A 72,089-nucleotide genomic window follows, 5' to 3' on the forward strand; every position below is an offset into this window, starting at 1 on the left:
ACCACTCATGTAGAAAAATTGAATCAACTAAAAATGTACTGAGTTCCTATGATTTTCCAGGTATCGTGTTTCCCTGCCCTCATGGACTTGGTGGTCTAATAGGACACGTAGATATTAATCAAAGTGCCATGCAAATTAATATGAAATTACACTTTAAGACATGCTACAAGGAAAGGTACAGGGTGCTATGAAATTGTATAACAGGCAGATTAACCTAAAGTCATGGGTGTCAAGAAATGCTTTTTATTAGGTTATTTCTTCATAATGACACATAAGTGACACATTAAGCATCACTTAATTTTTATATTCTAAGCTGGATAATGGTATTTCTGTTCATTCAGTCACCTAAACTTGAATTTCACAATCATCATTGATCTAACCTTCTTCCTGGACTCCTCTTACCCCCATTCAGTCCCTATATCCTATCCTTCTTCAGAACAATATCTCACACATCTTGGCTTTTCTTTATATTTCAATTGTTGCTGCCCAGTTATTGGCTATTGTCTTACAGCTGGACTATTACCTCGGTGTTCAATCTTTGGTCCTGCCTGTACCCTTTCCACTCTCCATTCCCTTCTAATCATTGAGGCCAGAGTAATGTTTCTTGAATTACCTCAGTGTCTACCTTTGCAATCTGTCCCTAACTCCGTGATTTCAACACAGTGGGCCTCGGATCACCTGGGAGACCTTTTCCAATAGAAAACTTTCTGGGATCCCCATCCCAGACCTCTTGAATCAAAAACTCTTAGGGTGGGGCCCAGGAATTTGATATTACCAAAAGCTCTCCAGAAGATTTTGATGTGTAGAATTGTTTGAAAGCCATCTTCTCAACACCCTTCCCAGTCCTATCTCCTTCTGCTGCACTACACATAAACAAGACTATAGCAATTCCTTAAATACCATCTGCCTTTCCTGTTTATTTGTATATACTGTACTGTTCTCTCTGCTTAGAATGCATTCGCCTCACACGTCTGCCAATTACAATCCTTGTTTTTGAAGGTTTTATTCCAAGGCCACTTCCTCTATTGGGCTTTGGGACTTCTCCTAAGCTGGAATTGATTTCCCACTCTCTTGAGAGCTCCAGAAACATTTTGTTTATAGCACTTATGCATTGTATTAGAATGTCTTGTCTCCCCTACTAGACCATAATCGCATAAAGTCTTTTTCTAAGACAATCTGTAACCACCATAATGCTTGGCTTAGTTCTTTGGGTAAAGCAAGTGATACAGGGTATATTTGCTGAAAAAATGAAACAAGTTTTACTATTCTGCAAAGAGTAAGATTACCTGTGAATATACTGCTATCAGAACATCTCCTCCTTAACTACAAAAGCTATTAAAATATACATTGCCAACCAATGTTTTTCATAAAAGTAAATATAGCTATAGGTATTAGACATATGGATATATGAACTCATATGGCTTCAATATACACTATTTTCATTAATAAAAAAGTCCCAAGTCCTTTTTGTCATTCACTCAATTTTACCTCACAGTCTGACTTTTAATTCATCCATTTTTCAAACAGCAAATGAGATGATATGCCTTCTCCAGAAGCAATGCTGCTGATGCCATGCTGTGAATCATTGAGAAAACAGCATTGGAGCAGAAACTTCTTGGCACTTCCTTCCAGAGGTCACAGCCAAAGTTTGGTTATTTTTAACTTGTATTCTCATCCGATGAATTAATTCACGTTGTGGACTAAAATTCAAAAAAGAAAAAATAAATGACCCTGCTATACAATGAGTGGAATAATTATTAAAACTTCAGAAAGATTTTGATTTATACAAAGACATAGATCTCATTGACTGGATGAAATCAAGTACCTTTTCATAAGCGGGCTCAAAGCCAATGGGTTTTCAGGAATAAGGCTTTAGAGTAGAATATGTCTTAGATTTATATACCAGAAGTTATCAGGCATTTTATGCTTTGTAGGATGAATGTGAACTAACGTGTAAATTTGCTCATGGTTCCAAGGCCTCTAGGATGTTTTACTAGCCTAGAAGAAATTGTTCTTTTGAACTGATAAAGATTTAAATAAAAATGAAAATTGTCCCTGTAGCACTTGGAGCACTCTCTCTGTCATTCTCACTGTTTCTTCTTTTTCCTTCTTCAGTTTACTAATTCTCTTTGTCCTGAAGGATACATCCCTTTAGGGGTTGGGAAATAGGTTGCATGTCCCTTCTACAACCCTCTTTTTGTCTTCTCTCCTTGGTGTTTGTCTCCTGCTCTCATCTGAATGTTCACTCCCTCTACTATGGTAATTGTCTTCTTTCCTGCCTAGACTTGAACCACTTTCTCATCTCAAAAGGTATCCCATTTCTCCAGAAGTCATTCAGATAAGTGCTTCTCAAACTTTAATGTGCATATGACTCACTGGTATCTTGTTATAATGCTAATTCTTATACAGTAGGGCTGGGTTGGGGCCTACAATTCTAACGAGCTCCTTGGTGAAGCCCACACGTGCTTGTTTGGGTACAGCACTCTGAATATCAAGGTTTTAGGGGACAGAAAAAATTTTTCATAAACTTTTACTACCTAATAATGTCCTCAGAATTTTACCTTGTTCAGAAAAATGTACATTTTTAAATAAGCCTTCAATAGCTCGTATGTAAATATAATATGGAAATTTTAAATACTACGCCTATATCCATGGAAGAAATATTTAGGGATAATTACCATTGAATCCCTCAAATCATGTGACAAACTAGACAGATGCTTTGCTTATAAAAAGAGCCAGGCCTACCACTCTCACCACTATTATTCAACATAGTTTTGGAAGTTTTAGCCACAGCAATCAGAGAAGAAAAAGAAATAAAAGGAATCTAATTTGTAAAAGAAGAAGTAAACGGTCACTGTTTGCAAATGACATGATACTATACATAGAGAATCCTAAAGAGGCTACCAGAAAACTACTAGAGCTAATCAATGAATTTGGTAAAGTATCAGGATACAAAATTAATGCACAGAAATCTCTGGCATTCCTATATACTAATGATGAAAAATCTGAAAGAGAAATTAAGGAAACACTCCCATTTACCATTTCAAAAAAAAAGAATAAAATACCTAGGAATAAACCTACTTAAGGAGACAAAAGACCTGTATGCAGAAAACTATAAGACACTGATGAAAGAAATTAAAGATGATACAAACAGATGGAGAGATATACCATGTTCTTGGATTGGAAGCATCAACATTGTGAAAATGACTCTACTACCCAAAGCAATCTACAGGTTCAATGCAATCCCTATCAAACTACCAATGGCATTTTTCACAGAACTAGAACAAAAAATTTTCACAATTTGTATGGAAACACAAAAGACCCCAAATAGCCAAAGTAATCTTGAGAAAGACAAACAGAGCTGGAGGAATCAGGCTCCCAGACTTCAGACTATACTACAAAGCTACAATAATCAAGACGGTATGGTACTGGCACAAAAACAGAAATATAGATCAGTGAAACAGGATAGAAAGCCCAGAGATAAACCCACACATATATGGTCACCTTATCTTTGATAAAGGAGGCAAGAATATACAATGGAGAAAAGACAACCTCTTCAATAAGTGGTGCTCGGAAAACTGGACAGCTACATGTAAAAGAATGAAATTAGAACACTTCCTAATACCATACACAAAAATAAATCCAAATAGATTAAAGACCTAAATGTAAGTCCAGACATTATAAAACTCTTAGAGGAAAACCTAGGCAGAACACTCTATGACATAAATCACAGCAAGATCCTTTATGACCCACCTCCTAGAGAAATGGAAATAAAAATAAACACATGGGACCTAATGAAATTTCAAAGCTTTTGCACAGCAAAGGAAACCATAAACAAGATGAAAAGACATCCCTAAGAATGGGAGAAAATATTTGCAAACAAAGCAACTGGCAAAGGATTAATCTCCAAAATTTACAAGCAGCTCACGCAACTCAATATCAAAAAAACAAGCAACCTAATCCAGAAATGGGCAGAAGACCAAAACAGACATTTCTCCAAAGAAGATAGACAGATTGCCAACAAACACATGAAAGAATGCTCAACATCACTAATCACTAGAGCAATGCAAATCCAAAACTACAGTGAGGTATCACCTCACACCAGTCAGAATGGCCATCATCAAAAAATCTACAAACAGTAAATGCTGGAGAAGGTGTGGAGAAAAGGGAACACTCTTGCACTGTTGGTGGGAATGTGAATTGATACAGCCCCTATGGAGAACAGCATGGAGGTTCCTTTAAAAACTAAAAACAGAACTACCATATGACCCAGCAGTCCCACTACTGGGCATGTACTATGAGAACACCATAATTAAAAAAGAGTCATGTACCACAATGTTCTTTGCAGCACTATTTACAATAGCCAGGTCATGGAAGCCACCTAAATGCCCATCGACAAAAGAATGGATGAAGAAGGTGTGGTACATATATACAATGGAATATTACTCAGCCATAAAAAGAAATGAAATAGAGTTATTTGTAGTGAGGTGGATGGACCTGGAGACTGTCATACAGAGTGAAGTAAGTCAGAAAGGGAAAAACAAATATTGTATATTAACGCATATATTTGAAATCTAGAAATATGGTACAGATGAACTGGTGTGCAAGGCAGAAATAGAGACACAGATGTAGAGAACAAACGCATGGACACCAAGGGGGAAAAGTGTGGGGGGGTGGTGGTGGTGGGATGAATTGGGAGATTGGGATTGACATATATGCACTAATATGTATAAAATAGATAACTAATAAGAACCTGCTGTATAAAACAAAATATTCTAAAAAAAATGGACAAACAAACAAACAAAAAATACCCATATTTTAAACCATTTTTCACATTCAGTCTATCTTCCAATTGTTACCGGGCTAGATTAATGTGGAGACTAGAGGACAGCAGTTCCTTTCAAATTTATGTGACTTCGGTCAGGGCTTTCACTATATCTTCATTGGATCCACCTTAACCTCTTCTGTCCAGAGCAGGCTTTCATGGAAAAAATAATGAACTGTGCAAAACCTGTAGAATGTATGTGTCTGAAACATCATCTGACATTTTGTAGAAACTGTGCTTTCCAGACAATAGAAACAGTGAGCTCTGATCCTCATCTTAGAACCTAAATACTACACTAAGACACCACAGAAAAAAAATGTGGCCCGACCCCTACCCATGATGGCAAAGGCCAAATGGGGAACCTAGACACTTACACTCACAAGGCTGTAATAAAGCTCTCCAACACCCTTGATTAGGTGGCTCAGAGAAAGTCAAATAGAAAACAGGGACTTTCAACACCAATCCCTGCAACGAATCCCATTCCCGTGGCATCAGTGGTTACTACATGGGGGTCCTGAGCTTACTTCCCACCCACCATTAATGAGACGCTGTATTCCCTCCCTGCTGAGGTTGTGTCAAAAGAGGTCTAGTGGAGAGTCAGGACTTTTACCATTACGGAGAGGCAGTGAAGTCACCCCTACCACGGTGTCAATGGAGACCATGTGGGGAGCTGGAAGTCCACTCCTAACAGCAGAAATGAGTTCACCCTTCTTCAACACTCAGATGTCAATGGAAGCCAAGTTGGGAATCTTTACTTCTACTCAAACTGACAGTAATGAGGCAGCATCTCTTCTTTCACTGCCAGAGCATTGTCAGAGAAAAGAGAAAATCAGCAAAAAATCCTGAAGGTTTCAGTGCTATCCAGAATCTTATAATATGAAAATGTCCAAATTTCAATAGAAAGTCACTCATCATACTAAGAAGCTGGATGATCCCAAAGAGAACAAGAATAGAAAATCAGTAAATGCCAAGTCCAAGAGGATAGACAGAGATGTTGAATTAACTAAAAGGAAAAAATTGGCAACCCCATAAATGTATATCCAGCAAAAATACCCTTCAGTAATAAAGGGAAAATCAAGACATTCTCAAATGAGAGAAAAACTAAGAGAATTTCTTGCCAACAAACATACTGTAAAAGAATGACTAAAAGGGTTCCTCTAAACCAAAGGGAAATGATAAAAGAAAGAACCTTGGAACATCAGGAAGTAAGAAAGAGCATGGCAAGCAAAAATATTGGTGAATACGATATGCTTTTCTTCTTCTCCTGAGTTTTCTAAATTATATTTGATGGTTTAAAAAAAAAAGTAAAACTGTTTGATGTGGTTTTAAATGTATGTTGAAGAAATATTTAAGACAACTATATTACAAAACAGGGAGGGAAAAGGGACATAAAGGGAGGTACTAGTTCAATATTTCACTCAGAATGGTAAAATAAGGACACCAGTAGAAACCGTAATTAAGGGACATTCTACAAAATACCTGAGAGCCTAGAGGAGCGTAAGGAGACATGATAGCTAAATGTATTGTATTTCCTGGATGTGATCCTAGAATAGAAAAAGAACATTAGATTAAAAAAAAAACAAACTGAGGAAATCTGAGTAAAATATGGAGTTTAGTTTAAAATAATGTACCAATATTAGTTCATTTATTGTGGCAGATTTACCATACTAATGTAAGATGTTAATAATAGGGGTACGGATATATGTGAACTCTTTGTACTAGCTTTGCAATTTTTCTATGAATGTATAGCTATTCTAAAGTTTAAAGTTTCCTTTAAAAATTTACTAGGCCATAAAGAAAACTTATGCTAAATGACTGATTTCATTCTCCAAACACAATACAGTAATAGAACAATAGAAAAGCGACTGTAAATATCTAAAATGATTATAGAGATTATAGAAATAAGTGAAAACCACATGAAAGCACGGATTTGTAAAAAAAAAAAAGAACATTTTTTTCTTAATCAATGGTTCAAAGAAGAAATCATAAAGGAAATGGTTATATATTTAGAATTAAATAATCACAAAAATACTACACGTGAGAATTTACTATACAACTATAGTAATTAAAACAGCGTGATACTGATGGAGCCTTCAGACTAATGAAACTGAAATGAAGCCAAGTGTATATGCATACATTTGTACATATATGAAAAATCAGCATATAATAGAGATGTTGTTAAAATTAGAATACAAGCTTTCCAATAAATGGTGTTGGTTCAATTGAGTATATATGAAGAAAAATAAAATTGGAACCCAACATCACATAATAATAAAAATCAATTCCAAGTGGATGTAAAAACCAAATATGAAAAAAAAACTATTGGAGAAAATATAGAGGATTATCTGTATGATTTGTGGGTGTCAATGGCTTTCTCATACAAGAACCCAAAGCTAAAACTATACAGTAAAATGTCAAAATTTGAGTATGCAAAAATTTAAATTTTTCCATATGACAAAAGACAAGGTAAAATTAGAAGATACAACTGGGAGAAGACATTTCCAACATGTATAACCAAAACCAGGTTGGCGGGGGTCAAGAACCCACAAAGAACTCCTATATATTTGTTTTTTTAAAACACTTGTTAAAAGATGGTCAAAGAATATGGACAAGTAATTCACAGAGGAGGAATATGAATAGTCAATAAACATATGAAAGATCATACAGTACCTCTAGTCTTAATTTTTTGAAGACCCTCCATATTGTTTCCCATAGTGCCTGCACCAATTTACATTCTTATCAACAGTGCGTGAGGGTTCCCTTCTCTCCAATTATTGCCAGTATTTGTTGTTTCTTTGATGATAGCCATTCTGACAGATATGAGGTGATATCTCATTGTGGGTTTGATTTGCAATATGCACCCCTATGTCCACTGCAGCATTATATACAATAGCCAAGATATGAAAACAACCATGAATGGAAAAAGAAGAATGAGTATCCACATTTATCATCGAGGATTAGTTTCTTTAAAATATTAGTCAAATATCAATATATACACCTCACTTTAACTTTTATTTCTTTGATTGCTAATTAGACTGAGCATTATTATTATTATTATTATTTGTCAATTGTTTTACTTCTTTTTTTATGTTTTTACCAATTTTCTACTAGAATATTCATCTGTGTCCTGAGATTTCCAGTCTCTTTCCATGTCGACATATTCCCGTTCTAACACCACATTGTTTTAAAAAGTGTTTCTTTAATACATTTGTATATAAGCAAGTATCTTCTCTTTATTTTTGTTCTTCAAAAATTTCTTGGCTGTCTTATATTTTAAAACTTCCAGATGAATGTTAAAAGCATTTTCTCAAGTTTCAAAAATCCTCTTGAGATTTTGATCTGAATTACAGTAAAATTACATCTGAATTTTTGAAAACTTGGCATGTTTATATTGTTTAGTCTTCCTATCCAGGAACATGTTATTCTTCTACATTTATGTAAATCTTGTATCTCTCCCAGTAAAGTTTTATAATTTCCTTCAGGCAATTTTTTTTTCTGGGTATTTTGTATATTATATTGTCATTGTAAATGGTCTTGTTTTCCTACTATATTTTCTAACTAGTTATTACCAGTATATAAGAAAGCTCTTTAATCTGTTCATTTACTTTGCATCCAGGCACTTTACTAAGCTCATTAGATCTAAGATTTTTTATGTAGAATCTTTTAGATTTTCTATGCAGATATTTCTTACTGCATTCACTGGAATTTCTATAGCATTATTAAATGATTATAGTGATGGAGCACAGTTGTCTTTTTCTTGATGTTGATTATAATGTCTCCAGTGTGTCGCTGTTACAGATGTTGTTGGTTATTGTTTTCATCTCAATATACTAATATTAAGGACCTATTCTTTCATGCCCAGGTTTTTAAAAAATTAATGTTTAGTTTGTTAATCCAGAAATGGGTGTTGAAATTTAGTAAATGCCTCTTTTGGGCGTCTATTGAGATAGTCTTATAATATCGTCTTTTTTTTTTTTACCTATGGAAATGATATACTAAGAGATTTCCTAATGTTGTCATCCTAACATTCTGAAATAAATTATATTTGGTGATATTACTTTTTTAATATTGTCCATATTTTATTTGCTTAGTGCTTTATTTTAGATTTTTTTCATTTTAAGAGAATCAGTCTTTAAATTCTCTGTGCTGTATTTGGCAAGATTTTATGTCAGGGTTATGTTAGCTTCAAAAAATGCTTTATGGAGCCTTCCCTCTTTTGCCAAGATCTGACTTTTTAAATTACTGGCTAATTAAATATTACATGAAAATCTGAAAAAAACCCATAAATAATCAGTCTGAGAATTTGAATATAGCTTCCCAATAGAATATAAGCTGCAAGGAGGATTTTTGTCTGTTTTGTTCACAGCTGTATCTCTACTGTTCTAGAACAGTACCTGGTATTCAGTAAACGTTTGTTGAATAAACGGAAAGTAATGAATAGTCTCCCAGACCTTTGGTAGAGTTGTTTAGAAGGTTTCTTTTTTCTGATTTATCCCGTGTTTTGCTCTATAAAGCTCTTCTAGGGCATCACTTACACACACACACATACCACCCCTCAAAAAAAAATACTGGTTTATTTTAGGCAACTCAAGTATATGTATTACTAGAAAAATCATGTATTATACTTAAATTTCCCACTGACATTAAGAACAATTATTATATTTCCCATTATTACAAGTTATAAAAAGCTGCAAATTATATTTTAATAAAAATTTCAGGTTGGCATTTCAAAGTTTCAGTGACAAACATAATGAATTGTTAAAGTCTCAATTTGAGATGGACATTGTAGCTCATTCTCTTAGCAAAAAAGCTAAAAGCAATTTTTCTTCCAAGTCCCATAATACTTTCCAGAACATATTACAGTTCTAAAGGTCACTTAAAATAAGCTCTAAATGTCACTTAAAGTAAAACAATGCCACTGAAAATAAAATACCAGATTTAAGCATCATCAATCAGATTATATAATCTTTTTATTTTGCCTATATTACAACATCAGAGGTGATATGGGGGTAGAGGAGCAAAAAATGTCTCAGGTTAGGGTTGATCATAACATACATAGTCTTTATCCTTTTTCTTTTCAAATAAAAAAAATATGGTCTAGTAATTTTGACTCAAATATGATTAATTTGAAAGGGCATGTTCTCAGCAAAATTCTATGGCAATTTATATGTAGTGAAGTCTGGATTATGGTGTCACAGATCAATGATCTGTGTTATATTTAACAAATACAACATACCACTTATTTATTTGGCCCTGGATAATATGGTGCAATTCCAAATGAAAGGAAGCTGTAATTGAAAAGTACAGAGCAACCAAAAAAGTGAAATAAACCTACAATGCCCTCTGTTGATGAAATATGTGACTAGAGAATGCATGATCAGAAAGAAAAAATTCAGCATATGTTTCTTAGTTCATTTTTGTTTAGTTTCTCTAAAATATGTCCTAATTGAATTTCATAAAATAAACATTTTATGTTCTTCTGTTTTTACAGCAATCAGCACAAGATCATGTCAGTTAATAGGAAAAAGTATCAACATATAAATGGTTAGTGCAGTAGGCCCAGTCACATGGCCTTGAATAGGTGTGATCTACTCGGAACTTGTTCTCGAAGAACAACAATTGGAAGGGAAGAACCATTTTTAGACAATTTCAATTAAAGCAAGGTGGAAGATGTAGATGGGTGGAATTCTGAACAAGCCAGATTGCTGTCCTCCCCCCCTCGTTTTCCCTAATCTTCAAATATCAGCCAAGTCCTTACAAATGATGGAGTTCATGTGTGTCTTATGGGTGCAAGGATGGTTGGTGTCATGAGACAAATTCTAAATCCCCTCCTCTAGAAGATGTCACAGAGATTGATAGACATCCTTCAATAATTCCTCATCCTCTCTTTCTCAGTAGCATAACCATAAATTTTGATTGGGCTTATCAGTACCCAGAATAAATACTATATTTCTTGGCCTCCTTTGCAGCTAGATTTGGCCATGTATCTACATTCTGGCCAGTAAAATGAAAGTGGTAGTATCATGTGCAACTTTGGGGAAATGTCCTTAAAATAAAGGAGGCATGTCCTTCTTCACGTTTTCCACCAGCCTGGTAACAGAACAGTTCAGCAACAACTTGGACCATGAGGTGGAAGATGTATGTTGAAGATGACAAAGCAACAGAGTATAACAAACCAGGGTTCCCAATGCGTTTATGAATCTCCTGTGGCCACACTGAATTGCTTGTCTTTTAATCAACTCTTTTTGTTTAAGTTATTGCTGCAGTGAAATATTATTCAGCTTTAAAAGGAAGGAAATTCTGACAAGGGCTACAACATGGATGAACCTTGAAGACATTATGCTAAGTGAAATAAACCAGTCACAACACAACAAATATTGTGTAATTCCACTTATATAAGGTACTTAGTATAGTCAAATTCATAGAGACAGAGAGTAGAATGGTGGTTTCCAGGGCATGTGTGGAGGGGAAAATAGGAAGCTAGTGTTTAATGAGTACAGATTTTCAGTTGGGAAAGATGAAAAAGTTTTGGAGATGGATGGTGGTGATGGTTGCACAACAATGTGAATGTACCTACTGCCACAGAACCGTACACTTAAAATTGGTTAAGTTCTATGTTTTATATACTTTATGACAATTTTAAAAAAGCCAGAAAAAGTCAATGTTAGCAACAGTCAAAGTGCATGGTGAGAATATTTTCCAAAGTCTTTGAGGTGCTCCTTTGGATACCAGTAAGATCAAAATTCAAAATTCTATTGTTAGAGGCAATGTTACTGGGCTTCAGTCAATTTTATTTGATGAAATAAGAAATTAAATGTTAAGATAACCACAATTACCTGCCAAAGGAACTGTTATCACCCAACTATTAAATATTTAAATCCTTCAATGCTCTATTCTTACTTCTCTTTCAGTTTGTACGCCCTACACTGACATGAGGGAATTTCTTACACATCTAGAGCTTCAATTGTCATTTATATGCAGATGCCTCCCAAATGTATGTTTTCACTTATTTCCCTGAGATCAATTATTTTATGTTTCAAAGTCTCCTCAAACTCAACATGTCCAACACCAAATTCATGATCAGCATCCCCATACTTGGTTATTTCCCATCCATTCAATTGAGTAGGCCATAAAGCCAGGACCTTCAGTCTCCTTTACCTCTCATATCCTATTATAAGCTCCTGTGCCATCATGTACTTCTTGTTATCACTTATCTCATTAATACTTTTCAGGATTTCTGTGAGTATTTGATTGATTAATGTCTATCTCTCACACTAGAGTGCACATTCCAGGTGAGCAGAGACTTTATTTTTGCTCAAAGTCATATTCCCAGAATACAGCACAGTGCCCACCCTTTATGTGGGTGTTTAATAAATACGTGTTAAATAAATCTTTAAGCTCTGAACTCATAATTGGGAAATAAGTTTGACATGAAAAAATGTATAAATGTAATTCCTCTCCTTCCTGTCTATATGAAGATTTGAGTTATTCCCCAAGCAGGGTTAGTGGATTACACTTTGACACTCATCTTGAGATCACCCTGGCTATTGCTTTCAGTTCTGTGTTTTAGTTCAGTGCCATTTTGTACATTTACCTGAATTTCTTGAATGCTTCTAACTTGTCTAGTACAATTCCTGTATCTATCCCCTCTCACTATCTAATCCAAATATACTGTTCAATTCCTTGGGTGGAGAATAGTATATACTTGAGGCTCACAAGTGTAGGTAGAGGTCCTGGGGAAGGGGATGAGGGTAAGGGAATGGGAGAGTTTATCTCAGGACTCAAACTCTGTGGGTTCAAGTCATGGTTTTGCTGCTAGTTTCAAATGAGTTTACTTAACATCTGAATCTGTTTCTGCATTTCCAAAAGTAGACACAGTATTAAAAATACTTATAGCACAAAATTATTGTGAGAACTATGTGGAGGAATGACCCTGGAATTACTTTTTAAACTGTACAGTGACACAAATGTACATTAACTATCCCAGTGTGAATAGGGTTGGAGTGAATCCTAAAATAGCAGCGGGGGTAGGGAGGAGGTATTTGGCCAAGACTCACAATTTGCAGGTAATTTCTTTTACAGCATTTCTACTTTGTTTTTTTTTTTTTTTTCAGAAAACCCACGTCCCCTGCATCGGCAGGCGGACTCTCAACCACTGCGCCACCAGGGAAGCCCTAATTCGTTTTTGGACTTGTTTTTGAAATGAATAATGGAGTGGTTGCAGCAAAGATAAATTTATCTTAACAAAAAAAGGGGGGGAACATTTTAAAAATATAGTATTTAACCAGTCAATTTAGAGTCTGTACTTCTACCATGTTTCAGCTTCCCGAAAACCCCAAACTCTCCCATTGTCTCTAACTCTGTAACCAGGTGGGGGGTTAGTAGGCACTGCCTGGTTTCCTGAAAGCCGGTGTTATGTCATCAGGTTGTGAGTAGCACCCCGCTGCGTGTGCTTAATTGTGAGGTCTCAAGCTCACTCCAGTATATAAGGCTGGACGCTGCCGCGCGTCCCAGTTGCATCAGGCGGTGCAGCGCACTTAGCGTACTGGTCAGCGGCTTCCGTGGTCTGGGCAGCTAGCAGCCCCCTGTTTCCCAGGTGCCAGCTGAGTGCTTCGTTGCCCGCGAAATGAAGAGGCCGTAGAGGAGCCATGAGCCTCCTGTTCCTGCTAGTGAGCTGCGTTCTGTTCGCCTTTAAGTTTGTCTTCTGGAAAACCCTGTTTCAGATAAAATGTACAAGAGCAATTGGAATTGATGAAGCTCGATGAATACATGGACTGGGGAGGGGCCGTGTTTAATAGAGTAGAAAGATAGTAAAATAAGAGTAAGGGGGAGGTCACCTCATTCCTGTTTCTTTTGAAAGGGCCCCAGATGTTGACTCTACCCACACACTTCTCTCATATTGACCAGTGGTTCCACAGCTGAAGTATGTTATAAAAAGCCCCAAGTCGCTAAGTGATATGGTCAGTTTTTCACCCACTTGAAAAGTACAGCAGAAAGCACCCACTCCCCAGCACCACCTCCCATTTTAAGAATCTGTACTTTCTCTCTTCTTTGGCTTCTACTGCCACATGCGTTTCTGTTTACCTCTTCCTCCCTTGTATTTGCCTTTTCAGCCATCTTCATAAGAGCTTTTGGGGGCATTCACAAGTAATTAAGGTCAAAATGTGGGTTTCCTGGTAATATTTAAAGTTCCAAGTGAAGTGCCTTTAGACAGGAATCAGACAGGATCCAAGTATAGACCTACTGGAATGCCCAAGAAATGTAAGCCAAGGGTATGGCATTTGGGCATTAAAAGGCTACTTTAATTTTTTTTTTTCTCAGTCTGTGTTTGGGAAGGGCATATTTCCAGATCAGTGTATTCAGTCAACAGATTTTTAATCTTGGGGATGGACAATCAGTTCATTTTTGTAGACCAAGACTAAGGATGTTATTTGGCGGTATTTGGATATTAATAAACTACATATGTATAATTTCCTTCCCTTACAGAGAAACGCTGGTGAAATGTCATCAAATCGACTTCTCTTGCACTGGTGAGATCATCCTCTTCTACTCAGTCAGCTAAGAGCAATACTGATAAGTGTCTTTCAGTCAACAGTCAATGGGATATTAATCTCCAAAACTCGATAGCCATGCAGAGGAAAATATTTGTAAACCTCAGCATCATGGAATACAATCTGGCTGAATTGGAACGATTCCTAGTTACTAAGGGTTTAAATCGTGCATTAAGTTAACCGGAAATCCACTAACAAGCATTCACAATGTAATGACACTGGAGGCAATCATTAAAGGCACTTTGAGTGGATTCATTTGATTATATGTGTTTATACCAAATGAATTATTATTTAAAAGGAGAGGGGGGCGCTTCTCTGGTGGCGCAGTGGTTGAGAGTCCGCCTGCCGATGCAGGGGACAGGGGTTCGTGCCCCGTCCCGGGAAGATCCCACATGCCGCGGAGCGGCTGGGCCCGTGAGCCATGGCCGCTGAGCCTGCGCGTCCGGAGCCTGTGCTCCGCAACGGGAGAGGCCGCAACAGTGAGAGGCCCGCGTACCGGAAAAAAAAGGGGGGGAGGGGATGCCAAGTCAGATACAAACTTCAGACATTTGTCAGTTTGCTCACTCACATTTAAAGAATTGATTATGTTGCTAATATATATTTCACTGGGAAAGGAATGAAAGCACAATAGAAAAAGAAACAGTTCGAGTTGTTTTCTTTTTAATAAGCTACACTAAAAAGAATATTGAGATACAGTGATTTTAATTTCACTCAAGTGTGAAAAACAGTTTTTTCTAATGGTTTACAATACAATACTGTAAATGTCTCCAAGTTTGCATTAAAGTAAATGGGATTTGATGGAACTCTTTCCATTATGCCGAATAGTCTTTCTTACCACTGTTGAATCTGTATAATAATAATACTAAGAGCTATCACTGAACACCCTACAATGTGCCAGGCACTCTGTTAAGATCTGTACTTTACACAATTGTAAAGATAGTCACAGAAACTCTTAACTACTCTTTGTAGTCAGCTCTTGAAGTGGACTTCTTCTCCAGTACCACCACTACCACCAATTAGATATTATCAGTATTTCATTAGAAGTGTGCCTAAATCTTCCCTGAACTACAAGAGTCACCGTAGAAAATTGCATGCATTTTTTTATTTGGTGAAAAATCCACACCTCAAATAACACCAAAATATAAGGGTAGAATGCATGTAATATAATATGGATTAAAGTTAACGTCTAAGCTGTAGTTATCTATTTCAAATAGTATTTTATAAAATCCAGTATAATTGAGGAATTAACAACCTGTTGACATTCACTAACAGCATTTGATCTACGCTCAAAGAAAACCCTCAAAATATCTAACACAAGTTCATCTTATATATGTACATAATTCACTGAGGTTGTTCAGTTACAGGCCTACCTATTTACCTACCTTCATGCCCCCTCCCCCCAAAATAAGTTACCAGTGTAAATTAAAGAAACACCTTAATCCGTTCCTCCTTTAATCTTCAATCAAAAGGAAGAGAAAAAGGAATTTAAAATGTATAAGAAATTAAGGCTTAAAATTATTCTTTTGTTCCTCATTTGACAAGAACAAAAAGCCAGCAGTAGTATATGTGGTTCTTAAACTTTTCTGAGCCACAGATCACTTTTGATATTCTGGTGAAAACTATGTACTCTCACCCTAGAAAAATGCATACACACATACACGTAGAAAAATGTTACATGTAATTTCAGCTTCATACATTCTCTGAAGCCCAGGTTAAGAACCTTAAGAATAAATGAAAAGTTTCTTACATAGTTAGGTAATGTTCGCCATCCTAGGCTGTGATAGTAAACCAGTTGTCAGTGATATATAATCAACGTATAAACCTATTAGTGGATGGATCTAGAGACTGTCATACAGAGTGAAGTAAGTCAGAAAGAGAAAAACAAATATCGTACATTAATGCATATATGTGGAATCTAGAAAAACCTAGACACAGATGTGGAGGACAAACATGTACACCGAGAGGGGAAAGTGGTGGGGGAGGTGGTGGGATGAATTGTGAGACTGGGATTGACATGTATACACTAATATGTATAAAATGGATAACTAATAAGAACCTGCTGTATAAAAAATAAATTAAATTAAATTTTTAAAAAGTGGATGGAGAACTTAGAACTCCCATGAGTTGTCAAAAAAAATCTATCGGTGATATAATATGTTTTCATTATTTTTTGTAAGCAAACTGGGACATAGGGACTTTCTAATTTGGCTGCCCTCACTCTTGACAAGTTTCACACGTTTATCTTCTGTAAGTATGTAAATAAGTTACCACCCATAAGTAGTAACTTATTCAGATAAGACAAAATCATTCTACTTGATCTATTAACTAGAAGTAATCAAAGCTTCTGGATTCCATTTTCTAGATTTATCACTTACTGGCCATGGGATCCTTAGTTTTCTGTCTTACTTCACTATTTGTAAATAAAGAATGTAACCACTAAGTTCACCTAGAAAAAGTGAGCCATGAATACATGAAGTTTTTAGACATATGAACCAAAAGTATTAAGCTACAGTCATCATATTATATACACAGCCCATTTTTTCATATATATGGCATTTCTAATTAAGTGAGGCTTTCAATTTTAACACTGTCTTTTAAATATATTGATTTATTTTCCCCAGCTTTATGGAAAGGAAGGATTATGTACTAAGAAAACGTAAGCAAGTGATATTTAAAAACTTGTATAATAGAAAATATAACTATTTTCTAAATAACCAGTTCAAAATAAAGCCTTCAATATACTAGAAAAATATTATTTTTAATATTTTATTGTGAAATAGAGGCAGCTATGTGTGTGTTAAGATAATCTTAAAAGAAATATAATAATCACATTGCTAAACATTAGTAGATTCACATTTTTATATTACATTCCTGCTTAAATGGGAAAAAAAAAATAAATAAAAATTTCCTCTTTTCTAAAACAATCACATTACACAACCACATATTTTTAAAAACTAGATCTCATTCTGGTTTTCTACTGCCACTAACAGTAGGTATTTCATGGTCAGTCTCTTTTTTAGGATCTACCATATTTTTATATCTTTCCCCACGATGTCTTTCCAGGTATGGCCCCCAGTTAGAAGCTGGTCTGCAGCAGCTTACAATGCGCTGAAAAGTAAAGAAAAAAAAATGAAAATTTTAGAGTGTTAAGTCTCCTTGCTAACCAAAATGAAATAAGAACCATAGAAAAGTAAAAAATGATCATCTAAATTCTTAATATACTGTCTACCAAAAAAAATGATACTCAAATGTAACCAATTGTTAACAGAATTGTATTAACTACAAAGCCAAAATAATTGAGTATGTAAATGCTTTCAAAAGAAAGTGTTTCGTGAACCCATTCAAGCAACAATATCACTTCATATACTTTCACTGAATTCTCAGACATTTCTATCCTGGCCTTTGGGTGAGGGTTAAGTGAGGATCTAAACCAGGTATGCCTGCGAAGTTTCAATAACCAAAGAAAGGGTCAAACCATTGATCTAGATCCACAAAGCACTCACCTAGATCTTGAACCCAATCTGCCTGCTGAGCCTACCTTGTCATTGTCCTATTGAGATGTCATAGTCAACTCCCCTGGGCCTCCATGGAAGAGGGATAATTCAGGGTCTGGACTGGGTTCAAGAAATTTACCAGAGTTTTTCCAGTTTTAACATGCTATTACAGTATGTATTATAACCAGATGAAGTTTTAAAGGTGAAAATTATAGATATAAAGGAAAAAGGTCATTTGCTTTGTGTCATCTCAGTAGAACTCAGTACGGGTATAGAAAACATAACTTTTAAAGTATAAATAATATTAACATGCTTACTTGAAGGATGGTTCCTTCAGCTTGAATTAATTTTATGATAGCCATAATTGGAATCCAAATAATACAGAAAATAATCATACACCAGCCTAGAGCAACTCCCCAGTCAGGGTATGGAATTTTGGCATAATCAGGTCTATGAAATTGTACCAATGACCAGATCAAGATTGCCTGCGAAAGTAAAATATGAAAAGAAAATGGTAAAGATTAAACTTTATTGCACTAATGATTTCATTTGCACTAAGTATTAGCAATTTGATTCCATTCCTTAGAAATAACCTATCAAAAGCAATTAAAATGAAAATACATTCAAGCCAACTAAGATAATCAGGTAACTAGCCAGAAGATAAAATACTAAATGAACGAATCTAAATAACTTGTATTTGGCTCTGAATAGATTCTTCCAAAATTAGCACTTCCATATACTTATAAAAGATACAAATACTTGTACAACATGTATTTCAATAAAATACTGAAATACAACATTTATTTCACTTATAATAGCATGGTTTTATTCTGTTCTATAAGCTAGCCAGCATATCAATCAATTCAATGAGAATGTAAAGTACACTTTAGTGAACATGCTTTGCACCTTGCTTAGCAGTTGTTTCTATTATTTTCCACTACACAGAGCACCCCTTACTCCACACCCAAAACACACACGCATTCACACATTTGTACATAATTACCAAAGCACCCTTCACTTTCTTACTGAGAAGAAAACAAGCTCAATATATGTTTGGGCAAAACAGTGACTCTTCAAGATGAAAACTAAGGCCAAGTTTTTTAAAAAGTATTTAAAAAAGAACCTACTAGAATGTTGCAGCATTAAAACTAATTATTTAGAAATCTGTAAAGCAAACAAAACAAAATGAGCAAAAACTAAAAGATCATCTAGTAGTTCCTCTAAATTTACCTGTCTTGAATTTTATAGATATTCGTTTAATTTTAGAATTAAATAGATTAATGTCTTTCATTTCATTACAGTAATTTAAGTTTATTTCACAATTACCATAATTTTACGTAACTACAAGAGAATGGCTGAGGGATAGTGGAATCTAATATATATGACTTTATACAAAATAGATGATAATGTATATCATTTAATATCTAATACTTTTGCATTTTAAAGTAAATCCAGTTGTCAAACCTAGTAATCAGTGAAAATTAGCTGGCTAAAAAGTGTAGTTAGGGGCTTCCCTGGTGGCGCAGTGGTTGAGAGTCCGCCTGCCGATGCAGGGGATGCGAGTGAAATAAGGAAAACAATATTTAGTAGCACTGTGAAAATCCCAACCGCTCACTACTTGAACCTGACCTTATAATGTTAAAAACACGCTCTAAAACAAATTCTAGATCAAATTATGTAATGGCCTTTGCTAGGAAAACCTTTGAAGCATGGGGGCAGTGAGAACCAAAGCATCCTCTATAAGGCTTTGCCACTGCCCCACCCCCACCATTATTTCTAGTCCATAGAAATTCTCTGTCCCATTAAGCATTTATTTTGGCATTCAGCCTTTTACTGAGCTTTTATTTAAAGATATCATGTCTATATGTCATGTTTCTCCAAGAAGGCATCTTTTGCTTTCCCTCAGCTCCTAAATAGCACCAATTTTTAACATAAACTATTGCCTCTATTGACACACATGAGTTTCTTTTAGTAATTTCAGATACTAAACACTTCCCATAAAAAAAAATGCATTAACAACTGAGTGTTTTTTCTTAGCAATTAGTATATTTAGATTGAATTCCTTGAAGGCAGAGACTGAGTCTTAAGCAGAGAGGTTAAGAACATTGTAGATGACTCAGCATATTTTTTAGGGAATGAGCAAATGACTGGTTTTTAAAAATTTATCCTATTGATAATTTTTAAGTATCTAGGACCTTTAAGTCTATAGGAGCCTGGTTATTTTCTCAAATGGTAACTGTTTAAGCCTATGGCCTCAAAAATAATACTACAAAGAAAGGCATTGTAATTTAGGCAACTTGGAGGCGCCAGTCATGAAGTAAAAGTTGAAAATCATTACTTTATGACATTAATTTGCCTTACTGTATTCAGTGTGAATAATTCAAGTTTACCTTAAAAGTGTTTAAATATATATACTATTGATACCAAATTCATGGCATGTTAATACTTACCGTCAAAAGCATAGGCGTAATGACAAACCAGCAAGCTCTCCACCATAGCCAGAATATCCACCTTTTTGTTCCAATCATCATTTCTATATCTTCAATGAATCTGTTGCCTCCTAAAAACAGCAAAGAGTGCATTCAGCCCTTATTTATACTTTCATTCATTAATCATTGTGGCCCCAAGTTATCTTTCCATGTCTAAACATTTTCCAATATTACAGCAATGAAGCATATATATACCTTTAACTACATTTTATTCATAATAAATTTTTGTCCAGTATATTATACTTAGCTATTATAGTAAACATAATAAGGAATCAAACTAAGTCATTTTAGTAAAATGTGTAGATAATTCTATAGTCACTATTTACCATAAATCCACATGATTCCCATTAGTTCCAGTATAGCTGCAATCAAAATGCCCCATCCAGCACAGAAGTGGTCAATCAGATGAACCCAGTAAATTCCAGCCTACCAAAAAAAATCAGTTACTTTTAAGTATATTTTTAATTATTTCTATGATTGATGAGGTACTCAAATTGAATCTACTAATTTGATTTTAACATATGCTCCTTGGTTTCACCTCTGCCAAAATGCGAAAAGGAATGTTTTCAAATGTAAACACAAACGTGGCTTTAAATATCTCAAACAGGATGTACCTTTTGTTCTATACTGAGTCACTGTTAAAAAATAAGCATTTAGAATAGTTGATTATCAAAATGATATGCAGTGTGTGCTCTGTAGTAGCTGCCAAGAAATACAGCCTATGTTTAAAGTATATAACTTTATTGTAATTGGGGAAATTGTCCATTATTGGGCTTTTTCCCCCTCTGCAAAATATACTTACTATTGAAATTGTGTTATAATGGGGAAAAAAATCTGGACTAAAACTCAGAATATCTTGATGCAAGTCAGACTTGGACTTGTCACTAAACATCCTCTTAAACTTTGGCTTCCTCATTTAGATTATAAAGTACATTCCAACTAATATTTTGTCTATGAAAAAATGCTGTAGTATACCTGAGTCACACACACGAGGCCAAGGAGAAACAAAACCAAGCAGCAACCCAAAGTTATGGGAACCCTCATTTTCTTCATCACTTTGGGAAATAAATCTTGAATCGTTGTTGTAATCGTTTCTTCAGAAGGGAAAAAATGACATGTCAACTCATTTGCCAATAATTTTAATCACAGAAATCAACTTCTATTAATCAAATTTACAAATATGTGTTGAGAATATACGCTGGGCCCTACTTCTTACTTTTAAAAATCCATGGGGTCCTTTCTCTTGGCAGTGACTGCTCATCAGTTCTGATAAAAATCAAATGGAGCCTTATTTGTTGTTTTTAGTCTGTTTTATAAGGCTTTTCATTGGTAGCAATTATAAGGTAACAGGTTCCCGAGGGCTGAAGTAGTGTGAAAGAGGGTTATAGGGAAGGAAGAATTCTAGCAGAACTTTTAAATAAGGTGAATATTTGAATAAATAACATGGAGACAGAAAGGCCTTCTAGGTTTAAGAAATAAATGTGTTCGTGAAACAGGGTACTGGCTAAAAGTAGAAGGATATATGAGTAAAAGGATTAAGAAACATATTCGAGATTTTTGGAGGGCTTTGAAAGTCAACTAGAGGAAGCTGGACCTTATCCTGTAAACTATTAAAATGGTTTATGTAAGAGCATGATATGATGAAATTCAGAATTTTTAGATGGGTACCCTAGGGAAAATCCCTATGTGTACACAGAACCATGTGCAAGAATAGTCATTGCAGCAGTGTGTGTAATTTTTAAAAATTGGAAATAATCCAAATGCCCATCATTATGGCAACAGATTGTGAATTAATTAGTGCTATATGTCTATGTATCAACATGGATTCATAACACATATGAAAAACAACTGTCAGAATGATACGTATGCTATGAAACTTCACATTTATGTGAAATTTAAAAATTTTATATGTTATTTATGGATACACATAAAATGTATACAAACATGGTCTGAATAACATACATAATCCATGGTGACGGTTGCTTTTAAGAAGGAAGAAATGTGAATTGTATTAGACAGAGAAACAGAGGGGACTTCAAATTTATCTATAACAGTTTAGTTTTCTAAAAAATATCTGAAGCAAATATAAAATATTAATCTCTGCTCCTTTGGGGTGTCTGATACATGAGTACTTTGTATTTTTCCATATTTAAAGCTTAAGTTAAAAAGAACTTTCAGTAAGATGATTTTGAGAGTAAAAGCTAGAGGGGGGCAACAAGGGTAAGAAAAGGATGTTTTTAAGTAGAGGAAACATGAGTAAAATATAAGAGGGATATGTTAACATTGGGAATATTTCTTACCAATGGAAGCAAACTGAGAGTCGAGACCCAAAGTCAAAAGCATGAAGAAAAATAATATGGACCAAAATGGCCCACCTGGGAGTAGAGCTAGAGCTTCTGGATAAGCAATGAATGCCAAATCAAAACCTAAGAAAATAAATGGCATTTTAATTTAAAATTAGTTGCCAAGAAAATTCACATATTTGAACATTTTCAAAATAAGATACTACAGGGCTTCCCTGGTGGCGCAGCGGTTGAGAGTCCACCTGCCGATGCAGGAGATGCGGGTTTGTGCCCTGGTCCGGGAAGATCCCACATGCCGCGGAGCGGCTGGGCTCGTGACCCATGGCCGCTGAGCCTGCGCGTCCGGAGCCTGTGCTCCGCAACGGGAGAGGCCACAGCAGTGAGGGGCCCGCAAAAGATATGTTCATGGAATTAACTTTTTAGTCTTTATGGAATTAACTTTTTAGTCTTTAGCTCTCTTTCCAAATGTTTACCCCAAATCACTATATGTAGTGCCATTTAATTTATTTTTTTCACTGTACATTTCACAGCCGTGTAGTACCATTTTATTTTTTTATTGAAGTATAGTTGATTTACAATATTATGTTACTTTCAGATATACAGCATAGTGATTCAGTATTTTTTGCAGATTATACTCCATTATAGGTTATTACAAGGTAATGGGTGTAATTTTAGTGCCCTTTTAATCACTATATGGATACCTGCAAAATTGTATGTAATGAAACTATAAATTGAATCTTATTTTCTATTTGTTTTTTTTGTTTTTATTTTTTACTTATTTTAAACATTTTATCAGGAAGGCACATTTTTTCTCTTTATACAGCAGGTTCTTATTAGTCATCAATTGTATACACATCAGTGTATACATGTCAATCCCAATCACTCAATTCATTCTATTTGATGTATGTTACCTTTAGAGACGCTTTATAAAAAAATTTCAGTCATGTTATATGATACTTAGTTTTAAGTATTTTAAGTTTCTCCAACCTCCCAGAGGACTGGCCTAGGAGTCAGGAGAATTAGCTTCTAGCCTAGGCTCTGTCACTTCCTAATGATTCGATCTTCTGCGAGACATAACATTTCTATGCATCAATCCACTCCTCTGTAAATGAGGAGCTGGATACTAGATGATCTCTAAAGTCCTTTCTAGTCCTAACATTCTATTCTCATTCATCAATCTCTCCATCAAATAATACTAACCATAAATAGAAATTTAATAAGAAAGTCCTACTTAAAAGAACCCTAGAATTCTGTTCCGGAGAATCTTTAGCCAGATAATTAAGCATCCCTAGTTAATGTCTTTAAAGTTAGGAAGTTCACTAATCAGATTCCTTTAAAGCTGGACACAGCTGTATACTCAAAGTCAATTGTGTTTCTATCTGTATGACATTTGTGCGTTTTAAAAATTCAGACCTAATAGTGTAATTTTATGTGGATTAATTTTTATATATAGTCTCTCATATATTCATATATACATATTAACACACACGTATCTATATGTATGTGTATATAGATATACATACACACAGATGAAGATAATGCATGTAAAGTGCATAGCATGATGCCTGATACTTGCAATTGTGCAGTAAGTAGTTCCTATTAAGGATTAAACAAAATTTGGAAAAAATATTCTTAAACAAGTGTTCTGTAATGTACTGTTGTTTCTCAGATCATCTAAGAATTATTAAATCATTAAAACAACCAAGTTATATAAGATGAAATGAAAAAGAAAACACAATACCCTAAATCTTGAGTGCTTTAATTGTTATAAAATATATCAGTGTTTCTCAAATGAGCTATATTGACTTAATCAAAGTTAATAATATATAGCATTACATACCTGATTTTACAACTTGAGAGACTTCCTTTCCAGATATATGAGCCATGTGTCCCAATATAGAAAAAATAGCAAATCCAGCAAACACACTAGTGAGGCAATTTGTCAAACAAATTACAATGGCATCTGAGAAGCAGTTGTTATTGAACTTATTGTAAGATGACAGAGCAACTAAACCACCCCAAGCCACTGACAAGGAGTAAAATATCTGTGTGGCAGCATCTTTCCAAACCTACAAGGAAAATAATATTTTAAAACACACTCTTAATTTTTCATTTATATAAAATATTTCATATATACAAATGAATAAATATTCATACAAGAACAAAAAAAATACCCAAGTACCCACTACTCAGCTTAAGAAATAAAATGTTACTAGTCTATTTTTTTTTTAAATAAATTCCAGGGACTTAATGTTTTTTTTTTTGAAGATGTTGGGGGTAGGAGTTTATTAATTAATGAATTTTTTTTCTTTTTGCTGTGTTGGGTCTTCGTTTCTCTGCGAGGGCTTTCTCTAGTTGTGGCAAACGGGGGCCACTCTTCATCTCAATGCGCGGGCCTCTCACTATCGCGGCCTCTCTTGTTGCAGAGCACAGGCTCCAGACGCGCAGGCTCAGTAGTTGTGGCTCACGGGCCTAGTCGCTCCGTGGCATGTGGGATCCTCCCAGACCAGGGCTCGAACCCGTGTCCCCTGCATTAGCAGGCAGATTCTCAACCACTGTGCCACCAGGGAAGCCCTGTTACTAGTCTATTAAAGCCTCCCTGTGTCTCTTCCTGATCATATCACTCTTCCAACCTCAGTGGTAACTGCTATCCTGACTTCTGTGTTTATCATTTCTTCAATGTTCTTTATATTTTTACTAACCTAAACAATATGGCATTTAGCTTTACATGTTTCTGAGTTTATAGAAAAGTTTTCTTAAAGCATGTAAACTTATACAACCTGCTTTTTCCATTCAGTAGTGTGTGAGATTTATCCATTATCAATTTGAACCATATAAAATTTCAATTTTGTAAGTCAAAAATGAAAGAATATAGGCAAATTCATATGGTTCAATTAAATGTATGTAGTTCTGAACATTTTTTTCCACTGCTGTATTGCCCCACTAAATATTGCCAAATTATGCTCCAAAGTAGTTTTATCACTTTGCATTCCCACCAGCTGGTATGAGAGTTCCCATTCCCCTACATCCTTGCCAACACTGGTCAGAATTTTTAATACTGTCCAAACTAGTGGCTGTGAAATGAGTTTTGATAACCCTAAGTACTTTATAAGGTTTAGCATGTTTTTATGTGTATATATTCCATAGTCTTTTCCTGTGAAGTTCCTGTTCATATTTTTTGCCAATTTCTTGTTTGGGTTATTCACCTTACTTGATCTCGAGGAATTCTTTATGTAGTTCGGATTCTAATCCTTTATCTGTTATATATGTTAGTTGTTTTCTCCCAATTTGTGGCTTATATTTTTCACCTCTTAACATTGTGTCCTTTTTTTTTTTTAAACATCTTTATTGGGGTATAATTGCTTTACAATGGTGTGTTATTTTCTGCTTTATAACAAAGTGAATCAGTTATACATATACATATGTTCCCATATGTCTTCCCTCTTGCGTCTCCCTCCCTCCCACTCTCCCTATCCCACCCCTCCAGGCTGATAACATTGTGTCCTTTGATGAACCAAAGATTTTGTTTTAATGTAGCTGAAGGTATTCATCTTTGCTTTTATGTATTGTTCTTGATTTCTCCGACTTAAAAAAAGAATCCTTAGCCCAAGGTCATAAAGCTACTATCCTATATTTTCTTCTAAACGACTTAAAGTTTTGCTTATATCCTTAAGTTTTCAGTTCACCTGAAATTGATATGCATATTAAATTAGGAATCCCAACACATTGCTTTCTTTCTTTTTTCTTTTTTTTTTTTTTGCCCGTGCCGTGTGGCATGCGGCATGTGGGATGTGGGATCTTAGTTCACTGATCAGGGATCAAACCTGTGTCCCCTGCATTGGGAGCGTGGAGTCTTATCCACTGGACCACCAGGGAAGTCCCTCAACACATTGTTTTCTAAATGGAATATCAATTATCTGAAGATAATTGATATTATCAATTATGTCCAAAGATAATTGATATTTTCAATTATATCAATTGGATAGTCAATCCCTTTCCCACTGACCTGCATCCCCACTTCTGCCACATATCAAGTTCCATACGTTCATGAATCTGTTTCCGAGATTACTATTCTGTGCCACAGGTCTGTATGTCTATACCTAGGCTAACACCACATTATTTTTATACCTATAGCATTAAAATATTGTTTCATATCTGGTAAGACAAGTCTTCCTCACTTCTTCAGAAACACCTTGCTTTTTTGCCTTTTCTCCTTTGCATAAATTTTAGAGTAAATTTTCAAGTTCCATGGAAACTGTGCTGGGAATTTGATTGGAATTCTATTTACTCCATATATCAACTTGGGGACAATAAAAACATTAATTCTTAACAAGGGTGGTACTAGGCAGTTTTTGAAGAACGATGATACATTTAGGCATCCCCTCAATCATCCAGTACCCTCATTCCATGTTTTGATTAGAGCCCCACGTGGCTGGCCTCATCTCTCCATCTAATTCGACCCCTTTATCATTCCCCCTTTCACGATCTACCCCTCCTATGTCTCTGCTAAAGGACAATAATAAATCTTAGAAACTAACCTAGGTAAATCCATTTTAATAGTAAAATTCTGTAGATATAACATTACCCCAAAGAAAAATCTAACTGTGAAGACTTCACATAATAGGGCTGGCATATATGTAGGCAAAAGTGTGGTTTTAGTCCTTCTGAAAACAGGACTGGTCAGTGGAAGGCAGGCCATATAACATGGTGACTAACAGTTCTTGCTCTGGAGTCAAAAAGAATGAAGCCTAAATCCAGTACGTCTCACTTTCATTGAATTTGATTTATTTAACATCTTCAAGCCTGTTTCATCATCTATAAAATGGAGATGATGATGATGATAATAATAGTAGTAGTAATTATGTGTCCTAGGAAGGATGTGAGAATTAAATGAGATAACATATGTAAAGCAATTAGTAGGATACTCAGTGATAACTATTATTGTTTTTATGGAAAAGAAACATAAATTGATACTCGGTTTCTTTTGTGGAAGTTGAAAACAATAATTTTCTCCTTGAAAGATATGTAATCTATTTCCAATTTCAATTGAAATAAAGTTGTTAGGAGTGAAATAAATACTAGGTCTTCAGAATACAGCTTGATGTTAGATTATTATTACGTCTTATTTCTCACATGATTTTGTTATATATAAGTGAAATATATATATAATATATATACTGGCAGGAAGCCAGTAGGAAGTAAAATGGATGGATAAATAGATGGATAGATAGACAGCTAGATCATGGTTATTTCCCTTATATATAACAAAATCACGTGAGAAAAAAATGCTCTCTTATTTCTTAGGCAGTTGTACATATTAAGAAATGAACAACATGTTTATGTTGGTCTCTCAGCTGCTTTGACTTGATACATTATGTATGCATATGTGAGTTGGGGGAAGGAGGCTGGAGGTCGTGTGGCAGGTCTGGGTTGTGTCAGAATGCTACTGCATACCATGATGTACCTAGGCTGCAAATAAAAGTGAAATATAGTTCCAAACATAGTTATAATCTCTATATCTACCCATCTCATAGCTGTATACAAGATTATTAGTTGAGTGATTAGGAAACCTTAATTCAAGATGCAAAAGCAGGGTATGTAAATTTAATTAAGTGTGACTCTTCCTGGGTCTCAACTTCATCACTGTAAAATGACGGAGTTAGTAAAATAGTCACTGGAGACCCCTCTAGCTATAAATTTCTATGGTTCTCTACTCTCCTAGAGATATCAGTAGAGTTCAAATACTTAAAGAAAAGGAAAAAATATATACTTATGATTGCATGTTTAGAGTATGGATTGGAGCAGAATAAAAAGCATCTAAGAAAAAATTCTCATTGCCAGCAAACCCAAAGAAGGCATGAGGGTAGTGTTTGTGTTGGGGAGAGGAGGTAGGATGATTAAACTGTATGTTTCATAAGGAGCTTTAGGCTTAGCTCTGATGTTTTAAAGACAATAGAGACACCGAAACACAGACCAGTATAAAATAGTCATATAAAATTTTCAGGATAGTTTCACGGAGCTATAAAGCCCAGGTGATCTGAGGCTTGTAAAAGCCACTTAAAGGAATATCAAAGGGGCTTTTCAACTGTGCTCCAAGTTATGAGGTTTAAAGAAAATGGAGGGTCCACTTCTTAAGGAAAATGTTGCATCTACAATACAGTATTATATAACAGCAATAATTAAAATACTTGTGTGCTCATATTTATATAACGGTTTACCATTTCAAAGAACATTAACATATTTTATCTTGTGTAATAACCTAACAGAGGGAAGATGATGAGTCCCAACTTCCATTTTATTTGCTTCTCATCCATTACCAAAAATGGTCTTCTAGTTGGAAAGAGATTAACAGAGAAGATTAAAAGATATGAGGCCCAAGATAAATGAAGAAATCAACAGGGGCCTACAGACACATCAAACTATGTTAATCTCCAACACATAAACAATAAAAGTTCATAGTTCTAAAATAATTTAGGGTTTTATGGTTAATTATTGAGTGAAAATTGGACACACAGAAGGTAACTGAAGGCCAGAGATTGACCTCTCAATTTTCAAAATGGTAAAGGATGGATTTCCATTACTAAAAACTGATAAATTTGACTTGCTTACCAGTAATATTCTACAACAGATAATTAAATATCCGGATTGTGAGTATTTAGAAAGTCACAATTGCTGGAAGTTAGCATGAGTTCCACAAAGAATACCATAGCAAACTAAAACTAATATCCATTTTGGCTAACAGTACTAATATGGTAGATATTATAGTGTTTCTTGATTTTAATGTAATACCGTGGGGTTTTACCTGACCAGAAGCTTAATGTGTTCCAAGAATGTGACATGACTACTAAAACAGTGAAAGTGTTATTAGCCTGTGTCAATAGAAGCATAGTATATAGAGTACACTTACTGACAATGCTGTCCGCAGTCAAAATTGTAAAAGATTTTATGTACCTATGATACACACAGCCATTGTCTGGAGATGGACTAATATTAAAAGGGGTTACCAATTCATATTCATGGTACATATTTATGTGTCTGATACAAGTAACAGTTTTGTTTATGGAATGCTTCATCCATTTCAAATTTATGTTTTAACTTCATAATATTAACTTTTGATATTAACTTTTGAAGACAATTAAAATTTATATTAGACCATTAAACCATCAGCTATAATCTTTAAATCTACTACAAGTTTATCTGATAAGTCACATAGCCCTAGTCACCAATTTGTGGGTATTCATGCATGAAATATTCTTTTATATTAATTAATTAGCCCCAAATCCTTTTGGTCAAATAGAATCAGTTTGAATAAAATGACTTTGAAAATCCTATTGCTAAAAATGATTGTCTCACTTCCAATAAGAGAGCATTAGTGTCATGTTAAATAGTTAAATCAGACATCCTAGGGGACGGAAACACTAATAAACTTAAGTACATATTCTTTTGCAAGCTACTATGTTATGACACTCAATGGCAATCAAAGATTTTCAATATTGGCTTGTAAGTTTTGCCTGCTCAGATAATTTGAAATCCAAATTGTCTTACCTCAGCTTCCCTAAGTTTTGTAAAATTTGACTGTGCTCCAATATAGTATGAAATGCCTTTTGATGAGCCATCCAGAGTTGCCCCTCGGATCAGCAGGATTAGCAAGACAACATAGGGGAAAATAGCTGTAAAATATACCACCTACCACGAAGAACAACCAAAAGTTAATGTTATTTCTTTAAATCATGGTGTATAATTATATACAAATAAAGTTATTAGCCAGTTGAAATTAGTAAAATAAAGTATCAAAGATTTCATTAGGTTATTAATGTCTGATAATACTAATACCAATGTTGGCATACTTTTCTCTTTCTGTTCTCACCACTCTCAAATGATCCACTTTCAAAACACTCTGATGTATGAAGCAATACTTACCAGGTTTGTGTTGTAAATACACAATACATTAGCAATGGTAACTTGGAATCTAGATCGAGTGCTTTCCTAAATGTATCCTAATAAATGTCTGAGGGGACTGAATAGCACCTCTTGGTAAATTACTGCATTGATGTGGGAAGGGAAATGATTTTAAACCCTGCAGTGATACTCAATCCCCAAGGAGAAGGAAAATCTCCTAGTAGGTGTCCAAATCCCATGAAAGTTGATTAAGTGAATACTGGACACTTGCTATTATTATCCTTAAAGCTACCATTAAGAGAGCTTGATAGCACACATATATACGTGTGAACTGCTTGTGTCCTAGATAATACATGGTTCCAGATGAGCAGACTGCCTTTGAGGCTGGCTTTTCATTAATGTGGATGATTTCTTTGGTCCATAGATGTCCTATGTTTGATAATATGTCCAAGGAGACGATTTAAACAAGTCATCCAGAGACCAATAAAAATTAATTGCGTGGGTAAATGGCTTTTAATGGATTCTTTCAATATTAACATCAAAAAGGAACCAAAGGTTTCAAAAATTGCAACATTATTTTGGAAAGTTTCCACTGACTTTGTGATGTTCACTGTATTTTTGTGATCTAACAGCATATCTCATTACAATGTAACATTAAGTGACTGTGCTAGATATTGTACCAGAACACAAAGATAGTATCCACAGTTATTCCTGTCCTCTGTCTTTAAGGAAGTTTCAGTCTAGTAGTTACAAACACATACACATTTACTTTTCTGAGTACTGTACAACTGCTCACAGAGAAAATTTCATACCGTTCTCAGAAATTGCCACAATGCTCTCTGAAAGTTTAAAAGATAAAACAATGAAGTGGGAAATGTTTTTCAGAAGAGGACTCTGCTGAGACAAGGTTCTGAGTCAATTTTGGCAAGCTTTAAGAGAACAATGGTATAGTTTTTATCCTTCTCTCTCTAACAAGGGGAATCCTGACACTGTTACCCTATATAACATATATAACAAGGATCTAAACTTTCCAAACCAAACATTGCAATATATAATTCCATTCAAGATGCTTCTTTATTATAGTAGGACAGAAATACTCCCAAGCCTCAGAATGCTGTATCAGCTAGAAGGGCCCAAGTTTAGAGAAATTGCACACATGTAGTACTAATTTTTGCTTGTTTTCTTTTATTTTTAATAATAGCAGTGTTCTTATGTATTTTCTTAGAGCGAGGCTGCCTACTTAGAAAGCTTTTCACACATTTGAATGTTCCCATCATAGAAAAAACATGCATTTGGTAATACCTGGCATTGAACTACAATGAAATCGGAAAACAGCTACATCACTGTCTAATGTGTTTTCTAAATTACCTTCCCAGAAGACTTGATTCCTTTAAATAGTGCTGTTCCAACTATGAGCCAGGCCAGAAGAAGACAAAGTGCTAAATACCACACAATGACTCCAGGCTCATCCAATCCACTTGACCGTTGGAGCGCCACTTTACTGAAAACACATAAGCCCTTTGATGAACACACAATCACTTGTCTTAATACATTGAATTTTTTAATATCTTTCATCCAGGGAGAAGCTTCATGAGTATTTTATTAATACATCACTGTTGTGTGACTCTTTTATTGATACAGTTGTATGGAGGGGCAAAAATAGTTCAGTGAAAAATTAGGCTCTGGACTTTCTGGTCAACTGCAGCCAATACAAAGTTCCAAACCCCAGAATAAAAGATCCACTCATTCCTTTAGCTATGATTTTCCCCTAATATTTCAAAGCTCCTGTATGGAAAGAAATTAACCTTACATCAGATTATTTCATTTTACTTATTATGGTATTTTTTTCTCAAGTTCAAATGATGGAGAAAACATTTAAATTGTATTACATATTTTCTTATTCATCATACTTGTAGTTATCAAACCTAAATGGTCCCATTATTTATACCTTTTTCAAAGGTATAATTCCATGATTTCCACTAGGGACATATATGGATCTAGGATTTTAATTCTTAGCTTGATATTTGGAACATTTCAAGGTCCAAATTTTAAAAGGGTCACAAAGAGCAACAACATGGGGCTTCCCTGGTGGCACACTGGTTGAGAGTCTGCCTGCCAATGCAGGGGACACGGGTTCGAGCCCTGGTCTGGGAAGATCCCACATGCCGCGGAGCAACTAGGCCCGTGAGCCACAGCTACTGAGCCTGCGCGTCTGGAGCCTGTGCTCTGCAACAAGAGAGGCCGCGATAGTGAGAGGCCCGCGCACCGTGATGAAGAGTGGCCCCCGCTTGCCACAACTATAGAAAGCCCTGGCACAGAAATGAAGACCCAACACAGCAAAAATAAATAAATAAGTTAATAAACTCCTACCCCCAACATCTTAAAAAAAAAAAAAAAGAGCAACAACATGGAGCTGAGGAAAAGCTCATTACAGCAATAGTCAAAGAAGTTATGTAAGGGTAAAGGGTAGGTATACAGTAAGGAGATTAAAGAGAGATCATTTAAAATTAATAAAAGCAAATATAACCCCAAACATCTATTTTTACCATATAATGACAATTATAAGCAAAATGGATAAGGAAGAATCTCAGCCTTAAATAGCAATTTTTCCCCCAATATTACTCATCACCCAAATGTTTATCATTAGAACTTGCTCATTATAATCTAAAAGTTGCATATCTTTCCTTCAAAGCAATGCCCTAGCTTATAGCTAATAAGCACTGCATAAATCATCACTGACAACATTGTGCCCATTTAATAACTAACTTATAAATGACAATCTGTTAACTGTGAGCTAATTTTGCAGGCTACTACTCACACAGGCTAGGTAAACATTTGAGTCAAACGACGTATAATTTGCTCTGACTCCACCCCCCCTTTTTTTCTACTTATATGAGTTAAGAAAAGAGCAGATCAATATTTTATTGTTATAAACATGTTTAATAACATCCGTCTAAGATGTAGATAATTTACTGTACTCACTTCCAATATTGTTCACTGGGAAGCTGCCCTGGCTGATAAACTTCACTTCCATTGATGCAGGTAAAATTGTTGGCGTCTAACCAGCTTTTATTCACTTGGAAGATTTCACCTAGCTTTATACTCACATTACAATGTGTCACTAAAAATTAGAAAAAAGAATACAGACACAGACACATACTTAGTTTTAGAAGAGTACTTACCTGGAAAAAAAGTTTTAATGATGAAATATTTAAAGTACTGTCTAAATTGTTACTTGGTGAAGGTGGAGTAGAAATCTTACAAATGGAATAAGCCATGCACATTCAGCATCTTAAATCCTCTCTACTACTAAGCTGGGGGTGAGTATGAAAATCTCTGCCTTTTTAAATTGTGGTTATGTTTATAGTAATGACAGCTATAGAGTAACAATCATTTCAGTTGGGATTTAGTGCTCTAAGGAACTTTTCATATGTGGACTTATTTAACTTATATAGATAAATGACACCTTTAAATTCCTAAGAAGTGTTAAATCTTTATCACTTTATCCTCCAATATACACAGGCAATCCCAGTGGTAATAGTCGACAATACTGATGCTACATTGTCCCAAAGATAGCAACATTCAACCATCAACTGAAACACTACTACTGTCATAAATAGTGCTTTTCTCTCTTACCACTTTCCCATTTTCTTCCTTTTCTTGCTGCCCACAACTTAGGCCTGCAAGAAGTACTCCAAGTAGTGGTTTAGCCTTACTGGGTGCCCTCAGAAATTAACATATTGCATTAATCAATTTTCAGGTTATACATGCTTTATTCTGCTTTTATCAATAACCTATGTCTCACTTAAAATTGAACCTAAATTGGTTAGAAAATGATTTACCCCTTTAATCTTCTTAGAAAATATAAAAGAATGATGCAGAGTTAATAATATTTTTTAAATAAATCAATGAATTTTACCTATAGGCGATCTGCTACAGGTATTATCTGCCCAATAAGAACAATTTTTCCATGGTAGTTCACGTTGAAAAGAAGCAAACATGTAGTAAAGACTATAGGCAATTATGACATTATAATAGATTGTCACAAAAATGGATATCAGGACCATTGTAATCCCCACACCTGGAAAAGAGAACGATTAAAATAAAAAACAAGTGAAATTTGTTTTCCTAATTCATAAAGCTGCATCTCAACTTCCACAAAATCTATTTTAAAATGAGAAAACTGTTTAAAACAATGTTTTCTATCTCTCTCTTTTTTTTTTTTTTTGATGGGGGAGACAGTACTACTGTGTGAGTAGCTTTCTTCTCAAAATTATTTTGATGATTGACTTTCTGAGACAGTTTTTTAGTTGATCAGAAAAAGGTTCTAAGATCAAAGACCTTTATTAAGCCATCGAATTCACATAAGGGAAAACCATGTTCATTATTCTTTCTTATTAAGCCTGTAAATTCTGGTCAGAGTGGATACTATTAAAAAAAAAACTATTCAAAGCTCATATCCTATCGACTCGCTGACCAATACTTCCCTCTTCATCAATAAACCAACATTTAAAAAAATATCTTTATTATAATTGCTTTACAGTAGTGTATTAGTTTCTGCTTTATAACAAAGTGAATCAGCTATACATATACATATATCCCCATATTTCCTCCCTCTTGCATCTCCCTCCCACCCTCCCTATCCCACCCCTCTAAGTGGTCACAAAGCACGGAGCTGATCTCCCTGTGCTATGTGGCTGCTTCCCACTAGCTAGCTATTTTACGTAAACTGGGACCAAGTGAGAGTGGCATGGACATATATAAACCAACATTTTGACAAGTAGAAGATAAATCCTCTGAATGAATGTCCTAAAAGGAGAGTGTACAGCATTTCTACAAGTGCATGTAAAGAAAATTCAATAACTCAGTAACAATCCAAATTTAAACTTCTGAAATTTCTTTAGCTCAGTGGTTTCAAAATACAGCAAGCATACTGAATGTAACTCCTATGTTAAGACTAGCTTTTGAGGTAGCTTCCTTAATATTCCAGCACTATATTCTATCCACCTCGCTATAAATATATTTGTGATGTTACACTGAAGCCTTTGCAGTAGTTTTCAGCAGCTAGCACATACCAAAATGATATCTAATCTTCAAACAGAAAGGCTATTGGATGTTTAATAACAATCAAAGCATTAAAAAAAAAACTTTCCTAGTGCCCTATTCCATTAGGAGTATTCAAGAACAAATAGTGATCTGCCCTTCAACTTTTCTGAATGAGGCATTGTAAAAGATATGCAAAAGCAAGAAGACAAAGACCACATATGAAGTAGAAAAAAAGCCAGAGCCATAAAGTTAATGCACAGGACTGTTTGCCAAGAGAATTCAAAAGGTGAAAACAGGAAAATAATGACACCTTAACAGCTCTCTCATATCCTTCTTAACCCCTACCATACCTGCAGCCCAAGATAAAGAGAAATATAAAGTAACATTTGATTTCTAAATTCGACAGTGTCAAATAGTCAGAAAAGCAACGTATGCCCTTTTGCCTTTAATATGAGGACAGCTATATGCAGGAATAGACCAATAAGCACAATAAGGAAAACATTTTAATACCAACCTTGAAACAATGGTAGAATCCTCCAAACTGAAACTGGACCTAAGCTAGCAAATTGTCCCAGTGAGCACTCCAGGAAGTACAAAGGTAAACCAGCCAGTGCTAGCATAATCGCATAAGGTATCAAGAAGGCACCTAGAAAACACAAAAAAAGAACCAAAGCACTATTATATGCCCAAATCTGGATGGCACTTTGACAACTAGCACAACATTTTGAAAGCATTCTGGTACAGTGGAGTCAGAGAGTACTGGGTTTAGCCTCCAAATTTACTACTGTCTGTGAGAAAATAGTTGATTCTCTAAATCTTGGATTCCTCATCCATGAAATGGGGATGCTAGTATTACCTAATGAGGTTGTTGTGATTATTAAAAACAATAGCCCGTAAAAAGCAATCCAGAGAAGTTGAATGATCACAGGCTTTGGAGCCAGGTAGCCCTAGCTTTATATCCTGGCTCCATCATATACCAGTTATGTGACCTGGGGCAGTTTACCTAACCTCTTAACCTTGGGTTCCTCATAAATGGGAAGAACAATGCCAACTCATCAGTTTGTGGTAAGGGTTAAATCACAGAGCCTATGTGAAAACACTTGGCGAAATGGGCAGGCACATAGTATATTTTCAAAGTTAAGTTCCCTCCTTTCTCCTTAAAAAATAAACAGTTTTTAAGACTTAGGGTTCAAATGTTAAATGTGGTTCAAAGTGGAAGTTACTACAGCTAAGTTCAGTATTCTCCAAATAGTCATAAGGGTCTTCACTCGACGTTAATAAGAAATATTATTTTTGGTAGAAGAATCTGAACAATTGAGATGCATTCAGAATTAACTTTCAATTTCATAAGGACTAATTCTACATTTACATTATTCAGGCCCATTTTTGGTTTCTGTTTTAAACCTTGTATTATTTTACTTTTTTTTCTGCCCGCTTTTAGGGCATAATACTATTCATTAGAACTATGACCAGATTTTTGGTAGAGGCAGGGACAGAATATTAAGCTTACTGTTCAAGTATTCTAGAAGTCTTAACAAAGTTTAATAAAAAAATGTGGAGATAAGTGAATAAAAATAGGCTTTGGATTATGTACATTTCATATAGCCATGTTACATTTTTTTTCTCACATATTTTTCCCATTATGGTACTATAACATCATACCTGGGAATTACATTTTTTCTAACCCTAAAAATATATTCTACTAAAAATGGGAGACAACCGGGCTTCCCTGGTGGCGCAGTGGTTAAGAATCCTCCTGCCAGTGCAGGGGACACAGGTTCGAGCCCTGGTCCAGGAAGATACTACATGCCACGGAGCAACTAAGCCCGTGCTCCACAACTACTGAGCCTGCGCTCTAGAGCCCGCAAGTCACAACTACTGAGCCTGTGTGCCACAACTACTGAGCCCGCATGCCACAACTACTGAAGCCTGCATGCCTAGAGCCCGTGCTCCACAACAAAGAGAAGCCACCGCAATGAGAAGCCCACTCACCACGACGGAGAGTAGCCCCTGCTCTCTGCAACTAGAGAAAGCCCAAGCACAGCAACGAAGACCCAACACAGCCAAAAATTAATTAATTAATTAATTAATTTTAAAAAATTAGGAGACAATAAAGTACTTGTTACATACTAGTCACCAGAACATAGGGACAAATATGTTTTTATAGATGTTGCAATGTACATACCATCACTACTATGATTAATAGAAGTTTAATTCCTACCAATGATAAATATGAAGAAAAAGTAATACAAAATATCTCTGTTTAAACACAACAATAAGCAACGCTTTGCTATCCCAGTGTAAATAGGTTTTTAGGCACCCACAAAAAAGGATTTTCCTCAATGCTGTATAAGGCTTTTCACCCCTTATATTATTTCATTATTAATAACAACCATAACGGGTAAATTATCAGTCCAGTATAGTGGTCACCAATTGTTAGTCCTGCTGACCTAGACCCTAAGGTAGTCTGATACTCCTCTTTCATAAACTGTTAAAAAGCTCCTACAGATAAAAATGACTCCAGATTTTAACAAGTCTTTCAAGCCTGACCATAATTTAAAATCTAATCTATTAACATTTGACAAATTTGAATTTCATGTTCCTCTTTTATCCTTGGGTAAAAGAGAAAGAAGTAATTGAGAGAGACTAGATCATCCATTACCCAAATGATGTGATCTTTAAAAACTGAGAGCCAATATGATATATTAATTTTTAGAGGAAGTGGTGAAAGAGGTAATAGCATACAATAAATAATGCCATTTTATTTCAGCTAAGTTTAAGAATTCTCTATTAAATCAAGTTTAATATAGTTCCTGGAAATTTATAGTAAGTACTGGGCCTATGTATGATGTCAACTCACAGGGAATTTCCTATTCTAAATTAGAACTTAAGAAGTTGGAAAGGAGCCTGAATGCTTCTCTCCACTACACGGACCTTAGGACATAGACACCAAAAAGACTGCGATTCCTGAGTCATCTTCCAGCTCAAATTTATACCAAACCCATGATTAAACAATGTATGCTCTAGATAGGGTAATTTATGTCACCAACACTTAAAGTGTTTGATAAACAGAGCCCCTTTCTTAACTCTCTGAAGGCCAGTATGAATGTTTAATATAACCAATTAATAAGGAATATAAGATTGAAATATCACCACACAAAATCCTATTGTACCAAGAAGAATACTTATAGTGACATCGTTTCACTGGTAACCAATTATGAAATATAAGGGAATGTCACCTCTACACTTCTAACAGAACCTGTAATTACAAGTAAATAAAATACGGTAAGTGAAAAGAGGTTTCAACATTACTAGAAGATTGTACAATTCATTTTGTTTCCTTTTGTGTGTCACTTCAGACTTATTTTTTTCTCCTGTTCTAATGGAGTCTTCCTTAGTGATCTATGAGGTATAAACTGCATTATTTTGCAGAAATTAAACACCTAGCCTTGATCTACATTCTATCACATTTTCAAAGGACCTTCTACATGATCAATCCAATTTGAAATACATGTAACTGAATATTGCAGCTTAAAGTACAAAACGTTTAATTACTTTTTAATCAACTCCTTCCACACTTAAATTTCCAAAATGTAATGCCTTATTTTATTTAAGCAAACAATTTATTTGAGCTTCTTATGAGAACGAGAATTCCCTGCCTTTTGCTTAGGTTCAGCTATAAATTAGGCAAAACACAACTTGAGTGTGAACAGATTATCATAGGAAGGTGTAAATTAAGAAGACGAAGTCATAGTTGAAGATGACATGGGATTTCAGATCAGAAGCTCAGAAGTGCTAAATATACAACTTTTATCAAGTTTATATCTGAACATCTTGTGAAGCCAGCTTTCCAACGTGAGCTAGAAACTCATAGTCTAATAATAAAACGCATTATGCTCATTTCCCATCCTCCCACTAACCCATATTATCATATACCTTTCCTCAGTTGTTATAATATCCTCAGAGGCCATAAAACACCGCACTTAAAACTGAAGAGGAAATAAGGAATCTCCACACATTCCCCAATCCCACTGCATATCCAACCATAGATAAAATGTAATCCGATTTTTTGGACCAGTTGCCACGGTCCTGATTCTCATCATTTTCACCAACATGGAAATTCTCAGATGAAGCCGTCACTTTCTAGAAAAGGGAAAATATCAACAGCTTGGTTTTTTTTCCTATTAAAAATTCCACAGACGCATAATTTCACAAAACCACAGAGTGACAGTGAGACCGAGACAGAGACAGAGAGACAGAGAGAGATTGAGAGAATGAACCCTGAAAACCATAGCCAAGGAGGACACTTTCCAAGGCTGGGGAGATTTCTGAGGATGGCTGCTTTTACTTTACAACGTTTATCCCATGAAATGAAAAAAGCTCTGTAGGTGGATATTTTTACTACTTCTTCGGGTTAGATCATCCAAATTTTGGTGGAAAGGGTACATGTGGCACCCAGCATGATGGGCAAATGAAGGTGGGAAAATAAAATTTCAAATACAAAAGTCTTAAAGATGAATTAGGTAAAATCAATGCTCTTGAAATCAGAGGAGATATTTGAAAAAAAGGATGAAATATAGTTTCTACTGAAAAAAAATTCATAGACTCTTTTTCATACTGGCTGGTAGTTTTGATGTTTGGAGTTGTCAGGGAAGTTTAACTTCTCTCCATATCCTGGAGAGTAAAATCAGTGCTTTTTTGAAAGCCACAAAATAATATTCAGAGACAAATTCTTCTGTCCCACCAGGTGGAGCAATGCTCGCTCCACTTCAGAGGACAGGGGAGAGTTCCTCAGGTCAGATAAGGACAGTACATTTTCTCATTTCCCTCCCGCATATGGACACAGTCTGGAGAGGGACAGAAAACACAAGGTGGTGGGCACACCCAAGGCAGAGGATGAGGTGACCCTAAGACATCTAGCCACCAGAGTAAGAACTGTTCTATGTTTCCTCTACTCTATGGGGTCATCTTGGGCACACATGAAGGCAGCTGAACAGAAATGTGGAAAACAGGGTACAGCTGCAGAGAGCAAAATCTGAGACTTGCCTCCCCTTAAGTTTTCCCTTCCCAAGCCCTCCACACCTCCCATAGCTCCCAGATTCCTACCTCCTTCCCTCTGCACTTGAAGAAGCTCGGGCACTTCAACTTGTCCATGGTTCACTGGCTCCCTGGGCTGCTCTGCCGGTCTCGCAGTCTGGCGGAGCTTGACTGGTGGCAGGTGCACACTCCCCCGTCACTACCTGCCAGAGTGAGCCACCATGCCCAGGGGTGGGGCCATTTATGGAGGTAAGCTCTCTCCTCCCCCGCCTGAGCACCCTGTCGTGTCAATTACTGGAAGGGACTAAAGTGAGGCTCCCGTTTTGCCCCTGGCAAGCTGGCATGTAGCAATCCCTTGCCCCGGGCCCCGGGAAAGGGCTGGGCTGTGAGAGAACAGAGCAGTCAGAGCCGAGATGACTGACAGCCTTTGACTCAAAGCCGCGCAGGTGCCTTCGCAATCTTACCTCCTTTCTGGGGTTCCCTGCTTCCTCGTAACCTCCTCTCTTAGTCTGGTCTCTGTCCTGAGGCCAAGTGCTGATCTCCACCGGGGCTGGAGGTGGGGAGGGCATGGTCTGTGGGGTCCATTCCGTCCCCCAAGATTCTCCTGAACAGACTGTACTGTCCTGGGCTCCGGGATTTCCCAAAGTTTTGCCCCTCACTAGAAAGCACTTGATCCCCTGGGGCAAACACTGCTCCCAGAGGGAGAGCTCCTGAACTGGGCACTTTGAAAAGTAGCCAGTTGAGATAAGATTACTCAGCTGGCTCTGCCTGAAAAGAGCAACTTTTGAGTCCATGTCTCCAGCACCTTTCTCAGCCTTCAGGACAACGTTGTCCTTTACAGGGATTGATTTCAAAGAGGCCAAACAAAACAAATTATTGAGCAGGTTTACGGGAAATTTTAACCCTAACCAAATACTTCACTTTGCAAGAAAGGCGAGGCCTAGAAAGTAAACTATGAGGAAGCATCCCAGCTTGGCCAGGGAGGAAAGTATTATTATAATGCTATTTACCAATGTACCAGCTTTTCATCAGAAAACTCAAAGGATTTAAACTCGATCAGACAGATAAAAGATGACGGCAGTTCTATGAAGCACAGTACAGAGGAACCAGCCTACAGCCAGATCCTGTATCCTATGTTGCAGGTCCTTTGTTCTTCCATTTGCAATACAAATATGCCCTGGGGAATCTGAGCAGGTAAGGCAGAGGAAAGTCCACGAGTGAAGTGGGAAGGTAGTAAGGAGAAAGTATCAGCAAGTTTCATCTAATTTTGTCCTGAACACAGCACAGGTTGGTGTGTGTGTGTGTGTGTGTCTGTGTGCGCGTCTGCACGTGCACGTGCATGGACCGATTAGCGTTATGTGCTACTGGTGTGACCTAAAGGCTAAAACGAAGGAATTACATTAGCCTGTCTTGGACACAGAAGAGAAGAGAGGAAGGAAGACTTATAAACCTCTTTATGAAAGAATGAGCTAAAAAGCAAATCTAATAGCATTTACCAAACTATCAAAGTCCCATATCAAAGTTCTGTTTGCATGGGACACTGGAAACAGATGGTAACCGTGGGAATAGAGACTAGGAATCTATCTATCCCAGGGGTAGGTGGTAAGCAGAGGAAACAACCAGCAATTTTCCCTGCCTGTTATACAGTAGAGAAGCTTCTAACAACTTTGAAAGTTTAGAGGTGTAAAATTTAAGATACAAGGTATTTTAGAGAATGTATGGTTTGTTTACTTGCTTGCTTTGGGTATATTATTCCCATGGCCATGCGTGGCTTTCCATGACATGGCTTCTTCCTACCTTTTCAGTATCATCTCTTGCCATTCTCTGCCTCAAACTCTTGAGCTTGTGTGTCCTTTCCTGTGCGTGCACATACATGTTGTTACTCACCTCTGTGCCTTTGCTCATGCTGTGTCTTCTTCTGGAAATTCCTGCCTCCCTCATTTGGCTAACTACTACTCATCCTTTAAGACTCTGCTTAGGTGTTACCTCCTCCAGATCTTTCCACAATGGTTGCGCCTCTATTACTACAAACTGGGTTTAGATGCCTCTCCTCTGGATTCCTACGCTACTCAATACTCATTTTACGTTGTGTGAAATTATTTGCTTACAGTCCTCTAGACTGCAAATTCTCTGAGGGCGGGGAAACTGTCTTAATCATTCCTGTATTTCCAACGCCTAGCACAAAACCCAACAGACACAGAGCAGGCACTCAGGAAATGTTTATTAGAAAATTTGACTCAGAAAAGGCCATTTAATAACTTTGTGGTCAAAGAAGGGAAAAGACAACTGGTCTAGAATCCATCCCCAAAAGATAATAAAATACCAGGAGCTCATTCTCTCTTCTTTGGGGGTCTGACTTATTAACTGATGAACAAACTGTGTTTGTGAATTCTTTTATTTATTTGGCACTTGAAAGAAATGTGGAAATTGAGTGGGAATGTTAGCACAAGTTCGTGTGCCCGAAGCACAGTGAGGCCAAGCAAACTGAAACATCGGAGTTTGGAGTAGAGAGAGGTTTATTGCAAGGCCATGCAAGGAGACGGGTGATTCATGCTCTAAAAAGCCCCCGAGCTCCCCCGAGTTTCAGAAAAGCATTTTTAAAAGCCAGGTGAGGGAGGGGGGGTCACGGGGTATGTGATCAGCTGGTGCACAGTTCTCTGACTGGCTGTTAGTGAGGTAACAGGACTGTGTCACAAGGGTTAACATTATCAGTCCTTAGGCCTGGGCCCATGTGCTCATGGTCATCAAATAGTTGACATCTTCCATTTAGTGGGGGGTTTTCACATCTGTAAAACAACTCAGGAAATGTTCATCAAATACTGTTATCTAAGTACTTCAGAGAGGAGCTAAAGCAGAGGATATGGGGGAAAGACCTGTCCCAGGAAGGCCCTGTAGGGTCCTGCTCAGTTACAGGCACGAGAGAGAGGAAACTACATAAACTCAGTCACAGGGTAGGAATGAGCATAGTATGGGAGAACATGAAACAAATCTGTTTGTTGGGGTTAGAAATAAAGTTGGAGAGAGGAAGCGTGACCATTCACGTGCCTTTAAATCCAGGCCTAAACCATGGTCTGGTAAGCTATAGAAAAGTGATTGTAAACTTGGGAATCACACATAGTACACTCATTTTTGTTGTGCAAAAACACCTCAAAATTATGATGAATGACCTTCAAGCATCAAGTTGTGCAATGCTGGACTTTAAACTATGGGCCGTCTCCTCCAGGACACACATACCTCAGCCATGAATCTGCTTAGCCTAAAAAAAAAAATCATTGACAGAATTTTAAAGATTTATTTAGTAGTAAGTCATTAGCAACTAAAAATCAGCTCCTAACTATGACTTTGTCCAGGAAAAGAAACATTAAAATAAAAACTGATCCAGTAGTTATATCCCACATTCTTTCCCCTTCTTACTGAGATTAAATTTATGTCACTATCCATGGAAGTCCCTTCGATCTTATTTTTAGTCACTAAGTATAAAAGTGTATCATTATCTAAGGCTTTCTTCTAGCTACTTGGATGTGAAAATTTTGCACAAATCAGAAGGCAGTTGAACAATCTCACAAACCCAGTGCCTTATTGAGTAAACACACTGTTTTCTAGACTTCAGCTGGAAGAACCCTATTAAACTTCACCAGCTGAAAGTATAAGAGAAGGAACCCTACTAGTCTACCTACAGGAAAAAGAAATATATTTCTGGAAAAATCCTCTCATAGTAAATGTGTGTTTATGAATTATCTCTTTAAAGTTTATAGTTTCAGACAACCACTTTATTCAAAAAAATCTGACTACACCCATAGTCAAAATATTAATAATTTCTGAAAAAGTTTCATTCAATCCTAGGAAGTAAAACATACTTAGGAAAGACAATTACATAGATTTCCTTGCTGCCAGCCAAAGAGGTAATGATTCTCTAGCTATGTCAACTAGTTAAAGGACAGAGAAAACGCTTACTAGTTTCCTACAGAATACTAAAGGATAACATGCCAGAGACCCTTGAAAGGAAACAAAGGCGCCTGATGCATAATTTCCTACTGGTGCTTTCTAAACAGGAAAAGTGAATCTGTTAAATTTCAGGATTTTTTTTTTAACATTCGCCATAGCATATCATACAGCTTTTCTTAAGTATTATGTGTACAAATCATAGGTGTACAACTTGATGAGTTTTCACAAATATAACACTCCCATGCACCAAGTTCAAGAAACAACAGTGCCAGAAGCCCAGAAGACCCCTCCTTACCTTCCTCCCGTTTAACCGCTATCTTGAATTTTAACGCTGTAAATTAGTTTTGCCAGTTTTTGAACTTTTCAGAAGTGGAATATTATGGGATATACACCCTATGCTTGACTTCGTTTGGCTCAATATTATGTTTTGGAGACCCAACTGTACCGTAACACAGATCTGTAGTTCATCTATTGTCACTCTGTATAGTATTCCAATGTGTGAATATACCACAACTTATTTATCTGTTTTACTGATGACATTTGGTCTGTTTCTGGATTGGGGCTGTTTTGAAGAGTGCAGCTATGAACTTTCTGGCAACATTGTCTTCTGTACGTGTTTCTATTAGGTATAGAGCTAGAGTGAATTTTCTGGATCACAAGGTATACCCTGTTCAGCTTCAGTAGATGTTGCCAAAGAGTTTTCCTAAGTGATTTTCCAATTTACATTCCTACCAGCACTACCCATAGATTTTTTTTAAACATCTTTATTGGAGTTTAATTGCTTTACAGTGATGTGTTGGTTTCTGCTTTATAACAAAGTGAATCAGCTATACATATACATATATCCCCATATCTCCTCCCTCTTGCGTCTCCCTCCCACCCTCCCTATCCCACCCCTCTAGGTGGTCACAAAGCAATGAACTGATCTCCCTGTGCTATGTGGCTGCTTCCCACTAGCTATCGATTTTACATTTTACCCATAGATTTTTAAAGGTCACATGGAATAGAATGGGCTGTGGAAGGAGCAGAAGGAAGATGGAAGGAAGAGGGTGCTTGGTGGGAAAAGAGAAGAAATAATTATTTACCGAGTGGGGTACTGTGTTAAGTGATCTATATTTATGATCTCATTTAGTTCTCATAGAACCCCTTTGAGGTAGAAACGAGTATAACCCCCATTTTACAAATGAAGAAACAGAGGCTTAAAGAAGTTACACAACTAGTAAATGACAAGTCTGATATTTGAACCCAGACTTTATGACTCTACATACTGTTCTCTCGGACCACTTTACTATGAGAACATGAGGACAAGATGTTAGAAAATGCTTTATCTGTGGCATTCCTGCTGCATAGGGCTTGGTATTCCATCAGCATTAATGGCGATATGGAGTAATTAGGCACCAATTGACCCTCCATATCCAGTAGAACAGTACACATAGGTGAAACTCTGCTTAATTTCATCTTCAGTGAGATTGAATAAGCTTAGCTATATTCCCTCCTTGAAGGAGAAGTCACAACTTAGACAACATCGCTGCTTCCTTCCCAGCGGAGTTTCACATTGTCAATTTTCAAGGGTCATCACTGAGAGATTCGGATTCAACTGACTCACAGTGAGGATGATCAGTACTGGGTGTTCAGGGTGAGGGCTGGATTTCAGTAGTGAGAACTTCAAAACAAAGAGGGACACCCATTGTTCTGTAAGGTGTAACAAACACATAGGATTTAGAGCCTACGGAACACTTAGGTGCTTCACTAACCATCCCATACAATGCAGATTTTTCTTCAAAATATCATTTACCAAAGCACTTTTTTTTTTTTTTCGGTACGCGGGCCTCTCAGTGCTGTGGCCTGTCCCGTTGCAGACCACAGGCTCCGGACGCGCAGGCTCAGCAGCCATGGCTCACGGGCCCAGCCGCTCCGCGGCATGTGGGATCTTCCCTGACCGGGGCACGAACCCGTGTCCCCTGCATCAGCAGGCGGACTCTCAACCGCTGCGCCACCAGGGAAGCCCTACCAAAGCACTTTTGAATATAAGAGATATCTGAATCACACTAGGCAATGGAGCTAATGTGGATTTTTAAAAAAATAAATCAAGAATGTTCTCTCCCAGGACAAGAGACAGTCTTCCTTCAGTACACCAATATTTTTTTTCTATCACCCTGAAACTTTGATTATGTACCCACTAGAGGTACTCTTTAAATTGTTAGTAACAATGAATAAACATTTTAATTTGACTTAGTTATCTGATACTATTGTAATGATGCATTAAAGGAGAGAAATATTTAGTTTTCACCCTTGATACACTGGTACTTCTCCTTTTAAAATCATTGCTGTAAAGCATGCATACTGCTAGTTTGCATTTACAATAATAAACTGTATCAGAACTATGTGCTATAGCACTTAAATATCAAGTCCTTTAGAAATCCAGGTGCCTAATCTTTTTCTTTTCCACCTAAGGAAATCATTCATCTCATATGAACCACAGAATAACTAATCTTGTTAACTTCTTAAATAAAAGCAAGCATTAAAAAAAAATCGTTTCAGTATGAAACTTAACTGAAATCCACCTGCTAGGGTCCTTTAAGAAGATAAAATCAACTAAAGAGCAGTTATGATAACACTATGTTGATGTGCAGGAATTCTCAATCTTTTATTCTAATTAATAAAGGTCAAATTGGGAGTTGACACTACAACATATTCTAAAGAACTGGAAAAAGAAGGGCTATGAACAAAACCGATCCTGTGTATACAGTATAGGATTTATTTCTTCTTGCTTGGCTGAAGTCCTTTAAATTAAAAGTGATGTGCAGTAGAACGTCTAATATGTGAATAATATAATGCATTCTTTCTTCCTTCACCAGGCACAGCGATATTCTAGCTTCTTTTGCTAAAACTGACATCTGAGGCTTCCTTCATCTTGCACTTTCTTTTATTGCTGAATTTCACGGCAACTGATTTGTTTGTGTTTTATTACTGTCAAACAGTACTGTTACTAAGAACAATAGTGTTATCGCCTCTGACAACAATAACAATAACCGGAACAACAGTAATAATATCAGCTACTCTTTGAATAGCTGCCATACGCCACACACTTTATGCTATTTTCAATCCTCACAACAACTCTACCAAATAGGTACTATTCTTATGTTTATTTTTACAGATTAATAAACAGGCACAGAGAGGTGAAATAATTTGTCCAAGGTCATAGGGCTGGAAAATGCAGGGACTGATATTCAAACCCAGTTCTGTTAACAAAACCTAAGTAACAAAACCAGTAATCATAATACGAGGCTTCTCCTTCCCACCTCAGCCTTTCTTGATTATTCTATAACTTCTTTTCCTCCTCTCAGCATTCCTCCCTTTTGTTGCTTATTTTTATTTCTCCTTCCTTTACACTGTATCATGCCTAACCCAGTCCTTACAAATTGTTTTCCCTTTCTTGGCAGTCTCCCCTCCTTCTATCCCTCCCTTCTCAGTCAGTCTCTCTTTAAAACACAACAAAGGGTAATTAGTATTCATCACCAGCCTGAACAGATAATACCTTAAACCTGCCAGATATCTCATTTCTCCAAGCTCGGGATCTCTTTTGGGAGAGGAGTGGTGATTCAGTGTATAAGCCAATTGGATCAGTTCCATGAACTTCCTACAACCAGAGATCAGTTTATGAAACCAGTACCAAGACCTCTGCCAATACACATAGGAGGGAGGGCTTGTAAATAAAATGGAGTTCAGCTCCATGATCGGTACTCTTACAGTTGTTAACAGCTGTGGGGTACAGCAACCAGTCACTGGTGGTCAGGATTTCAGGCTGCCCATGACCCCGTGTTATTGGGATGCTGTTATTTTCAGGCTTAGGAGTGCTGATACGCCTGTCTTGTAATTACATGACACCAGTTAATGCCTCGGTGTGGGTTACAGACTGGCTCATTTGTTTAGATCTTTTGTGTCTAGAAATGAAAGAGCTATATGATTAAGACTTACTGGGAAATATTATTGAAAATGCAGGAAAAATTAAAACACCACCTCTTATGTAATACCTTTTCATTGAATCATTTTACCAATTTGAGTTGCTTATTCCAATGAGGTATGCTAAGTGAAATAGCTGCAATGTGTATTAGTCCCATTTTTCTAAATTGTTAAGAGAAAATCACTCACATTGCTGTCTCATAACTTCTTGATGCAAAAAAAAAAAATCTATGGAGCTAGAAAAAATGGCAACATTCTATGATATAAGTATTAAATCTTATTACCTATTCTGACTAGGATGTCCTTTAGGAAATAGAAAAAATACTTATATTGATACCCAGTATATTGAACAGTGGTGGGTACACATGTAACTTTTCTCTGATTATTGCCTTTAACCACAGTGTGTTGAATCTGTGTGCCCTGACCCTTAAAAACACCTCAAGAATAAAACTGTCACTATTTGCAGATGACATGATATTTTCTCTAATCATCAGGGAAAGGCAAATTAAAACCACAATGAGATATCACTTCGCACCTGTTAGAATGTCTATTATCAAAAAGACAAGAAATAACAAGTGTTGGCAGAGGTGTGGAGAAAAGGGAGCCCTTGTACACTGTTGATGCAACCACCATGGAGAACAGTATGGAGGCTCCTCAAGAAATTAAAAATAGAACTACCATATGATCCAGCAATTCTTCTGGGTATTGATCTGAAGAAAATAAAAACATTAACTTGAGAAGATATATGCACCCCTATATTCATTGCAGCACTATTTACAATAGCCAAGATATGAAAACAACCTAAGTGTCCATCGATGGATGAATGGATAAAGAATATTATATATGCATATATAAATGGAATATTATTCAGCCATATAAAAGAATGAAATCTTGTCATTTGCAATAATATGGATGGAGCTTAAAGGCGTTATGCTAAGTGAAATAAGTCAAGCAGAGAAAGACAAATACCACATAATCACTTATATGAGGAAGCTAAAACAAAAACAAACAAACAAAATAAGCTCATGGATACAGAGAACAAATTGGTGGTTGCCAGAGGCAGGGGTTGAGGATGCTGGGCAAAATGGGTGGTCAAAAGTTATAAATGTCCAGCTATAAAATGAGTAAGTTATGGGGCTGTGATGTACAACATGGTGACTATAGTTAATAATACTGTATTGCATATTTGAAAGTGGTTAAGAGAGTAGATCTTAAAAGTATTCACCACAAGAAAGAGTTGGTAACTATGCCAGGTGACAGATGTTAGGTAGACTTATTGTGGTGATAATTTTGCAATATATACAAATATTGGATCACTATGTTGCACATCTGAAACTAACATAATGTTATATGTCAACTATGTCTCAAAAAATAAATTTAAAAAAGAGGAAAACTATAACACTTCGCATATATAACTTTTTACATATAACTTCTCGTATGATCCTCCCAATAACACTGTGAAATAGGTAGCAAATGTATCATTGACCCCATTTTACAAAAGAATCGAAAACACAAAGGAGCATAGGATTCTCCCAAGATACTGTGTTTTCAAAGGACATCTATGTGAGTGGCAGAGCCAGGAATGAACTCTGGTTCCCTGCTTCCCAGACCTGTGCTCTTTGCTGGAGCCCCACTCTAACCCTCACTTTAGGGGCTCTGACTTATCCTTGCAACTAAACTGACCTTTGGGACCTAAGTAATGAAATCTTCTTGGACAGAGTTTGTCCAAGACAGAGAAGCCTTATTCAGTGTGTCGTCCTACTATATTAAAGCAACATTCTGGTAAAGAAAGGGCCACTTGGCACATATACTACTCTAGGTGCTTTGGGGAAGCTGTGGGTAAGGAGCTTGCAGTCTTTCTCAGGAGGGTGTTAGAGAGTTGAACAAGAAAATGACTCATCAAGTGCTAAATTGTGAGTACAGACTTAAGTGCTTGGTTGATTGGACTAGCTGGACAGAGTGTCACAGGAGACTTAGGATAAGCCTTGACTGATAAGGCTTAGGGTTTATGGGACAAGATTAACTAATCAGGCAGGAATGAGCATAAAGCAGCATAATACAGGTCTGACTAAAGCAAACAATTTTGTGTGGCTCAATGCAGTGGGATTACCAGACTGCAAGGTTCATGAAGAGGGGACCTCGTCTTGTTCAGCGCTGTATCCCTGGTGCCTTGAAGAAGGCTTGGAGCATAGCAGGCTCAATAAATATGTTTTGCTTGTTGAGCCTGAGAACAGAGATGCCTGAATCTGGATTCCACCTTGCAGGTAAGAGGGAGCCTTTGGAGTTATCAATAATAGAATCACTTGAGCATTTCACAAAGCGTCTCTAGAAATATTTCACATTTTCTTTTGTATCCAGGCTTCATCCTACATCCTCATCCTATCTAAGGATATCTCAAAGTAGATAAGGGCAAAACAACAGTCCCAGTCCATGAAATGAGGCTAAGGAATGACCAAAGTAGTATTCATTTTTATTTTTTTGGCTGTCGTCAGAATCAAATTTATTATAATAGCTGTGTAATTCCTTGTGGCTTGAAAATCTAGATTTAAATTTATTTGCACAGTTGATAAGACTATAAATTGGTATAAATTTTCGGAGGGCAGTTGGCAACATGTATCAAAAATTTGAAAAATGTTCATACCCTTTGACCTGGTACTTCTTAATGCTAGGAATGTAGTCTAAGGAAACAAAGATACGAACAAAAATTTAGCATAATCGAGAAAAACTAGTAATGCACCAAATAAATAAATATGTTGTGAATGTTTCAGTTACTTTTATATTAATCAACCAAGAAAATTTCTGTTGTAGAATAATTACATACAAAAATGTAAACATGTACTCAAATAGACTGGAAAAAGTCCGGAAGAAATTATGCTAAAATATTAGGGAGGGGATTCTCCAGGTGATGAGATAATAATTTATATTGCCAATTATCACATATATTTTTTATAATCAGAGAAAAACTATACTTTCTGAATTTATATTTTTAACCTATCTTCTCATCCTTTCTGCAGAAGCAAAAGAAAAATAAATGAAAGGGGACAGAGAAATGGAAGTGACAATAAATTCAATGTAATGGAGGAACATAGCAATAGGTATTATGAACTATGCCTAGGTACCCTAAGCCCATTGTTGGAGTAATCCTGCAGATTACTCCCTTATCTTAACATTCTTGCCCCAGTATGACTGTTCATGCAAATAACAACAGAAAAAAGGTTAAAGAAAGAGTTCAATTCAGATGGTTGTCTGCTTTCTAATGTCCCAGGGAGGGGAGAGTGGTATATGTAGCTCTAAGCCTGGGTATCTCTTTGAATTCTAGTCTAAACCTCTATTCTGCTCCCTGCCCTTAAAGTTGGTGTAAAATTTAAAACAAAAAATGAAGGAAATGGAATCTAGCAACTTTGACAGTATTTACTTCCTCCCAACTTTGCAGTAACTGGGAGTATTAAGAAATATGACTGCTAACCTCGAAGAGGCAACCCTGCTGGCTTTCTGCTGACATCATCGGAGGTAATGCCTGGATAGTAGAAGGAAGGGTGGGTCTTTTCTGAACTCCATGCCCCTATGGCCCATGGGCTTTCCTCTTTCCTTCTTCCTTGCCTCACTCCTCTGCCCCATGTCCACTTCTCACACATGCTCAGTCAGCCAGTTGGAGCGAAAAAACTACTGACAGAGCATGGTAATTTCAAGGTATAAACTATCCACAGGTTAGGCAAATTGCAGGTACACAGGCTTATTATTTAAATTAGCTCGGCACAGCTTACATGTTAATTAGGCCCTTAAAGAGGCTGTTGGTCTAGATTTTTCTCCAAAGCTGGACAGCTCATTCCTTTGGCCCTCTACTTTCCTGACAGACCAGCAGTCCCACCCCTCAGGGCTGAGGTAGAACTGCACCTTTTTTAAGTACTCCAAAATTATATAGCATATAGTATTTATTTTACCTATTGAGTATAAAAGCAATATTTTTTTGTAAAAAAATCACAAAATAAGAAAAGTATAAAAAAAACAAAAATCATCCATAATACCTCCACCCAGATACAACCGCTGTTGTTCAGACATATACTTTGTATCTATGTAAATATTTATAGGGACTTCCCTGGTGGTCCAGCAGTTAAGACTCTGCAGCCCCCAATGCAGGGGGCCCAGGTTCGATCCCTGGTCAGGGAACTAGATCCTGCATGCCGCAACTAAAGATCCTGCATGCGGCAATGAAGATCCTGCGTGCCACAACTAAGACCCGGTACAGCCAAATAAATAACTATTTTAAAAAATGTATTTATAAATATATATGTATATTTATATAAACAAAATAAATCAGTTTCGTTTTGTAAAAAACTGTTTTACACCCCTTTTTTTTGCACCTAGTGTTATATTTTGAGCATCTTCTTGGGTCAACATTTAAAAAAATGTCTTCATAGCATCCCTTTCTCACAGGTATGACAATTTATTTGACCTATTCTTGGTGATTTATAATTTTTTAAGTTTTCATTGCTATAAATAATGTTTAGATAATCATATTTGCCTATAAACTATTAAGGATTATTTCCTCAGGATAGTGTGATTTGAAATAAGAAATTACTTTAAGGTTTAAGACATATTTCTAAATTACCATCCAAAATTGTACCAATTCACATTACCTCCGGAAGTCTATCAGAGAACCTTGGGAATTCTTGGCACATGACAATTATGGGCCAATACTTTCAGTATGGTTTGGGAACCCTGACCCAGTCCCAGGTATGCAAGGGTCTTACCTATTTATTTGCATCCCACATTTACTGCAATTTCCTACCTATAATCAGAAAGACTCTCTATGGACCTTTACGGAAAATCACTTTTTTTTTTTTTAAGTTTTAGGAGGATGTATTTTATTTTTTGTCTTTTGTTTTTAAATTTATTTATTTATTTATTATTTTTGGCTGTGTTGGGTCTTTGTCGCGGCGAGCGGGGGCCCCTCTTCGTTGTGATGCACGGGTTTCTCATTGCGGTGGCTTCTCTTGTTGCAGAGCACGGGCTCTAGGATCGCGGACTTCAGTAGTTGTGGCACACGGGCTCTAGAGCGCAGGCTCAGTAGTTGTGGTGCACGGGATTAGTTGCTCTGCAGCATGTGGGATACTCCTGGACCAGGGTTCAAACCTGTGTCTCCTGCATTGGCAGGCGGATTCTTAACCACTGTGCCACCAGGAAAGTTCCTGGAAAAATCACTTTTTAATATGACCTTGAAGTCAAATTAGTGGTGGTTTTGTTATCTATCTCTTAGTTACATTTCTCTGTGAATTCCACTTACATCCTAAATCTCATCAGAATGTAATAAAAATTACAGGACAAATGTCCATGTGAAAATTTTACTGGCAGCTAATGTGATTTCAGATGATGAAACAAGCCACTAAATAAATATAAAGTGTAATTCCCTAATGTTTTGTGTATTGATTTTAATTAACTTCAGTCAATTCCTGTGAACGTTATAGGGGAGAAGCCTAACATTTCATGAGGGGTACCATGTGGCAGGGAGTGTGTGCTTCTCACCTTACATGAATAATCTCATTTAATCTTCACAAAGCTCTTAGGTGAAGTTCTCACTGTGCTGTTTTACCGATAAGAAAACTGAGGCTTAGAGAGTCTAAGTAACTCTATTCCAACCACTAGGAAATGGCAGAACCACATATGAGGCCCAGGTCTATCTGACACCACAGCTGGAACTCTTTCCACTTCCCCATGTGACATTGTCAAAGGTAAGTTGAAACAGAAATATCACTTCCTATGATCAATAATTTTCACCTTTTTGCTACTTTTTACTTTTACTATGTTTGATTCTATTTCCATCCAAAACCCTTCTACCGTAAACTAGTACTACCCCAGGAATATTCTGAAAATGAATCAGTAAGTGATTGCAGAGCCCATTAGAAGGCTAAATACAGCCACCCAATAACACAACACACCTATATAAAGTATATGACATTGAAGCTGCTGTAAGAATGACTTTGGCTCCAATTTTAATGTTGTCTATTAGTTTATCTGTAGATGTGCACTTTCTTATTTCACAATATTGGGAGAGAATATTTATCCTCAGATATACCTTCATTGTAAGTCTTGCAGACGTCTACAAATGCCACACAGAATTTAATCTGTACGTCAAGGTACAAGTTACTAAACATGAGGTCAGAACTAATCTAATGTATGAATCAACTTCTTTCAGAGCATCTCTCTCCCTCTTCCCTTAAAAGGAACAGCTTGCATTTCAAGTGTTTGTTTCTTTGAATAACTTATTAACCACTTGTATGAGAATCCTATAAATGTTTGGGAAACAATCTCTGAGACGATTCTTTTGTCCACAGGAGCCAACCTGAGTACGTTAAAGCTGTTGGAATTTACAAGATAGCGCCTAGTTACAGAACTGGTATTGTCCTATATATGCTCATACTAACAAGGCTTGTAAGGCAATTTATGATTATCCCTCCAAGTCAGGGTTTCTCAACCTCAACACTATTGACATTTTGGGCCAGATGGTTCTCTTTTGTTGGGAGGGATTCCTGTGCTCATAGTATGTTCAGCCACATCCCTGACTTCTACCCAGTAGGTGCCAGAAGCAACACTCCCCCTGCTCCAAGTTGTGATCATCAAAAATGTCTCCAGACACTTTCAAAAGTGCCTGAGGGTTGGGCTTCCCTGGTGGCGCAGTGGTTGAGAGTCCGCCTGCCGATGAAGAGGGCACGGGTTCGTGCTCCGGTCCGGGAAGATCCCACATGCCGCGGAGCGACTGGGCCCGTGAGCCATGGCCGCTGAGCCTGTGCTCCGCAACGGGAGAGGCCACAACAGTGAGAGGCCCGCATACCGCGAAAAAGAAAAGTACCTGAGGGCGGAAGGTAGTAGACAAAATCTCTCCCAGTTGAGAACCGCTGCTCTCACTACAATGTCCTTAACTTCTTTGTAGTGAGGTGCTACTTCTGATTTCCACTCAGAGCTTGAGATTAAGGTAAAGAAAAAAGAAATGGCTATAGAGAGGAAAATGCTTGAGTTGGGGAGATGTGGTCAAGAGGGTAGGATATATCTACAAGGACATAAAATATTAACCTCTTCCCTACTGGATTGTTTCAAAAAAGAATCAAGAAAGTTATATTTGCACTAATAGATAACACATATATTTGGGAAATGTATTGGAATGGTTAAGAATTTAGTCTGTACAACAGTATGAATCTTTATGGGAATCCCAGCTCTGCCACTTCCTATCTGAATGACCTTGGACAAGTTTCTTAAGCATCCTATGTCTCAGTTTCCTCATCTGTAAAATGTGGACAATAATATAGCACTTTTTTCACTGGATCATTGTGACGATTCAATAATAGATTGAAATAAAGTGCCTATTAGGGCAAAACAAGGAAAGCACCCCAAAAAGGTAACTCCTTTTAGGTAAGCAACATAAAAAGACTCTTGGAAAGTTGTTTGGGGGCTTCCCTGGTGGTACAGTGGCTAAGACTCTGCGCTTCCACTGCAAGGGGCACGGGTTCGATCCCTGCTTGGGGAACTAAGATCCCACATGCCACAGCCAAGAAAAAAAAAAGAAAGTTGTTTGACCAGTTCTTTTTCCACCTTGATGTTTTGATTTTGGAAATACAAAAAAACAAAAAAAAACGTACTATACCTATTTTTGTGAGCTAACCCATAGAAACTTTCTTGAACAATTTCTCTGATAATCTTCCTGCTTAAATGGAATTTTAGCTTTCTTATTTTTAACAAGGAAATGATTTCCTGAACTTTTAATCCATGTATGATTATTAAAGAATAGGCTAGAACAACAGCGGAACCACCGAAGCTGCCCAAAGGACCTGCACTTCTTATGCACACATGCACCCGGAACTAGAGAGTCTCAGCCACTCTGGAACCACTACAAGGATTTTTCAAAGTTTGTGAAGTAAGAGACAGTGCAGCAGAGGCTGGCTGGATTTTGGCCAGTAAAATCATGTTAGACCTGTTTGGTTCATGTGTGATTGAATTGGCTTGTGAGAAAACATTTAACTATGAGGCCATACCTTTGACCTTTCCTGGATGACTAAGAAAAATTTACCAATTGAATTGAAAACATCGAAGACCAAGCTTATGTACCTCTCCCTTAAATCACAACAAATTTAATATCTAAGGTCCAACTACAAAGTAGGCAGCTATGCCTTTGAAGAGAAAATGAAGAGGGAAATTGATTTCAATGCCCATAGAGATTTAGCAGTCAGAAGTTCTGTTATAAATATCTCCTGTATCTTTCAACCCCTCCCTTAGATACCAAGTCTAAGATCCCTTAAGAGCCATGAAAATAATGTGAAAAATGTTCTGTTCTTGTCAGCCTCCCTAAACCTCCTTTAAGTTTCAGCGTCAATATTAACTCAGCCACTACCTCAGTGCTTCAAGAAAGAGAAGTTTTTACCAGCAGAGAGAGATCTACACTGAGACTTTGACAATGGCCTCTTGCACAGTCCTTGAAACCTAAAAGCTTCTGCTGACTGGTGTCATGATTGTAACTAAGGAGAACCTGAGATATTTCTCTAGCATTTGCCTCTCTTGTCAGCCTGATTCAAATCTGTTCAACTTCAAGACATAGTATAGACATAGTATAGAAACTCAGGATCTGGACCATACTTTTCCAATGTCCCTGTGTTTCTTTCTACATTACTCCCACCCCTGATAAATAAAAGTGCAAAGCAGAAAATCAAAATCATCAATAATCCCATCCACCAAAATGTAACATTTTGGTACATGAATAATTTGAAACTTTTTCTATGGAGATAACGTATTTTTTAAAAAAGCAAATAAAGGATCACCTGATAAATTCTTTTAACGAGTGTTTTTCCTTATCTATTTTATATATATATATTATTTTGAAGAGCAACATACTTACAGACAAATGTACAAATTGTAAGTATACAGTTGCCTGATTTTTCACAAAGTGAACATGCCCCATGTAATCATCACCAGGTAAAGAAACAAAATATTACTGGTTTTCCGGTGCTTTGTGCCTCCTCCCAGCCACACTACCCATGCCAAAGGTAAAACACTACCCTGACCTCTTCCACCATTCACTACTTTTATGTTTCTGAACTCCTTGTAAATGGAATTATAGACTATGCACTTGTTTTTGTATCTAGCTTCCTTCATGTTTTATTATAAGATTCATCCAAGTCGTTGCATGTGGCAATAATCACTCACCCTTATTATTGTACAGAAGTCCATTGTGTGAGTGTACAACGTTATTTATTCATTCCATACTTGAACATTTGGAATGTTTCCAATTCTCGGCTACTATGAATAGTGCTACTTCAGAGTATTCTTGTACATATCTTTGGTGCATTTTATGTTCACATTTCTCTAAACATAATTTAAAGTGCAATTGCTGGGTCATAGGCTATGTTAGCCGTTTTCCAAAGTTGTGTAAGTTTACACTCCCACCAGCAATTCATGGGCATCCTAGTTGCTTTACATCCTTACCAAAACTTGTTATTATCTGTCTTTTCCATTTTAGCTCTGCAAATGGATGCCTATTTGTGTCTCAACCTGTTTTCAATTTGCAATTCTCTGATGATTGATGATGCTGAGTAGCTTTTCACAAATTCATTGGACATCCTTTTTTGTGAAGTCTGGTCAAGTATTTTACCCTTTTGTTTATTGGGTTGTCTGCCATTGTTGATATGTAGAAATCTTTAGATATTCTGGTTACACCACTTTTGTTGTTTATATGTATTGTAAAACATCTCCCAATCTGTAACTTGTTTTTTCATTCTCTTAATGATGCTTTCGATTAACACAAGTTCTTAATTTAGTGTCCAATTTTACAGCATCATCTTTTGTTAATAGTCTTTTTGTGTCCTGTTTAAGAAATCTTTGCCCAAAGTCAGTAAGATATTGTCCTGTTTTTGCTAGAAACTTTATTGTTTTATCTTTCTCATTTAGATTGGCAGTCCATCTGGAATTGATTTGTATATGGCGATATATGGAGGTGAGATTTCCTTTTTTTCTATATCTAACCAAATAGGCTATGAATCTAGCACCATTTATTGAGAAGGTCATCTTTTTCTGATGCACTGCAGTACTGCTTTTGTCATACATGGAGTAACCATATATGTGCAAATGGGTTTCCAAACTCTATTCTGCTCCATTGCTCTATTTATGTAATTTTGTGCCAACATCATGTTTCTTAACGCTTGTAACTTTATAATGTCTTATTATCTGGCAGTCCGTGTCCTCCATCTTTATTCTCTTTGTCTTGATTATTCTTGGTCCTTTCCATTTCCATAAAAACTTTAGAATAAGCATTTCAATTCCCACAAAACACCTGCTGCAGTTTTAATTGAGCCTGCTACAGAATTTATAGATCAATTTGGAAAAATGGATATCTTTACAATAGTGAGTCTTCGAAACTATGTGCCTGGTATATACCTCCATTTATTTAGGTCTTTTTAATATCTTTCAGTGAATCTTTGTAGTTTACTGTGCATTGATCTGACATAGATTTCATTTGATTTCTCCTAGATATTTGCTATTTTTATGGTATTTTAAATGCTATATTTTAAATGTTCATTTTCTATGATTGTTTCTGGCATATAAATACATTTATATATTTGATCTTGTAGTAGCACGGGCCTCTCACTATCGCGGCCTCTCTTGTTGTGGAGCACAAGCTCCAGACGCGCAGGCTCAGTAGTTGTGGCTCACGGGCCTAGTTGCTCCGCGGCATGTGGGATCTTCCCAGACCAGGGCTCGAGCCCGTGTCCCCTGCATTGGCAGGCAGATTCTCAGCCGCTGCGCCACCAGGGAAGCCCCAATAATTCACTTTTTAATTGCAATAGCTTGTTAATAGAGTCTTGGATTTTCTACATACACAATTTCATCTGTGAATAATGACAGCTTTCTTTCTTTCTTTCCAATACTTACATCATTTTTTACCTATCTTGTTGCATTGGCTAAGACCTCTGGTACAATGATAAATGCGCATCCGTATCTCATCCCCAATCTTGGTGTGTACTGGGGGAGAGCCTTTCAATATTTTATTGTTAAACATGTTTCCTGTAAGCTTTTGATATATACTCCTTATCAGACTAAACAATTTCTCCTCTCTTCCTAGTTTTCTATGTTTTATTTTTTAATCTTGAATGGATTTTATCAAACGTCTAGAGAGATAAAATATGAATTTCTCCTTGATTCTGTTACAGCAAATTACATCCATTGATTTGAAAATGTTAAACCACTCTTGCATTTCTGAAATAAAAACCTATTTGGGATATATTATCTTTTTAAATATAACTCTGCATTTTATTGGATAATATGTTAGGATTTTCCGTTATACAAAATTTTATGGGGCTTCCCTGGTGGCGCAGTGGTTAAGAATCCACCTGCCAATGCAGGGGACACGGGTTTGAGCCCTGGTCCAGGAAGATCCCACATGCCACGGAGCAACTAAGCCTGTGCACCACAACTACTGAGCCTGTGCTCTAGAGCCCACGAGCCACAACTACTAAGCCCACGTGCCACAACTACTGAAGTCTGCACACCTAGAGCCCGTGTTCTGCAACAAGAGAAGCCACCGCAATGAGAAGCCCGCGCACTACAACGAAGCGTAGCCCCCGCTCGCCGCAACTAGTGCACAGCAACTAAGACCCAATGCAGCCAAAAATAAATTAATTAATTAATTAAAAAAAAAAAGAATATACCTTGCTAAAAAAAAATAAATTTTTTTTGTGTTGTAAGTATATGACCATGTCAATAAATATGGGTCTATTTTATCAATTTGAATGACTGAATTTGTTCTCATATTGATGTACCATAATGCAAGTTGTTTTCAAATTTTGCCATCATAAACAGCATTGTGCTGAACACCCTTGTCCGTACGTATGTTACTTGTACCTGTTTTCCAGAGGACTAAGTAACACTGCCTTCTTGGTGTCATTTGAACTCAGCAGTAGCTTTGTAAGTATCAATCGTCAAGAGTCAGAACCCAGATTTCCTGGTTGCTTTCTACAGGTTTCCTGGGTAGCAAAAGCTCCTTAATGGAATCTTGCGCTTGCTGCTATGGGCCCTGCTAAAGATTGATGTCTATCCAAAGGACCAAAGACCTGGGAAGTGAAAAATCAAAACACCTTAGTGTTAAAATGGAAGACCACCTGGGAAAATACTTTATGACACAATTGAATACGGTCTCAGGAAAGCTCAAATAAGTAATGGCAAGAGCAAAGCAAATAGCATCAGAAACACTGGATTCACGTACCAATTACCAGCTATGTAACCTTAGGCAAATTAGTGCTTGCTGTAACCAGGAGTTTCTTCACCAATAAAATAGAAATCTATTAATATTCGAGGATTGTTAAGAGGATAAAATAAGAAGCTCATACTACAGCATTTTTTTACAGAGTAGGCATTCAGTAAATGTGTTCCTTTAGTTTCTCTTTAGTTAAGAGGCTGTTTTAAAAAAATAAAAGAACTACTCTAGAAAAGATTTGCTAGTTTTTCTTTGAAAAGGCTCAGAAAAAAATGTCTTTTCCTACACCAGGATCTTCCCTTAAACTTTAATACGTGTAAACAAATAGAACACTTCCTATTCTTTTTTTTAAAATAAATTTATTTATTTTAGTTATTTATTTTTGGCTGCATTGGGTCTTCGTTGCTGCGTGCAGGCTTTCTCTAGTTGTGGTGAGTCAGGGCTACTCTTCATTGCAGCATGCAGGCTTCTCATTGCGGTGCCTTCTCTTGTTGTGGAGCATGGGCTCTAGGCGAGGGGTTTCAGTAGTTGTGGCATGTGGGCTCAGTAGTTGTGGCTCGGGGGCTCTAGAGTGCAGGCTCAGTAGTTGTGGCACGTGGGATCTTCCCCGACCAGGGATCGAACCCATGTCCGCTGCACTGGCAGGCGGATTCTTAACCACTGCGCCACCAGGGAAGTCCCGACACTTCCTAGTCTTGAAAACTGCCTGGTGAAAAAAAAAAAAGGATCTATATTATTAATGACATCATTTCTTTTGTATGGTCATCAAGATGTCCATGTAAATATCTTTTCTGTGTGACTTAACTTGTCTTGCAAGGCTAAAAGGCCAGGGTGAAGTCTTCGTTTAGAGATGACTAATTAGGATCAGATTAGGTACTTCTTAGTTATGAAATAATTGAGTCTCAGTCTACACCTTTTGATCTGAGAGTGGTGACATAAAATTAGCAGAAAGCACTTAGGGTATGATGCATTGGTTAACTATTTAAACTCACTGACACTTATGCCAGAGATACCTGATCCTTACTGGCCACCATAAGTCTGTAAGGCAATGTCCAGACTCTTCGCACTTCCACTCCTGTTCCTACTTTTATCCTCTGGCGCTCCTACAAGAGTTACTGTAAATCTTATTTATGTGACAGTCTTTCAACTATTTAAAGTTAGTGCTTGGGTGGGGGAGATAAATTAGGAGTATTGGATTAGCAGATACAAACTACTATATGTAAAATAGGCAACAAGGACTTACTATATAGCACAGGAAACTATATTCAATATCCTGTAATAACTTATAATGGAAAAGAATCCAAAAAAGAATATATATCTGAATCACTTTGCTGTATACCTGAAACTAACACAATATAGTAAATCAACTATACTTCAATTTTAAAAAACCCTGAGGAAACCTGAATAAAGTATTTAGTTAATAATAATGTAAAAAAAAAAAAAGTCAGGGCTCATTTCTCAGTGCACTTTTCAATAAGGATTATTATATAAATCCAGTTTACAGAAGAACAATAAACTTATAAAAGCACAAGTAGAATCCATTTTCAAGAAATAATTCATGATATCTGGTCCTACAGGATGGGTCATTCCCATATTTGTCAAACAACCCGAATCAATACTCCTGTAAAATAAGTAGTCAGTTTTAAAAAATCATGATAAAGGTGAACACTCGCTAATATCTTTTTGTATAGTACCAACACTTGAATATCTGTACAATTTTTAAATTTCTTAATAAATGCTGACTTGTCAAAATGTTGAACTGATGATTTCGGGAAAGGAGAGGAGAGGTTATAAGTGTCCTTCTCCCTTTTTAAGTTATTTTTGCTACAGAGTAAAGAACAGTCCAGGCTGTAGGAAAACTGCTGAAGTACCACTGATGCTGGGAATTACTCTTCTCCAAGCCAAAAGTGTTAGAGCTCAAAGAGACCTTTAAAATCACTAGTACAACCCCCTTATTTTACAGATGAGGAAGCCTAGCCACGGAGAAAGAAGATGGATTTAAGGTCATTCAACCAGTCAGAAGTGGGACTGACTTCTCAATCTGAATTTAGTGCTGTTTCTTCGCTACTTTCTGTTGAAGGCAGAAGAGCTGTTGTGAGATCCGTAAGAATCTGAAGGTTTTATATCTCAGTAAAGAAACACAATAGCCAGACTTGGCTTGTATGGTCTGGCTTTTGGTGACAAGTATACGATGGACATGCTTCCTGAGAAACCTAACCAAGGAGATCATCCTATCTACCATACTCGGCAGTAAAGTAGCTTGGACTTCAAGATTCCTGGGTTAAGAACTGTAGGGAAGGACAGAGTTTGTGAACTTCCAGATCATCATTTAAGGCTGACTACAATGTTAACTCACGCATGCTTCCTTTGCAAGGCTGCCTGGGGTATGAAAAACCACTTTCCCAGAGAATTGATTTTCAAATGTATTGGTTATTCTCCTTCTGCGCCATCTTCCCAGCTCCCTTAAACTCCCTTCTCTGCCCCATGGGATTGCACCAGCTCCTGCTTGATGCTCCTCAACCCCCTCTGCAGATCCCAGCTCTCCCTGGACTGAGGGTGAGAGCTTCCCACTGTTGTTAGTCACTGGGTACCTCATCATCGCTTCTTGGTTCCCTTAACCCTGCCTACACCTCTGTAAATAAATCTTTCATTAAATTTTATTCAGAATCCAAGTTGAGTATATGTCCCGTTTCCTGCTGGGATCCTAGCTGATAAACAAAACTCTGTACATCTTTCCCATATAATACCTCAAACTGTAACGAGGTTTTGGGTTGCATCCCTTAGGAAGATAAAAACAGGTACACTGTGACCCATACAGAGAGTTGGCCTCTCAAGATTCCTTCTTTAGAAATCACTAGCTATCCCTATTTGCATATCCTTACCTCCAGTATACTGCTGTTGGCAGAAAATAAACATCAAATATCAGCTTTATATAAATATTTAAAAAATCTGTAAACAACGGAGAGCACCAGTTCTGCACATTGCAACAACAGGCTTCCATTTTAATAAGGCTTGACTACAATGCAACCATTTAAATGTCTCATCAAAACTCATTAAAGTAGAATGCATCTGTGTAGGTACTTCCATCAAGAACCATTTTTAGGCAGTAGCTGGCAAAATAGTTTTTTTATGAAAACTGTCCGTAGTATTCCCAAATGGTGCTCCTGCATCTCTAGGAACTTTGCTGTATCTCCCCCGTGCTTTAGTGTCATGGAGAGATAGGGAGAGGCCTCAGTATGAACCCAAAGTTAACCAAGACCAAGGAGTGAATAATTTGCTTCTTCTGGACATTAGGGACTTAATATAGCTATTTTGCCACAAGAACTAAAGCAACAACTACACACACGTACAGACACAGACATCCACCAAGTTCCATTAGGGATCCTCTACACCCTCCCTCTCTACTTTGAAGTTTTTTTTAGTGACATGTCTCAGCAAAAGCCCTTGTCACACAATCATGGAATTTCTGATTTGGGTATTATATATTGTGGAACCAGACCCTTAATCAATTCATAGATACTACCGCCAAATCACTCCTGACCCCCTCAACACCTTGTAATTACTCCAAATCTTCCACATGGGCTTTCTTCCAAACCATTGTAACCATTTCCTAACCCATAAAGTCCCTTTCCTGAGTTTAAAAAGTAAACAAACAAAAACCCCTTCACTTCAGGGTCAGACTGAGCTAATGCTACAGATACATTTCTGAGAGTATTCAAATCCCAGGGAATTAATACCTTCATTCATTCAACAAATATTTATTCAGTACTTTATATATGAGACACTGTTCTAGGCATTGAAGACACAGTACAGTTAATAAGATAGACAACAATCCTTGCCCTCATGGGGCTTATATTCTAGGCAGAGGAAGATTGGCATAAAACAAAATGAATAAGCTATATCAGTCATTAGAATGTGATGAGCGCTGGGGATATAAATAGAGCAGGGGAGAGGCAAAGGGAAAGCCAAGAGGGGATAAAATTTTAAAAGACAGAATGAGCCAGGCAGATATCACAGTGTTCTAAACACAGAGAACAGTAAGTGCAAAGATTCTAAAGCAAAACTATTCCTGGGGAATTCAAAGAACAGCACAGAGGCCAGTGTGGCTGGGCAAAATGAGCAAGGAAGGGAGTAGAGGAGATGCAATTACAGAAGTAGTGAAATTGGAAGATGTATGTAAGGCATTGTAGACCATTATAAAGACTTTGACTTTTACTCTAAGTGAGATGAGGAGCTACTAGAGGGTTGTGAGAAGCGACATGGTCTGCTTTAATGTCTTAAAGAGATCACTCGGGGGTGCTTCCCTGGTGGCGCAGTGGTTGAGAGTCCGCCTGCCGATGCAGGGGATATGGGTTCGTGCCCTGGTCCGTGAAGATCCCATGTGCCGCGGAGCAGCTGGGCCCGTGAGCCATGGCTGCTGAGGCTGCGCGTCCGGAGCCTGTGCTCTGCGATGGGAGAGGCCACAGCAGTGAGAGGCCCACGTACCTGAAAAAAAAATAATCACTCGGGAAGCTTTGTGGAGAACAGACTACATTGTACTAGGCAAGTTAAAAGAATATTATAATAATTCAGCAGAGAGATGGTGGACCAGGGAGGTAGTAGTAGAAGCAGTGAGAAGTAGCCAGATTCTGGATGTATTTTAAGGGATGAGTCAACATGATTTCAAATGGAATGGATGTGAAATGTGAGTGAAAGAAATGGTTCAAAGCTTAATGACTAGAAAAATGGAGCTGCTATTAATTGAGATGGGAGAAACTGTGGGAGGAGCAAGGGTAGCTGAGGTGGGAATGGAAGATCAGGAATTCAGTTTTTGACATGTTGACTCTGAGATGCCTGTTGTACATCCAAGTGGAGGCCTTGAGTAGGCCATTGGATATTTGAGTTTGAAGTTTTCTGGAGAGATCTGGGATAGAGAGAAATTTAGGAGCTTCCAACAGATAAATGAGATTTAAAGCTACGATATGGGATTAGATCACCAAGAAAGTGAGAACAGAGGAGATAAAAGATATGAGGATGGAGACATTGAGAAGTATGATATCCCTTCAATGTTGAGAGGCAGAAAAGGGTGGTGTTCTGGAAGCCAAGGTAATAGAGTGTTCCAAGGAGGTGGGAGTGATCAACTGATCAATGTTGCTGAATGTCAAGTGAAATGAAGGTTAAGAAATGACCATTGGTTTTAGACTGTGGAGGTCATTGGCAATTTTGATAAGAATAATTTCAGTTCACAGTGGCAACAAAAACCTAATTAGACTTGGTTTAAAAGAGGATGGGACCAGAAGAAATGGAAATAGCGAATATTGGCAACTCTTTCCAAGATTAGAACTTTAGTTCTAATCTGTAGTGACAGATGGATTAAGGAGGTTTCTCAGGACTTTAGGTTACAGAATGGGCTGCCAGATTTAGCAAATAAAAATGCTGAACACCCAGTTAAATTAGAGCTTCTGATAAACATATAATTTCAGATAAATTTCAGATAAAATTCAAGGTAGACTGTTCTTAGCATAAATACGTTTGTCTCCTGAAAACAGAACACAACTTAAAGTTGAGAATTACGTTTTATTTGGTGGACAAGACCGAGGACCTAAGCCCAAAAGACAGCCTCTCAGGTCACTCTGAGGAACTGCTCCAGGCAGGTAAGGGAGGAGCCAGGATACACAGGAGTTTTGCAACAAAAACCAGGTAGTCAGAACATCAAAAGATTACTGTTCAGACATCTCCACTTAATGAATTTAGCGATTTTCTTTATGGGAAGTTACAGGAGTCTGGACTCATTGAAATCATTCCTTTGATAGGCACCTTAGCGATCTAGGGCCAGTTTCCTGATTTGAATCCCCTCAGGGTGCACCGTTGTGGGTGGCTGCAGTGACTGCTGGCTTGGTGGCTGCAATATCCCTTGTTTACTGATATGGCAGGCAGTATTTTTCATCCATACATTCAATGCAATATTTGGGATATACTTATACTAAAAATTATTCTTCGTTTCTATGAAATTCAAATTTAACGGGGCATCCTGTATTTTAGCTAGCAACCTTAGCTACAGATAAACCCTAACGGGGCGGGGGTGGGGGGGAAAGTAAATTAAAAATTTTCTGCACTTCCAAGTCTGTCTAGACTTCTAAAATGCCCCCTGGCTTCCTGGGCCACCTCAGAGAACAAGATAATGGAAGGTCTGGAGCATGGAACTCTGAGGACACAGACAAAAGTGATTAGTAATCTCTTCTCACCAGGGCCCCTTTGAGTAAAAAAGTAAATCCACTAATATTGCTGAAGGCTACCCTTTGGCAAGAAGTTTAAGTGTACTCAGTCAATCAGTCTCAGACAATCTCCAGCCATATGGAAATGGACAAAGTGGTTTTCCCCATGCAAAGGCATTCACCAAAATAGAGGGCAAGGGTTAGAGACTAGGATAGGAGAACATTTTCATTCTGTGATGGATGACTAAAGGTAATTTAGGTTAATAAAGGCATATGGGCACCAAGCGGCATTTAAATATTACATAGATAGTTTCTACTACAAATATCAGTTGATGTAACAAAGTTGCCTCCGGCAGTTACTATGCATTAAGCATTGTGCTAAACTGAGAGGCATGCAGCACTGAATAAGACAAGGTCCATGCCCTCAAGCCCTTTACAAAGCGTTGCAAAGCAGCGAACAATAGAATAATCCTAGTTGTTTCCACTATACCTTTTTGACCCGTCTCCTACCTTTCTCATTTCAATCCAGCCCACTGGGATGGCCTGCTCCACTTCTGGGTCTTTGTATTTGCCGTTTCTTCTGCCTACAATGTTCATCCATCAGGTATCTCTGTGGTTCATTCCCTCACCTTTTTCAAAACTTTGCTCAAACATCACCTTACCAGAGAGGCTATCTATAACCAACTGATAGAAAATAACATCCATCACTCTCTCTGTCCTCTGCTTTTTCTCCACAATACTTAACACCCTATGAGATTCTTTTCAGTTGCTTGTTTAATTGTTTATTACCTGTCTCCTCCAACGAGACTGTAAACAACATGAAGTAGATACTTGGTCTGTTTTGTTTATTACTGTATCACCAGCATGAACAATAGTGCCTAGTACCAAGTGGGAGCTCAAGATGTGTTTAATGAATGATACTCTCAGCTTTTTCTAGGAACTGTACTAGACAATTTAGACATATGAACTCATTTAATTTAATCTTCACTACAATCCTATGATGTGGGTAGTATTCTTCTCATTTTTTAGATGAAGAAACTGAAACACAGAGGTTAACTGAGTGTGGTAGGCAGAATAACGCCTCCCTCTGGAAGATGTTCATATCCTAATCTCTGCCATCTGTGATCGTGTTATGTTACATGGCACAGAGGTATGAAGGGTTGCAGATGGAATTAAGGTTGCTAAGCAGTTTGCCTTAAAATAGGGAGATTACCCTGGATTATCTGGGTGGGTCCCATGTAATCAAGAGGGTCCTTAAAAGTGGAAGAGAGAGGCAAAATAGAAGGTCAAAGTGGTATGATGTGAGAAGGACTCAAGTTGCCATTGTTGGTTTTGCAGATGGAGGAGGCGGCCGCAAACTGTGGAACATGGGCAGCCTCTAGAAGCTGGAAAGGCAAAGGAACAGGTCCTTCGCCGCAGCCTGCAGAAAGGAACAAAGCCCTACCCACACCTTGATTTTAGCCCAGTGACACTGATGTCATACTTCTGTCTCTCAGAACTGAGAAACAGTACCTTTGTATTGTTTTAAGCCACTAAATCAGCGGCAATTTGTTACTGCAGGAATAGAAAACAAATACACTAAGTTACCTAAAATCAACTAGACTGTGATAAAGACATATTTTAAACCCAGCTCTGTCTGACTCATATATTAAGCACTGTTTCAGACAGCACAAAATGCCATGAGATTTCAGTGAAAATAGGTCGCTTAAAATTGGAACAACCAGGGAATGAGGAAAGGTTTCATGATAAAGTTAGAATTTGAACTGGGCCAGAGTGGTAGAAATTGATCAATAGGGTGACAGTACTTTCTGAATTAAAAACTGGGTCTGAACATGATAGAGGCATGTGGAATAAGCCTATTACAGAAAATTAGGGCTGCACAGCTGCTAAAATCATAATAAAGATCACTTTATCAAAAAAAGAAATTGAACTGGGCCTTGAAGGATTTGTAGGGCTTCAAATTAATATATCAAAACAGCCCAATGTTCTTTCATCAAGAAATGAATAAACAAATTGTGGTATGTTCATACAATGGACATACATATTACCCAGCAATAAAAGAAGAAGCAATTACTGTACTTACAATAATGCATAAGCCAAACAGACACTTTTTTTTTTTTTTTGCGGTTCGCGGGCCTCTCACTGTTGTGGCCTCTCCCGTTGCGGAGCACAGGCTCCGGACGCGCAGGCTCAGCGGCCATGGCTCACGGGCCCAGCCGCTCCGCGGCATGTGGGATCTTCCCGGACCGGGGCACGAACCCGTGTCCCCTGCATCAGCAGGCGGACTCTCAACCACTGCGCCACCAGGGAAGCCCCAGACACTTTTTTTGAGGGAAAGAAACCAGACAAAACATGGCGCACACCATGTGGTTGCAATTATATGGTCCAGCAACAGGCAAAACTAATCTTTATTGTTAGAAATCCAGAATTGGTTTCTGGGGCACAGAAGAACTTTCTGAGGTGATAAAAATGATCTTATTTTGCGTGGTAGTTATATGGATGTCTAGAATTTTCAAAATGGATAAAACTAAACATTTAAATTTCTTCACTTTATTGTGTGTTAATTATACCTTTAAAAACAGTTCAGTACAGACACCGAAGATATCTTTCAAAGAAAAAGCATGACCAACATCTGAGAAGCCAGATATGTGCGTCAAATTTAGGAAACAAAAATTAGTGCAGTTGGCTTAAAGAAGTTCTCAATCCCAGGTGTGTGTTAGAATTACCTGGGGAGCTTTTCCACATACAGATGCCAGTGCCAACCCAGAGATTCCAATTTAATTGGTTTGTGATGAGCCCCAAGCATCAGTATTTTTATAAGCTCCCCGGACAGTTCTCACATGAAGTCAGATTTGAGAAGCAGAGGCTGAGACCATGGATGTTGTAAATAGACAAATTGTGAATGTCCTAGGACACACACTAAGGAGTTTTAGTTTACTTAGATGGGGATACAGACATACTGAAGGTTTTTAAACAGGAGGGAGAAAATAATTAGAGCTGTGCATTAGGAATATTCCTCTCCTTTGCAGAGTAGACCTGGGGGTGGAGAGGTGAATTAGAAGCCTGGTCCAATGATCCAGGCAAGAGATAATATGAGACAGGGCAGATGAATTTCTTCAGCCATTCAGCCAGTGAAATTATTCATTTATCTAAAGAGATGGATGAATGGATTAGATGGATGAATACATTCATTTATGCAGATAATCAACATGAATTTACCAAGCATTAATCTGTCAGTCTCCAGAAATAATAAAGTGGAGAAAGCCATGCCCTGCCCTCCTCAGACTTACATTTTAATGGAAGGCACTAACATTTTAAATGTCAGAGGTATTTTTGTTATATGAGGGAGAGATTGAAAGAGGAAGAGAAAATTTAAGGATGATTATGGACCAAAATAAGGAAGTCAATAGGTGGAAAGACTCTTTTCAGATAAAGAAGGGAAAGGAGAAGAATTCGTTTTGTCTTGTTTTTACTTGTTTGTATTTGTGGGGTCTGTGGAATATCTAGATATGAATGATTAATAGATAATGGAAGATTTCGAGCTAGCTAGAGCTTAAGAGAGCAGTCTGGGATAGAGACATGGATATTAGAATTACTCAAGGCAGTGATGGGAGTTAATAACTGTGAAAGTATAAGGAAAGGAAAGGAACAAAAACTAAGCCCTCAGGAACACTTACCTCAAAGATTTCCATAGATAACATCAAATAAAGAGCAATAACTGGGAGAGTGTAGTGATATGGAAACCAAGGGAGGGGATTAATGATGTAAAATGCTCGGGCGATACTGATAAACTGGATAAGCCTGTTGAATTTGAAATTAGGAAGTCACTAACAAAGCTGCTTCATTAGAATGGGCGGGGGTAGAATTAAGATTAGAAGGAGTTGAGAGGCATGCAACATTCAAAACCATCCCTCACAGACACCTCAGCCTCTTGTTTCTGGAACGCCCCAGATCCTCTTTCATCTGGTTGTAAAACCTTCCAAGGCATGTCTTCAAATCTGGAAAACAGAGGAGGGAGCATTTAATGAAAAGGGCACATTCTCTCAATGGCAAAATATCTGGGTTCAAACCCTGACTGTCACTTATTAATGCATGACTGTATAAATTTTACTATTAAAAATAATGCTGTGGAGGAATGACGTCAGCAAAATGGTGGCATAGGAAGTTTTGTTACGGAACCAAACTTGGGTCTGCTTGCCAGCACTCAATAAAGCCGATCCACTGACTTCAGGTGGTGGTGAAGGAAAGTACAGCATTTATTGCAGGGTGTTAAGCAAAGAGTTCAGGACAGCTATTGTTCAAAAAGCCTGAACTCCCCAATGGGTTTCAGGAAAGCATTTTTTAAAGGCCAGGTGAGGGACGGGGGTCACAGGGTCTGTGATCAGCTCATGCACAATTCTCTGACTGGTTGATGGTGAGGTAGCAGGGTGGTGTCACAGGGGTTACCATCATCAATCCTCAGGCTCCAATAGACCTGGGCGCTATGTGGTCATGCTCATCAAGTAGTCAACTTCTTCCATTTCGTGGGGGTTTTAGCATCTGTAAAACAACTCAGGAAAGGTGCATCAGATACTGTTATCTAGGTAGTTCAGAGAGGAGCTAAGCAGAGGACATGGAGGAGGGTCCTGTTCCAGGAAGGCCCCATAGGGTCCTGCTCGTTTAATTTTACTCAGGCACCTGCCGGCTCCAGAGGCCCCAGACAGCTCCCATGACATCAGACCCCCAGCAGGCTCACAAGAATCAAACAACCTGCTCACCCTGGCATCTGCCTACTCCAGCAGCCCCAAGCACTTCACATGGCTCTATTCACCCTCAGCAGGAGAGCTCCCTGCAGGCTGCTGGAACACAGGCCCCCACTACCCCTCCATCAAGCCCAGGTAGCCCAGTGTAGAGAGAGACTCCTTCCACATGGGAGAAGGAGAGTAAAGTGAGTGCCCAATTTCACTGCAGACCCCAGAACAGGCCACGCCAGCACCAGACCAACTCCCACAGCCTAAGTGGCTCCCTGTGGGTTCCTGCTAACCTAAGCCCCTCCTCGCCCTGGCCCTTATAGGCTCCAATGGCCTCAGGAGACTCCAGCAACCCCAAATGATGTCCTTGGCACAGGCTTC

General features: G+C 37.3%; 1 protein-coding gene across 1 annotated transcript; it reads right to left on the reverse strand.

The window, feature by feature from the left end:
• Window positions 1-17,273: 17,273 nt before the first annotated feature.
• SLC6A14 (solute carrier family 6 member 14) lies at window positions 17,274-40,778 on the reverse strand. The gene is made up of 14 exons (XM_024761679.1): window positions 40,714-40,778; window positions 39,591-39,750; window positions 36,122-36,253; window positions 34,481-34,642; window positions 33,544-33,682; window positions 31,930-32,062; window positions 30,208-30,348; window positions 24,503-24,731; window positions 22,660-22,785; window positions 21,335-21,453; window positions 20,686-20,785; window positions 20,321-20,430; window positions 18,188-18,355; window positions 17,274-17,484 (listed from the first exon to the last, which is right to left on the reverse strand). Exons 1-14 carry the CDS (start codon window positions 40,759-40,761, stop codon window positions 17,338-17,340), a joined length of 1,914 nt encoding a protein of 637 aa, XP_024617447.1. The 5' UTR covers window positions 40,762-40,778; the 3' UTR covers window positions 17,274-17,337.
• Window positions 40,779-72,089: the final 31,311 nt, after the last annotated feature.

Source organism: Neophocaena asiaeorientalis, unplaced genomic scaffold (assembly GCF_003031525.2).
Source record: "Neophocaena asiaeorientalis asiaeorientalis breed wild unplaced genomic scaffold, Neophocaena_asiaeorientalis_V1.1 scaffold1069, whole genome shotgun sequence".
Taxonomy (NCBI): domain Eukaryota; kingdom Metazoa; phylum Chordata; class Mammalia; order Artiodactyla; family Phocoenidae; genus Neophocaena; species Neophocaena asiaeorientalis.

What these genes read in the sequence shown, in the direction of transcription:
- SLC6A14 (XM_024761679.1), bottom strand. Translation starts at nt 40,761, where the DNA reads ATGGACAAGTTGAAGTGCCCGAGCTTCTTCAAGTGCAGAGGGAAGGAG. An exon ending in CAAAACTTAGGGAAGCTGAG is followed by an intron (nt 24,732 to 30,207) that starts GTAAGACAATTT and finishes TTTTCCTTGTAG; the next exon opens with GTTTGGAAAGATGCTGCCAC. An exon ending in CTGAAGGAACCATCCTTCAA is followed by an intron (nt 17,485 to 18,187) that starts GTAAGCATGTTA and finishes TTTACTTTTCAG; the next exon opens with CGCATTGTAAGCTGCTGCAG.